General features: G+C 43.5%; 1 protein-coding gene across 1 annotated transcript; it reads right to left on the reverse strand.

Moving 5' to 3' along the window:
* Positions 1 to 428: 428 nt before the first annotated feature.
* Positions 429 to 32,794, reverse strand: CILP (cartilage intermediate layer protein). Its single transcript, XM_069985625.1, has 9 exons — positions 32,660 to 32,794; positions 12,514 to 12,627; positions 10,410 to 10,505; positions 8,923 to 9,192; positions 7,948 to 8,133; positions 5,996 to 6,304; positions 5,500 to 5,608; positions 4,963 to 5,120; positions 429 to 4,125 (listed from the first exon to the last, which is right to left on the reverse strand). The coding sequence occupies exons 2-9, from the start codon at positions 12,572 to 12,574 to the stop codon at positions 1,784 to 1,786; spliced, it is 3,531 nt and encodes a 1,176-aa protein (XP_069841726.1). The 5' UTR covers positions 12,575 to 12,627; positions 32,660 to 32,794; the 3' UTR covers positions 429 to 1,783.
* Positions 32,795 to 72,089: the final 39,295 nt, after the last annotated feature.

Genomic DNA, 72,089 nt, shown 5'->3' on the forward strand with positions numbered 1-72,089 from the left:
TGATTGTTCGGGTTCGGATGGACTCGAACCCGAACCCGGTTCGCTAATCTCTAATTGTTAGCATAGCTGTGCAAAAGCTAAAGCACTGCCCCTTTTCCTAGATATCTCATTTCCAATGCATTGGTAAAGGTCTTTTTAGACAGGCTGCACTATAAAGATCTAATGTCTTGTTGCTCACCATTACACGATTCAATGATTATGCAGTTTAAGCTGCAGATCGCTGGCAATTATTGTGAAGACAAAGAAAAAAAACTTAGAGCTCCTGGCCCCATTGCAAAACCTGTAACAGCCCCAATCCCCCCAGCCCACCTACAGTGTGTGTATGGTCAGAGGATAACTGCAACTCCACCCCAAGGACAATTTTAGTAAAACTTTAGACAATGGAAAGTTTTCAATGGAGAAAACATTTTAGTAGTAATGACATTGGTTAATTTTATTAAATTTTGTGCGGAAATATACAATCTAATATTCTAGCTACAGGGTTATGTTGTTGTTTTTGGCCAAAACTATAAGTATAGAGCACAGAATGTTACCACAGTTTGACATTTACACACTAACTAGTACTTTAATACTTTGCTGTTTTATTAATTACAATAACATCTTACTGCCTCCACGTTATCCAAAAAAGCACAAAAAAAAGAAAGAAAGAAATCAGATTCAGTTACAATTTTAAGAAATAATAAAAAAGAAAATAAATAAAATGTTATTTACATTTTCAAGTACAGTATTACAGTTTAATGTTAATAATCGCCCTCGGGGGAATAGCCAATTGAAGAAAGGAAGCAACCAATATGCACAACGTAACTGATAGACATAGCACATTTTGAGTGAACATTGATTAAAACTATATTTCCTACCCTGTAGAATTGGCGTATAGCCATCCTTCTCCTGACATTGAGGCCAGGACTTGTTCCTTGGACTGTAAATCCAGTTCACCTTATTTCAAGTAGGAAATAACAATCAGTTTTGTTTTATGGGGAATACACACATTTCACCTCTAAGACATGACTCGTGTTTTTGACGCAATTGTTTGCCAGGAAAAATAACTTAAGATTTTAGTAAAATATTTATTTACATTGTAAGATAGTGACTTTATGGCATTCCTATGTTACTTTTGTGGGTTTGAAATGGGAAATACAGTCTTTAGTGTGCTGTAGGCATTGACTTTAACAGATGTAGGGATTTTGCCTTAGAATTCTTTCAATGGATTCTGTTAAACTATCTTGGAAGTCATTCATGTTTTTCAAGAGATTGGTCACATTCTAGGTCTGGTTTCCGCATTACATTTTAGTGGGACCCACATCTGGAAAGATATTATTGCTTTGTACTAGTGTCCAGTGGTGGAAACATGATAGAGTTTTTAACCAGTTCCCATGAGTAAGGGGTCGTTTTTGGCTGCTGAAAGGTACAAATCAGAGGATGACAGAAGGAAGGAAGCCATTAAGTCTGATACATAACTCTAAGTAGATAAAAAGCATGTGTACCACTAATTGTTTTTCAGTCTTCTGAATGACAGAGAAGACAAGAAGCAATGTTTCCTAAAATCATGCTGGAAAAGGTAATGGGTTTGTGATACTTTGTTTGTTTTAACATCTTTTATGTTTTCTGTTATTTTATTATGATACTTCTCGTATCGTTGATCGTTCTACTTTCAATAAAGGAAGAAACTGAGATTAAAAATATTCAAATGTAGATACATTTAGCTATAATTCTGTACACCTCACCTGGGCAATTGACTTTACAAATGACATAAAATAACAGAATATGAAATTTTCGAAAATTCTTACTGCTCTGAGCTCTGTTGTCTTGTTGTTAAAAGAGAGGTTAGACTGCTTGTTGATCTATTTCTACTTGCTCTTTGCTGCCTCCCAATTCTTCCCCCCTGTCTAGCGGCACTTGAAGCTGCAAGTCCATTACCACGAAAGACACTTTGCGTTCCAACATTTTTATCCAAACAGTTAAAAGTAAGGGATACCCCTACATTACTTTTCATCACCCTAGAAGTCCCATCAGATGAGCCATCAAAGCATCTACCAAGAGCAATCTCCTTGGCTGTTCGTGGATCCTGATCAGTAACTGTATAAATGCCGTAATTATGTCCAAGAGGGTCGAGAGGAGCAAGCATGGTATATTCACTGGTGTCATTGTTAACTGCCATTGGAAGATGATTGACAAGATACTCATGGAGCATGCTATTTACATTGTCCCTCCGACAGCTTCCTTGAGGAACAACCTTCACAAGTGTACGATCTACTCTGTCTTGGTCATATAACATACCACTACATTTAAATTCCACACATGCTGTAGAGACGCTGGTTTCTTCCATGTCTCTGGTACTCCGTACATCTCGAATTCCATACAGCTGTCCAACTGTTTGTGGATGTGTGCCACCCATATTTCGAGACCTCACAATAATTTCCTGAGGCCCAACAATTTTAACTTTCATGTAACAAGCCCTGTATTCCATTGGTTTTGGCCACCAGGCTAGGTAGTCTGCGGTCCAGCTCATTGGGTCGTCTTCATTGAAAGATACAGCATTGAAGTCATATCTGTCACCTTCTACTCTATAAAATCTAAAATGTGCTGCACTGTATGGGGCCTCTTCACACTCCAGAAGTTTATCATAAGCATAAACAGGACCATTGCTCTCCTCTGCAACATTTGGTGTTGGTTTGGCCACACTGATGCTGAAAGCTGTCTTCTTGACCTTAGGATCATCATGATCTGTTCTTCTGTAATTCAATTTATTAAGGTAGGGCTGTGGAACGCCAATTATATTTGGGTTAAACTTTGGAGAAGATTCAACTGCTTCTAGTTCTTCTCCTCCTAAGGTTGCAGTTACATAGGCAGAATATGCATCTGGGGATTTGTCATCACAAAATGCAGGTAAACATGCCCCATTTGGACCAGTTATAGCACTGTCAAAGCGCCCCCAAGCTCGAGGATTGGATGAAAATCCTGACACAGGTTCCATGTTGATTAGATTCACTATTACACTTTCTATTTGTTCACTTGGCAAAAATCTTTCACTTCTATATGCACGAACTTTTACATAACATCTTCGACTTTCAGGAACATCGAGGTTAAACAATCTTCTCTCCCTAATTTCCATGTTGCCTACAAGAAAGGTCCTCTCCTCCCTTTTACCCCGCCGAACTCTTGCTTGTTGAAAGTCTCCCTCTTCTTCCCAGATTCCAGTTTCTGGATTCAGAGACCATAATTTCATGGTTTCAAGGTGCTCTGACATTTTGACTTGTGAAGAGTCTAGGTATACTTTAACTGCTCCAGCATTTAAGGATTCGGTGGCTTTCTCGTCAGTAAAATCTACAGAGAACATTCCATATGAGCGTAGTGGCATGGTGTCACCTTCCTCATTAACAAAGTTTAAGTCACTTTGTGCAGCTCTAGCTGTTGATATGTTTCTTGGATCTAAAAATGTTACACTTGCCTTTACTTTTCCACTGTAGAGCTCTCCATTCTGTCGATAGAAAGAATTTGGTGGAATCTCCAATTCAGCAATAGGGTCAGTATTTTCTACATCTCCTAACGCTATTTGGTTTGTCTTCATAGTGTCCAATATTACTGGCTCTTTTTTCCTCAGAAGAAGAACCTCATGAAACACAGCACCTCCCTTTTTATTAAATGGGAGAACTTTTGTGGTATTAACAAATTTGTGGAGCCGGTCAACAAAAGTAAGAACCAACCTTTCAGTTTCTGCAGGAACCTGAATTGAAAAGGTGCCTTTATAACCTGTCATGCTAACCCTGGTATTCCCCATGTATATGTGTCCAAATCGCATTGGTTCTCCAGTATCAGCTGCCACTGCTCTTCCACGGACAATTATTTTGGCGTCTGTACACTTTAAGCAACCACACTGAACAGCAACCTTAACTGGGAGAACATAACCTTGACAGGAGACTTCTTTCACTTCTGTTTTAGTAATTCCACAGCAATAGGGCACAGTGTCCTTGCACCTCAGTCCATTGTCCAGATCCCCAGAGCAAGATGTGGAGGGACATTTCCCTACATTGTAGTACAGCGAATTAGTGGCATTTTGAAAACAGTCATGTGGAAGTCGGATGAGATGAGCCTCTGGTTTTGGATTGCAGGCACGATCATCCTGACCTGGAGAAAAAGAGTCATTTTAGTACGATACAAAAAATTACCATATTACTTCATTTATCACAGCCAACCATACATGACAAGATTTCATGATGATTCAACCACTTAATGATTAGACATATCAAAATTGACAAAGAAATTGATAGAGACAGTTGAACAGATTTGTTAAAAATTATGCTTAGAGGTAAAAGCTCTGCATTTGATTGCTGGTGGCTGAAGAAGTTGCATTTAGCCCTAGGGCCTATGGCTGTATCCATGTTTTTGAGGAAGCCTTAGGGCTGCAAGCAACTTCTTCAGCTACTGGTAATCAAATGCTGCACGCTCTGGTTCAGATGAACCCAAGCGTGCTCGAGGTTCTCTCATCTTTAATAATGGTCATAACAATGTCAGAACATGTGATAAAGAGAGCCGATCTTCCTCGAATCTACTAGAATACTATGGCATTAGGTTAACTATAATATCTCAGAAAAATGTACAAGTCTAAATAATTCATTAAAAAAATTGCTTAAGGGTGCCTTCACACACACCGGATCCAGTGCCCATTCATCCCAATGAGAATACAGACTTGCAGCGTGAAATCCTCTGTGGATCCGGTGTGTGTTAAGGCACCCTAAAGGGGTATTTCCAGCATCAATGCAATGCAATGTTATCCTGTATGCACAGTAGGTGTCTGAACACTGTGACCCGCACCGATAGAGAGAATGGAGGAAAATTGTCCACTGAATAAACTCAGTTTATAGGAGTCAAGTTTTGATGTTGAGAATACCCCTTTAAGGTAAATGCAGTGACTTGAATGAAGATTTTTCCAAGGTCTTTTTCTACAGTCGAATTTCAACTCACCGATAAGAGTAAGCTTGGCGGGGCTTGATTTTATAAATCCTGCATCATTTTTAGCCTTGCAATAGTAGTCTCCAGCTTGGTTTGCCTTGAGCTTGCGGAGGGTCAGCTGGTTGTTAGATTTATGTATGTTTTGGTCCAAAAGGGTTCCATTATGGTACCTGAAAAATAAATGATACAGTTGTAAACTAGCAAACAGATTGCTAAAATACTTGTGAGCACATTTCATCAACCATAGGCCACCTTAGTCAAAATAAGGTTCTGTAGCAGGTTCCTATAATTAATTAAGAATATAAGAGGTCACCTGGGAGTTCTATGGCCTGATAAGCAGTAAAGTGCTACCCAAATAAAAAAAAATGACCTGGCATTGCAACATTTGGATGTAGTGCTTCACTTTAAAGCTTCACATTCTTAATTTCAAATTTCATAAAATTTTTAATGGCTTTTTTACGCTTAGCAAGTAAATTCATATAGGGTTGCAAATTGAAACAACAAACAAAACAAAACAACAACAACAACAAAAAAAAAAAAACTATGTACCATAGGTATTGCTCTACGGCTGGCTGTCCGTCAGCTTTGCAGCAGAATGTCACGCTTTGTCCAACTCTTCTAATTTTGGCTTCAGGACTTTCTACTATGAAAGGCTTCTCTGTGGAGATGCAAAATAAGGAAACTTTGTATTTGTATTCTGGCTTAACATTTTAAGATTTCAAGGATAGATCCATCCAGTAGCAGTGGTTTTCTACATATTTTAAATTCAGTTCTAATCTAAAGCTGACCATACACTTCAGATAGATGTTGGCCAAACATTTATTCTGCCAACAGCCATCATCTAATCGTGGCCTTTCAACATGTGCTATTACACTAAATGATTATCTGCCTGATTGGTCGGTAATCGGTCAGGTAAGTCCGATAACCGTTTAGTGTAATAGGTCCTTAAATCTCAGTGATATCAATAGTTAGATACTAATACAGTCCACAAAATGTCCGGTTATGTTCTAGAAAATAAGAAATAATAATGTTATAATACCCTTACCTTTCCTCTTCATACTAATATTTATAGATGAAGTTGATCCATTGCTTTTAGGAATTTTCACGTTAACTACAGAGTATTTTTCCAATTTTAACTGCAAAGTGCTGTTGGGACACAGCCCTATGACACGGAACTGCCCTTGGACATCAGATACAGCCTTCACTCTGGGTTTCCTAGAGATGACATATACATTTACACCAGCAGCGGGAGCTCCATCTGGAAGTGTGACTGTGCCATACAGTATTTGGTTCTTGCATTCACACACACTGCAGTCTGTGCTCGCTTTGCCCATAGGACAGTTGAGGTTACACCCTGTGGAGAGTAATAAGAATGAATGCAACATTCCTATTGGGTTAACGCTAGATAAGAAATAAGGTATTACGTATTCTAGGGAACTGTGTTCAACACTTCATAGAAGAAAAAACTGTACTCACTCTCCTCACTTTCCTGCTACTATTGCTATCTCCCTGTTGGTCCCACTTACTTGTGTTAGTGTTGCCACAAACCAGTGGCGGCAGCAGTGTCCCACCTGAGCCTCAGTTACTGATTGGCTCAATGGAAAGGTCCATTCTCTAAGGGCTCGCTCACACTACAGAATTTGAAGCAACATGTCAATGTCAATTCTTTGGGTGGACGGAGGAGTGCATGTGAGACATTCTATTTATTCACTAGGACAGGCAGAACTTGAAGAGGTGTCCGCAGAATGGACTCTGCTTGAAAATCCGCCCAAATTCCGTAGTGTGAATGGGCCCTTACACTGACACAAGGAATTCCATTTCAGGGGAACCAACACAGAAATAGTAGCAGCAAGGGAGTAGAGATGAACGAACCTAGAGCATGCTCGAGTCGATCCGAACCCGAACGTTCGGCATTTGATTAGCGGTGGCTGCTGAAGTTGGATAAAGCCCTAAGGCTATGTGGAAAACATGGATATAGTCATTGGCTGTATCCATGTTTTCCAGACAACCTTAGAGCTTTATCCAACTTCAGCAGCCCCAGCTAATCAAATGCCGAACATTCGGGTTTGGATGGACTCGAACCCGAACCCGGTTCGCTCATCTCTACAAGGGAGCAATTAAGATAAGTATCAGAAATAATAGTTAGAATACAATTCATTTTTAAAAACACTGCTATTATTTCATTTTTATTAGTTGGACATGATCACACATTCAAGTTTGTTCAGGCTTTAAAAAAAAAAAAAAAAAGCTGAAGTCAGTACCAGATCATAAATAGAAAATATATATAAAGGAAATTCTATGGAGAGAAAAAAAAGACACGGTATCACTTCCACATCCACTTATAACTGATCAGCAATATATACTACTAACATCAGGATTTAGTTATAATTTGATCAAAGAGCATAAGCCCACACACCTGATTCATGTGGGTCGCTAACTTAAAAATGGTCCAGCCACACGCGGCGACCAAAACTGCAACAAAAACAGCAGCACAGGAGGGAGCGGCCCAGGTGTCCAGCAACCTCAATGCCACCAGACATAGCCCCCTTGGGCTCAGGGCCACATCACCTGCAGACACAATTCTGCCACAGCAATGGCCACCGATGGAACCACAACACACAAGGAAAAGCAGTGCTATCAGTTACTACACTAAGGGGAAACCAGGCTCTGACCCTATGTACACTTACTAATTAAAACCACCTGGTTGAGGAAGGAGTGCTGAACCAAGGCAAGAAAAAGAGGGGACAGAATATACAAAGTAATTTAAAAAAGTCAGACAAGGTGTGTGGGCTTATGCACTTTGATCAAATTGTACTAGCTCCTGATGTTAGTAGTATATAGTACTGAGAAGCAGATGGTTAGTCATAAGTTTATGGATGTGCTACCTTGTCTTTTTTTCTCTCCATAGAATTACTGTCTTAAAAGGAAAGTCTGAGACTTCTTTTTATGGTAACCCTCCCTAAAGCCACTGTAGCGGTTAACCTTATTTCCTGTTACCTGCACACGGGGCACCAGTGCACCTGCGTCCCTCCTCTGTGGGTCCATTACAGTGCTCCTGCCACTGCTCTTCTGCCAGACAGGTCCTCCTCCGAACCTGCATGCCATTGCCTCCACATCTGGCTGCACACACACTCCATGGTGACCATTCTGACCATGGTTCTTTTGGAATAGTGGGCTGTAAAACTATAACAGAAGTTTGGATATCTTGTGTATTTATACATAACTTTATTTTACAAGCCAACAACCACAGCCATATGAAGGTGCATCTTTACTCCAATTTTACTTTGAGAGGTGAGAAAGTGAGAAGGACGCTCTTCTCTTCAGATTCATGTGATGCTATACCTGCTACTTACTTGTCAAGCCCTGGAGCTGGTGTGTAGGGCTCTGGGGACCTCACAGGTTTTCTTTAAAGCCCAAAAAATGAAATAACCTTATAAAGTGAGAGCTTTTTAAAGACCTCTTATTTGAGAGGATCATCCCTGATCTAGACCGATTGTTATACTTACCTGTTTTCATTTTTTTTTATATCTTCTTTCAGAGGACTGCCTCTCTAGAAGCCCATTTTTTTAACAATTTTTGCAGTTGTTTCAAGTTTTTCTATTTTATAAAATATGAATGACTAAAAACTAAGCACCAGTACCAAAATGGGCAGGACAATGAGTAATTGTAGCCATTATGCAAAGTATTCATGTGACTCAGAGGAGATTAGTAAGTGACAGCAACGCCTTGCAGGACGCAAAGGTGCATATAGGTAATGGATGTTTTTAATCTACAATGAAAATATACAGTTGTAAACGCTACAGGAAAGTTGTAATATAATATAAACTTGTAAAACACTACAACCTTGCCAAATGTTTTATGTTGCATGACATACATATTTTCCAGATGATTTCAACAAATCCTCAGCATTCACACATCATAAAAATGAAATTGTTTCATAAACATCAAAAAAAGTAGAAACAGTGAACTCACCGACTGGACACAAAAAGCGAACTGAATAATTGGAGCAGTTTTTGCCCTCCGGCTGCTCCGTATTGATACACCAGAAGCCCTTCGTCAGGCTGTAATGAACCACTTCTCCAGTCTTTCCTGCCGGGACCCATTCTGTTGTCCGTGATTCCATACGGAGAGGTTTTTGGCAAACTCTGTTAGGATAGTAGAACCTAATGGCATCCAGGCGCTCATAATCCCCATTGCCACCTGGGTGATCAATGTTGAACCAGGTTGTCCACTGCTGGAACTCTGAGTAATAGCAGAATAAAGGCGTTAGAATCACATTTATTGTATAATGGAATTACAAGATTAAAGAGGTTGTCCAGGAAAAATAGACTTTTCCCCTATCCACAGGTCGCGGGAGTCTGACCTCTGTACTCTGTAAGCGACCTGAGGCTCAATGAATTCCTATGGAGTGATGGAAAGAGCTAAGTATGCCGAATAAGCAATGTACTTGGCTCTTTCTGTCAGCTTAATAGGAAATAAAAGAGCTGCGGCCTCCTACTTTTCCCCTATCCTCTGGATAGGGGAAAAGTCATTTTTTTCTGGACAACCTCTTTAAAGCTGGTCTCACATGAGCATAATATGAAAGCATGTCTGCAAGAAATACTATGGTGGCGTTAAGGTCATTAATCATACAGATGGACTAAAACATGGGAAGCAAAAATTATAATGTTAATTTGTTTTCCCTAAGACCCATTGGCATCACAACGATAGGAGTGTTGTGATGCCAATGGGACGCAAGGGAAACTCGTCTTACACTAAATAACTATATTCTATTCTATTCTGGGATCCAGATGGCAAAATAATGATATGACAAATTTTCACAGATGTCTTTTCAAACAGCAGACATTACTTTTTAGTTGTTTACACACAGTTTTACAGTTATCACCGTCCTTTCCCCGTTTTTACTATTAAATTCAATGGACTTTTCAATCAAAGACACGGAAAATGAGTCCACCTAAAGTAGAATAGTCCGGCGGCCAAACAGTGAAATGATGAACGTCATTTTTTTCTTTTAAAAAAAGGAGAGGAAAAAACTTTATGTGAAGATGTGAACCATGTACGGAAATACAAATTATATATGCTTCTATACCAGAGATATAAATAGGTACTGTATGGACTGAAATAGAGATGAGCAAATCTTGAGCACATTTCTCGGAGAAACCTGGGTTTGATTGAGATTAGCTCATCTCTATACAGAAGACTATAGACTATGGGGGAGATTTATCAAACATAATGTAAAGTGAAACTGGCTCAGTTGCCCCTAGCAACCAATCAGATTCAACCTTTCATTTTCCAAAAAGTCTGTGAGGAATGAAAGGTGGAATCTGATTGGTTGCTATGGGGCAACTGAGCCAGTTTCACTTTACACCATGTTTGATAAATCTCCCCCTATATCTGTATGCCTCTGTTAACCCCAGTCCTCAATACGATGTCTTAGTGCACATAAATCATTTCTTTACCATCAACTTGGGTCTTTATTGGAGGAATGGTTATTTTTTTCCCAGTACGGATTCTTCTTGCAGAATGATTTAGCACAGCATCTCCTTTCCGGGGTCCTATAAGTCATAACAAGTTTATTAGACTTTGAAAAATTTGTAAGACTTTTATAGGGATATCGGCGACCTGGCCATGATCATTCCCTAGTGCTGTATTATGGTTATTAAGTCCATATGGTTCTAAAAGTTCCTACTTCCAATAGGGATTTGTTAATTTATAGGAAAAATATTTCTAAAAGAAAACAGATTTTAAAGGTTCCAGAAGAGGAAACTGTACCAAGCCCCACTTGGATAGTTTTTGTACTGTAGATGAGCAGTTTATTTAAGGAGGACCAACGCAACATTATCGTCATGTGTCTAAAGAAGACAATTCTTCATCTATTATTTGACATCCAATGAATGTCAAGGTCCCAAAATAAAGCTGGGGCCACCTGATCTCAAGTATTCTATAGTTAGACCCAGTTTGAACAGGGCTTTAAGGATAATTCCTTAGTGGTGAATTCCGGGGATGGGTGGCAGAGTGCTGGAAATCACGCAACAGCTGCTCTGTAGAGAGAACAGCTAATTCAGGAAGTCTATACTACACGTGAACACAACCGCCCTTGTCATTCTATAAGCAGGCATTTACGACATTCTAGTGATCGCTGGGGGTCTCAGGACCCAGACACTGACTGATCAAAATGTATGACATGTCAAAAGTTTTGGTAACACTTCAAAAGTGAGGTCTGATTAGACTTGAAATTGTAGCATTTCTTAGGATATGCCATGTCACTTTGGCTACTGTAGGCTCCTCCTGGCATGTTGTGTGAACATAGCCTAAAACTATTGATGGCCTATTGGGGGTTTTTCAGTTGATCAGCGGATTGGTGCCAGATATAGGCTATGTGCAGACTTAGTAAGAGACCGGCCGGGTCACGGAACGGCCGGTCTCTGAAAAGATCATTGGATGATCTTTAGGGCTGCAAGGTTCTGATGCGGGCTCATCCATGTGCGCCTGCATCAGAACTCTTTACAACATACTATGGAGTGAGCAGCCGGAGCCGCATAGACAGCAATGGCACGTATATTTTCGTATAAATCACAGCCGTTGTATAACAGCCATGGTTTTACGAAAATATATGTTGCGTGAACATAAATTATATGGGAGCTGGAAAACTTGGCTTATTACATTGTTTGGAGTGGTGTTATGTAACTGCAGAGCAGCCTCTAAACGTGTCAACGAGAGCTGCTTAGTCAGCGATACCACCGCAAACAACGTAGGGTTGCCGGAGTCCCTAATGCTAATATATTAAATTTTTATATTAACATATAAGTCAAATTGTCAAATTGTCAACGTATAGTTTCTTTCAACAATGGCCATTGTTGCAGGTTTGTAACAATGGATGTTGTTTAATGACAGCGGCCGGACGGAGTGTATACACACTGTATACACTCTTGCCGGGATTCCATGCGGCCGCACAAAAAACTGACATGTCAGTTTTGTGCTGCCCCTATTTATTGAAATTGGCAGTACGAAATTGACAGTGCAGACAAAGTAAAGTGCGGCCCCGGCCGCACTTTAAATTGTCTGGTATGGTTAATTGGAATGCAGCACATCCGAATGTGCCTGTATTCCAATGAAAAAAAGTGATGTTCATCCGGCCGGCACTGCAGCACTGGTCGGGGTGAACTTCACAGACAGTGGCCGTTCTGTGACACGGCCGTGTCACAGAATGGCCTCTGTTATACAGCGTCTAAATGTGGCCTTATAAGGTTATATTTCTTGATTCTTCTTACTATGAATATTATATGTACCCAATGGGAATTGCTGCATCTTTATATATTAATGTAGTTAAAATATATGTACATTGAGTCAGCACAGGTGTGAAAGAGACTTATCACTGTGATGTGCTGCAGACAGCTGCAGGAGGCAGAGAACCAATGGAAATTTCCCAATGGTGGTAGATAAATCTGAAATTTATGGTCTTTATTCTTGTTTTATTTAAGATATCTGTAACCAGTGCAAATAGTTCTCCTTGAATACATTTTTACAGATATGAAAAATATATTTTGAAAAAGAAATACATACGTTGTCCGGACACATAGGCCACCTCCAAGAGCAGCAGGCAAATCAGTAAGCCAGGTCTCATCTTACCCCGGAGTAACTTCTCCTGGGCTTCAATGGTCCGATATGCTAAAACACCTGCCAAGACACATTATCAACATCCTTTAAATAGGTGTCCACACCACTGGAGGGTTGGTTATGTTCATACACATTATACTCTAACACATACATATACTAATGCCATCAGCTACTATGTGACTGTTACTTTATCTGGAATTTATATTTATATGTAGGTAAGTTGATAGAATGCTGATATAGCTTGTGATGAAAGGAAGTACAGTGGTACCTTGGTTTAAGAGTAACTTGGTTTAAGAGCGTTTTGGTTTAAGAGCTCGCAGTTTTTAAAAATTGTGACTTGGTTCAAGAGCCTTGCTTTGGTAGTGGGTGGGTAGTGGGTGGGTAGTGGGTAGCTCCCTGTAGTGGGTGGGAGCGCGAGTGGAGGAGGGGCATGGTCTGCATAGCGGGGTCTACAGCCCTGTACTCTGACCCAGGAAGTCTCCCTCACCTTCCAAATCACAGCGGTTTAATTTCAGACTGGGGCTGGCATCAGGGGACAGGACTGTGGAGGTAATCTCTTCATAGCTGTAACCATTTTCTCCCCGGACAGAGAGTGCTGCATGTATGTGCCCGCATCTGTCCTGCTTATTTCTTCATGCTCCCTGCAGTCTCTGTCAGCCCTTGTGTTTCCCATCCTCTCCATTACTGTACAGTAACTTATAATATCACATATTCTGCTGTTTCTGAATGTTTGTTTCATCTGTTTTACATGTTATTTCGAATAATAAATCCTTATTTTTGGAGTGTGGAACCAATTGTCTGCATTTCTATGATTTCTTATGGAAAAATTTGCTTTGGTTTAAAGGGGTAGTGCGGCGGTAAAGAATTATTGACAGAATAACACACATTACAAAGTTATACAACTTTGTAATGTATGTTATGTCTGTGAATGGCCCCCTTCCCCGTGTCCCACCACCCCCACCCGTGTACCCGGAAGTGTGGTGCGCTATACATACCTGTCACGTGCCGACTCATCTCCGATCTTCAGTCTGCGATGTCGTCTTCGGGCGGCCGGGCCGAATCCCTCCGAGTGTCCTGAGTGCCGGCCGCCCTCTTCAGCGTCATCAGATGCTCAGCCGCGAGTGGCTGAGCACAGTTTGGCTGAGCCAATGGCGGCTGAGCAGCTGATGACGCGGCCGGGTCATCCGCTGCTCGGCCGCGATTGGCTGAGCACAGTTATGCTCAGCCAATGGCGGCTGAGCAGCCGATGACGCTGAAGAGGGCGGCCGGCACTCAGGATGCTCGGAGGGATTCGGCCCGTCCGTCCGAAGACGACATCGCAGACTGAAGATCGGAGATGAGTCGGCACGTGACAGGTATGTATAGCGCACCACACTTCTGGGTACATGGGCGGGGGTGGTGGGACACGGGGAAGGGGACCATTCACAGACAAAACATACATTACAAAGTTGTATAACTTTGTAATGTGTGTTATTCTGTCAATAATTCTTTACCGCCGCACTACCCATTTAAGAGTGGATTTGGATTACAAGCGCGGACCCGGAACGAATTATGCTCCTAATCCAAGGCACCACTGTATTCTTCCCAGGAGTATTGGAAAATACATTGGATGCTAAAGAATCTACATGATGATGGTGAATCTTTTTTTCATTTACATGTACAGGATACTCCCTTGTCATGGTTACAGGCCTAGATCACTAGAAAGATCTCTGTACTTTCCATGCATATCTATACAGAGCAACTAAGGGTGTGTTCACACATTCAGGTTTTTTATTGCAATGGATGAATACAAAGCCAGGAACAGAGAACAGATCATAAATGGAGGACATATATAATGGAAAGACTGAGACTTCTCCTCTTTTCCAATTCCTTCCTGGCTTTGTATTTAATAATTACAATTAAATACCTGATGACCACACCATTAAAGTAGTACTCTGACGAGAATATTTTTCTTTCAAATTAACTGGTTTCAGAAATTTATATAGATTTGTAATTTACTTCTATTTTAAAATATCAAGTCTTCCCTTACTTATCAGCTGATGTTTGTCCTGCAGGACGTGGTGTTTTCTTTTCAGTCTGACACAATGCTCTCTGCTGCCACCCCTTAGAAAACCTCTCCTGCTCTAGACAGTTCCTGTCTCAGACACTGGTGGCAGCAGAGAGCAATGTGTTCAACTGAAAAGAAAACACTACTTCCTGCAGGACATACAGCAGCTGATAAGTATGGGAAGACTTGATATTTTGAAATAGAAGTAAATTACAAATCTTTATAGCTTGACTTTGGTATTGCAGAGTACGGCCTCCATACACCACAATACCAAACTCAATACCCCTTTAGCCTCCAACCCTCCGCCCCCCTTTCCACCAAAAATTGACACCACCACCGTTTGGCTAATAATGGCCACAGCAGCCAATGTTTATTGACATAACTCAAAACATAGGAAAAAACAATAATAATGCAAGAACATAATTACCTAACTACTGAGTGCTATACTAGCATAACCCTCGAGGGAGGTCCTTGTAGCTACATATGTCTGACGCCCACACAAACCAACGGTTAACTCTACTTTGCCCCCAGCCGCCTGCCCGACTCAGGAACACCAAGCCAAATATGGCTCCCATGCCAACCACCAACTCTCCGGTGATACACCTTACTTGAGAGTCCAATTGCGCCAGACCACCCTTTTATTCAACTTCAGAAATGAGGAGGAGGGTCATACCCAGGCTGATCCCCCCATCCCCCCGCCAATTTACCTCCAACTACAAGGACCCCCCCCGCCTGGCTGCAGCGACAGCTTCCACCACAAACCCCTCACTATCTGCTGTGACCCCCCGAACAACCCAGGTTGCCCCCGCAGCAATTAGGGAGGGAGGGTGGGACTGCTCTGGATCCTTCCCGCCGAATGACTTGCCGCCCAACACTACCCCCTTTTATCAATTAAGCTCCGCCCCCCCTTACGTCCCTTGCGTGCCTCCTCCAAACCCCAGTCATGCGGGCCTCCACATACTCCTGCGGCCCTGCTCCGGCCCTCCTTGACTTTGGTATTGCAGAGTACGGCCTCCATACACCACAATACCAAACTCAATACCCCTTTAGCCTCCAACCCTCCGCCCCCCTTTCCACCAAAAATTGACACCACCACCGTTTGGCTAATAATGGCCACAGCAGCCAATGTTTATTGACATAACTCAAAACATAGGAAAAAACAATAATAATGCAAGAACATAATTACCTAACTACTGAGTGCTATACTAGCATAACCCTCGAGGGAGGTCCTTGTAGCTACATATGTCTGACGCCCACACAAACCAACGGTTAACTCTACTTTGCCCCCAGCCGCCTGCCCGACTCAGGAACACCAAGCCAAATATGGCTCCCATGCCAACCACCAACTCTCCGGTGATACACCTTACTTGAGAGTCCAATTGCGCCAGACCACCCTTTTATTCAACTTCAGAAATGAGGAGGAGGGTCATACCCAGGCTGATCCCCCCATCCCCCCGCCAATTTACCTCCAACTACAAGGACCCCCCCCGCCACAGCGAGCAGGCCTTGACCCCCTCAAGCATGCGAGTTACCCCAAACCCACAGGGCCCTCTCCACACCTTCTTGCAAAGCCAACGCCCATAGATCCATACCCACTGCATTGAGATGCACACCATCACGTATCCAATACTCCTCCCCTCTCGACTCCAGATCAACATGCCGCACAGCCACCCCCCCGTTCCGGATAACAAAACCAGACACCGCCCTGTTCACCTTTATCCTGGCCTTATTAAGCCTCTCCACCGATCTCGCTGTACGCCACGTTGACCGAGGTACAATATCGGACCAGACTGTGATCAGGCCCGGGTATTGGGTCCAGATCCTAAAGAGGTCATTCTTAATATCACGAACCAACTCCCGCATGGGCCGCACTCCCAAATCGTTGCCCCCAACGTGGAGCACCAACACATCGGGAACTCTATCTAACCCCACGAAGCGCTGCAACTCGGGCAAAACTCTGCTCCAAACCATACCACCAAAACCCAGCCACCGCAGTACCGCAACATCCCTCGAGAACCCGAGTTGCCTCCCGTTCGGACGCACATCCGCACGCCGGGCCCCTCTGGCCACATACGAATGGCCAAAGATCCACACCAGACAGGGAGCTCTAACTGCAACGAGAGAAAGAAAACATGACAAAAAACCCCTTAGACCCCTCCAAACCATACAAGTCCCACTCTCAAGCTAAGTGCGGCCGCACATAAGACTTAAACCGCTCAGATTCCCAACGACCAATCCTCTTAACTACATCAACCCCCAGACCCCACCCGGCGGCCTCAGTTGCCGCCCCTATTCTGAAGGAATGAGGGGCAAACCGCGACGCATCCAGCCCCAATTCCCCCAAGCAACGTCGAAAAACCACCGTGAACTGGTAGCGGGACAAGTATGCCCCATCCGCATGACATAACAACGGGGGCACCCCAGCCGGACGCAACCCCACGAACGCCCTCAAGCACCGCAACGGACACATATCCGACCCCAATATCTCACCCAACCAAACCCGACGACCCGCGCCGCCCTGATCAGTTTTAGATTTACGGATCCAGAATTCCACCCCATGCGGATGCAACACCACGTCCTCTCTCAACAGACCCCCCAACCGCTTTCCACTCGGAGCCACCAGTTCACCAATCCGTAATGCCCCGAAAAAGGCCAACGAGAAAGCCAATCTAAAAAGCACCCCTTCATAACCAGAACTACACACCCGCCCAGTCTGCTCCCCCAACCGCTCCAACAACGGAAAACAAACCGGCCGCCGCGCATCCCGAGACACTCTCCCCCTCCGAAAACCCTTAGCTGCCTGCACCACCAGGAAATCCTTCGTCACATCCTTATAACCCCGCAGCTTAAAACCAAAAGCCAACCCTGCCAACACCCTATTCATTCTAGCCACTGACCACCCTGAAACAGACATATCCCCCAACCAACACAGCAGAGCCAGCCCCCTATCCTCATCAGACTTCACCTCCCCAAAACCCGCACACCAACCTTCCCACACCTCCCATGTTGACGTGTAGGACGTCCACGTACCCGTAGCCAGGGAAGCCTGAATCAAGTGCCCTGCCGCTCGAAGCCCAGCTCCCATAGATGTCCCGGACACTCCAGCCCCTGGGCCTCCGCCTCCGGCGCCAGCTCCCGAAATCGGACAAACTGTGAGCGGGAAAGAGAATCGGCAATTGAATTAAGGACTCCCGGCACGTGTACCGCAACCACCCAGGCATTCAACTTCAAGCATTCCAACACCAAACACCGAATCAGCCGAACCACTGGAGGAGATGACGCAGTCAAATTGTTAATGGCTGCCACTACTGCCATGTTATCGCAATGAAACCTGACCTTCCTATTCCTAAACTTCCCCCCCCAGAGGAACACTGAGACCACAATGGGGAATAGTTCTAGGAAGGCCAGGTTCCGCCCTAACGCTGAGCCGACCCATCCGGGCGGCCATTGTGCGGCGCACCACTGCCCTTGGCAGTAGGCACCAAAACCTCCGCTCCCCGCCGCATCAGTAAAGAGGTCGAAGTCAGCACTATCCATGACCTCCGACATCACCAGGGATCTACCATTGTACTGCTCTAAAAAAGAAGACCACACCCCCAAATCATCCCTATGCTCCCTAGTAAGGCGAACATAATGATGAGGAGCCGTTATACCGGACGTGGCGGCCGCCATCCTCCGGCAGAACACCCTCCCCATAGGGATAATTCTGCAGGCAAAATTCAACTTCCCTAAGAGTGACTGCAATTCCCTCAACTGCACCTTCCTCCGACCGGACACCCGTCCGATCTCCTGCCGCAAAGCCTGGAGCTTGTCCTCCGGCAGCCTGCATTCCAATGCTGCGGAATCAATCGTGATTCCCAAAAACGACAGCTCAGTTGAGGGGCCCTCCGTCTTGTCCGGTGCTAAAGGGACACCAAAAGAACTGGCTACCCATTCCACAGTACCCAACAATGACCGGCAGATGGGAGAGCCAGCAGGACCGATGCATAAGAAATCATCCAGGTAGTGGATAAGGGACGCGACCCCGGCCACGTCCCTCACCACCCACTCCAGAAATGTACTGAAGGCCTCGAAATATGCACATGAGATGGAACATCCCATGGGCAGGCATCGATCCACAAAATAAGCACCGTCCCAATGGCATCCCAGCAGCCGGACACTCTCAGGATGCACCGGTAAAAGCCGGAAGGCCGACTCAACATCTGTCTTTGCCAGCAATGCTCCCCTCCCGTAAACCCTGACCCACTTCAATGCCGCATCAAACGAGGTATAGACCACGGAGCACAAGTCCGGGTCTATACCGTCATTAACCGAACATCCCCTAGGGTGTGACAGGTGGTGAATGAGCCGGAACTTGTTAGGTTCCCTCTTGGGCACCACTCCCAAGGGGGAAACTATCAAACCCACCATAGGAGGAGAAGCATATGGGCCAGCCATTCTCCCAAGGGCCACCTCCTTTGCCAACTTCTCACTAACCACCCATGGATACTGGTACGCCGACTTAAGGTTCTTTAATGAAGACGGGACATGATGGGATGGAGGGGGGATAACAAAACCATCACGAAAACCTGCTACCAACAGCTCCGCCTTCTGCCTGTCAGGAAATCTATTTAGATGGGGGAGCATCGCGGGTAGGTTCACCGGCGTCACCCCCTTGGGTATTACCTGGCCCTGACCCCCTACCCCGCCCCCTTTTAAAACACTTTGCGGACCCATGAGTGGTCCCGTTGCAAATGGAACAGGCATGTTTAAAACGGCAGCTGTAACCCCATTTACACTGCCCTTCATTAAACTGCCAGCACACCCCTGACTTCTGCCCCCCCTGCTGACCGGGCTGGGAGGACGACCCAGAGCCACCCGTCTGGCCGGCCGCGCCGGCCCCACCCTGAAAGGGGGTCCCATACCGTGTCGGGGCCATAACCCGGAGCCAAAGGCCTATATCCTTGTGGTCCCATCTAATACTCGGCCTGATTGCCTTCCGCTGTCTGAATTGCTCATCGTAGCGGAGCCAAGCCTGGCCGCCGTACGTACGATGAGCCTCCCCAATGGCATCCAAATAACAGAAAAGGGCGGAACAATGTTCCGGCGCCTTCTCCCCTATAACGCTCGCCAAAATGGCGAACGCCTGCAGCCAATTACTAAATATCTGGGGAATCAGCCGCCACCTCCTCTTCTCCTCCTCTTCCTTCTTGCTATCCTCCTTTTTGCCCTTGTCTAAGTTAAATTTTTCAAGAGGAAGGAGCGAAAATATTTCCACATATTCGTCCTTCCATATCTTTTCACGAATCTCCTTCTTCAAGTGAGACCCCAACGGTCCCTCGAAGCAGACGTAAACCTCCCCTTTAGCTCTATCATCCAACCGCACCTGCTCCTCCTTTTCCTGCTCAGTCTGCACCGACACTGCCACCCCACCGCTGCAAGGGACCACCCCGCTCCGACTCTCTCCCACCGTACCGGCCCCTATGTCCCTCTGTTCCCGGACCCACGCCGACACCGGAGACACCCCCCCACCCTGCCCCGCGCCCGACCCACAGCGGGACAACAGCTCACGAACACTACCCAACAGCTCACTAATACTGTCCCCCTGTCCGCCAACCCCCACCCCCAACCCACTAGCAGAGGGGGCCGGGGAACCCACCGGGGACCTAACCTCTACACCCTGTGACATTAATATCGGTGGAAACGGATAGGACAAAGACACACACTCACCAGGCTGCGTAGGTGCTGTGGGCCCACCAGCCGGCTGCGAAGCATCCAACCGCTGGTCACTCCGTCCTGGAACCCCCGAGGAGGCCGACTGCCTGGATTCGCCACACCCCCGGCACGATGAGCAGCCAGAGTCAGGCCGACCAGCTGCCGCAGCAAGGTCCGCCTGGGGACCGCGAGCCACCGACTGTGGCCGTTGTTGGGTGGCTGCCTGGCCTGGCACCCCGCTCACATCCACCACCATGCTGGAGACCCGGGACCGGGGCCCGCCTGGGCGACCACTGCCCGGCGGAGATCTATGCGGGAAAGCCGGCGGCCCGACCGGAGCATCGCCGGGGCGCGCCGCCGTAGAGATGCAGGGGACCGGAGAAGAAGCAGGCCCAAGCCCCGCCCCCCTAACGGGAGGAGACCTGCGCCGTGCCGTGGACCCAGGCCGCCTCTGCGGATTCCTCACGGACCGGGCCCGTCTGCCGGAGGCTGTAGGCCGCAGGACCCGGCCCGGAGGGTCCCTGGAGGGGCTCCGCTGGCGCCGCCTGGATCTAAGGGCCTCCTGCTCCGGGCTCAAACGAGCAGGAGGTCGCGTGCGGCGGGTGCCGCGCCGCGCTGCCGGGGCGGGAGGGGGGGTTGGCGGAGAGGAGGAAGGAGGGGGAGGTGAGTGAGGGAGAGGGCTGGGGGGGAGAGCGGTGGAGGTGAAAAGGACAGGGGACCGGGACCCGGACGGAACCTCATCCAGGAGCTCCCGCAATCGCTCCTGCAGCCAGGCCGCATCCGTGTTGCCAGCCGCGGCCCTGAGCCGCTCCAGGAGGTCTGCGACGTCGGCCATGACAGGAGAGGTAAGCGCAGGAGGTCCAACTGCTCTGGATCCTTCCCGCCGAATGACTTGCCGCCCAACACTACCCCCTTTTATCAATTAAGCTCCGCCCCCCCTTACGTCCCTTGCGTGCCTCCTCCAAACCCCAGTCATGCGGGCCTCCACATACTCCTGCGGCCCTGCTCCGGCCCTCCTTTCTGAAACCAGTTGATTTAAAAGAAAAAGAGTACCGTTTAAACATACACAGTACATAGCCTAACCCATTTCGGTGGGTGAAAATTAAGCACAATTTTTTATTCTTTGTGACACAGACAAATGTCCGCCATTCAATCTACCACAACTTTGGCGCTGGTGATACCAAAATTTAAGGACATAATGAATGTGGGCTATTACTTTAGATCCTGGCAATAGACAAATGTTATTTAAAGAGGCTGTATTAGTCACTTGGCGCCATTGCCTGGTTAGAAACACCACTTAGACATGAACACTGTAACACTGTAACTGTTCAGCTCCATTGATATGAATAGGACTGAGCCACAAGAGCAGACACAACCCATAGACAAAAGGGGTGCTGTTTTTTCAAATATTATAGAGCCTGGGAAAATGTGTGTGCAAAATGACATCTAAAATACCATAGTACAGTAGTGTAAACTATTTAAAGTTTCGGAGCTCCCAACATTATAATCAGTCATGATGCCGGGAGCATATGAGCCGCACGCTCCATTGTGTGAACTGGCATGTTCTGTGCCGCCGCTATTAAATACGCCGCTATATTATGTGTATACAATCTGTCCGGGATTCCATTCATGCACATGCAACGTTTGTTCTGTATAAATCACGGCCGTTGTTGCAAATTGCAACAACGGCCGTGATTTATACAAAACACGTTGTGTGGGCGTAGCCCTAGACAGCATGTGTTACTTCTAACTAGAGATGAGCGAACCTCGAGCATGCTCGAGTCGATCCGAACCCGAACTTTCGGCATTTGATTAGCGGTGGCTGCTGAAGTTGGATAAAGCCCTAAGGCTATGTGGAAATCATGGATATAGTCATTGGCTGTATCCATGTTTTCCAGACAACCTTAGAGCTTTATCCAAGTTCAGCAGCCCCCGCTAATCAAATGCCGAACGTTCGGGTTCGGATCGACTCGAACCCGAACCCGGTTCGCTCATCTCTACTTCTAACTGATTCTGCGGATAAGGCTATGGTCACACGCTGTTTGAGACTGGCCGTTCCGTGACCCTGCCGATCTCAGAAAAGGTTCTGTAGTATTGGCCAGATGATCTTTAGCGCCGCTGTGCACACAATGGAGCGTGCAGCCGGAGCCGCTCGTTCCACTGTGTGCACTGACAGGGTTTTCTGTGGCCGCTATTCAATGAATAGCGGCCACAGAAAACTGACATGTCAGTTTCTCGCGTTGTCGCACGGGATCCCGGCTGGAGTGTATACTATGGGGGACATTTATCATGCCTAAAATGCGTACTTTTCGACGGAAAGGGGCCTTATGTGAATACATTTATTTGCAAATGGCCGTTTTGCGAATAAAATATTCGAATCGGGTCACTTTCCGCCCGGTACACCAGGGGAGCGGAGAGGGAGTGTGAAGGGGCAGGTTAGGGTGGAGTGGAATAAAGGTCCACTTAATTTATAATTTTTTTTGCGGAAAAATAAGCAGGAAACCTACTCTAGCTCTGAGCTGGCGTAGGTTCCCTGCCGTGTGCACTGGTGCGCACGGGATTTATGTAGAGGCAGTGCGCCTCTACATAAATCTACGTACCGCCGGAGCTGCAGGGACATTTTTAAGTCTGGCGCAGAAAACGCCGGACTTAATAAATGTCGCCCTATGTGTATACACTCCGGCATCAACGGCCGTAGTTTTACAAAAATATACGTAGTGTGAACATAGCCTAAAGGTGTTTTCTCAGGTTTTGCAGACTTAACTTAAAATAGTTTTATACCCCTGATGAATATAGGTATTGGACAGATGGTTTAAGGTAGTGGTTTGTAAGCAGTCAAAAATTTCCCCTCTGAATTGGGAAATTGTGGTCAGATAGACATTTCCGCCCCCGCAATACAAATTAAATTCTCCAGACTGACCATATTTTATTGCAGTTATAAGCCAATGAACACACATGACACTGAGCGTAAAACAACCCAATCTATTAGTACACTAAGGGATGTTATAGGAGCTGTCCGTGTCTAGTGACTCCATCTAGTTACCTGAGGGATACACAGCTCCTTACTATCCTCTGAGACATTACATCAGTTGATAGGTGTCTTTACACCTCAATAAATGTCTAGATCTCTCTGACATTTTACTCTGTCCACATCCATGTCTCACATTACTTGGAAAGACCACAAAGTCAACGTCTGCCCACAGCCAGATTAGCATGTCGTGGAATAAGCATCGGGCTAGAAGGTGTTAAAGAAGCCTTTACTGTTTGATATGCCGCAACTCTGCCAGATAAAGCCCTGGATATTAATATGTGGAAGATCATATTATTTCAGGATCTGGAAAATCATTTTTTTCAGTGGGAAACATGCAACATATCTGAAAAGCAGATGTAGGGAAGCTCAGGGGTGATATACATCTTATTCTGTTCATTTTTCAGCCAGTATCAATAGGCCACCCTTCCTCCACACCACCTACATTGCTCAAGCTGGAGGATTCCTGGATGAATGTTCCCCAACCTGTGGCCAAAACAACAACTCCCATTGTGCCCTGATGCCAAAACATGCTGGCCGCTGTAGTTCTGCAATAGCTGGAGAGCCATAGGCTAGACCGCACTGTCCTGGAGCATAAACATGAAGAGTAATAAAGAGTAATAAAAAGGGTCTTTTTTAATATCTATTTAAATAGTAGCCAGCGTCTCTTAATCTGCTGAAATGAACAGCAGTGGGAATACACTTTAAGAGACACTGTCAATAGGTTTCTGCTGTCCTTTCTTAGGGTAGCATAAACTAGTGACAGAGAAGCTGAACAGAATGATGTATCACTTACATTGTTCTGTGCAGCTGATCCAGACATATCCTCCTAAATACAATGGACAATAAGTGGTCTTCTGCATTATGTGCATGAGCCCAGTAGTCCTGGATATTCATGAGAAGCAGAAAACTTCACTTACCAGCTGCTGGTTAGCAGTTATTCTACATGCTGTGTTTAGACACTCAACTGTCAATCAGCAGGTGGAAGGTGGAGGGAGGGGTGAAGCAATAATCCTATTATCCTGCATATTAGGAGAACGGCTGAACAGAATTATGTAAGTAATACACCAATCTGTTTAGCATGTCTGTCACTAATTAATGCTGCCCTCATGTAAGGCAGCATGAACCTAGTGACAGATTCCCTTTAAGAGCAGTATATGATACACCAATCCTAGTAAATTCTTCCCTGTGTTCTCTATATTTTACCGAGCCGAAGGGTCCTATCAGACAGGCAGATGGCTGCCTATGAAAAATACTAATCTAGTAGATTTGCTCTTGTTGAAGGAGCCTTAACACAATTATTATGCAGGCAAGGTTGCATGAATAATCACCAGATGGTTTCTGATGATCAACTATGATCTTTAGGGTCGCATTATCATAGTAATCACCTGGGGGACAGGGTTACACACCAGCTTAGCTTGTGTACAGGGGAGAGGATTATTAGAGGGCAGCTCACAGAGGCTATAGACAGGAAGGAAAGAGATATAGGTGTCCATAGCCTTAAAGCTAGTGATATAGTCAGTGCTTCCAGACAGCCTACTGGTATAATATTTATTTTGCTAGGACGCCTGCCAGCCTGATCATTTCAACTAGTGACCAGACTGTGTCAGAAGAAGTGAGCTTCATTTGAGTTGGCTTTGTATGTAATAAATATAAACTAGAGATACAAATTTCCTGTGGGCTGAAGATGTGGAAAAATTATTTGAGACAGACGTAGGAGTACCAATCCAAGGTCGCATTCACATTTTTAAAATGTTTATAAGTGTTTATAAAGAACAAAATGGCCCAGATTGATCAGTCTGCCTAAAACCAAAACTGTCTGGATTTGCTCATAGCAACCAATCACAGCTAAGCTTACATTGTACCAGAGCTTATTAATATTTAAAGAAGCAGTTCACTTTTTTTTTTCCACCCCCCCCCCTCCCCGGGTAGCCGCTGTCATGTATACTTACAGAAGATGATCGGTGTCCCGTTCCCGTCGGTCAGTTCACGTCCCGCGGTGCCGTTCAAATCGGGCGCGCTCACGTCCGCCAGTGCTGTGACTCCTCTTCTCTCCCTTGTAATTTGAACGCCGGAAGTCACACGCTTCCATATCGAATGCATGGAAGCGAGTGACTTCCGGCGTATAATCACTGGTGAGAGAAGAAGACTCGCAGCAGCCGGCGGACGTTAGCGTGCCCGATTTGAACGGCACCGCGGGACGTGAACTGACCGATGGGAACGGGACAACGATCATCTTCTGTAAGTATACATGACAGCGGCTACCCGGGGGGGCGGAAAAAAAAAAAGAAGTGAACTGCTTCTTTAAGAGCTGAGCTGTAAGTGGTTGCTATGAGGAAACCAGACAGTGATGGTTTCAGGCAGTTTTTTTTTCCCCCCAATCCTTTCAACACCATGGGCCATTAATACCTCAATGCCCAGGTCATTTTAGGACTTCAGCTTATGAAATCATAATGACTAGAGATGAGCGAACCTGGAGCATGCTCGAGTCGATCTGAACCCGAACTTTCAGCATTTGATTAGCGGTGGCTGCTGAAGTTGGATAAAGCCCTAAGGCTATGTGGAAAACATGGATATAGTCATTGGCTGTATCCATGTTTTCCAGACAACCTTAGAGCTTTATCCAAGTTCAGCAGCCCCAGCTAATCAAATGCCGAATGTTCGGGTTCGGATCGACTCGAACCCCAACCCGGTTCGCTCATCTCTAATAATGACCCCATAAGCTCATGTTCCTAGCTCTGTCCCCTGCCGCTGTTAGAAGCCTGTCACAGTGGCAGGGGAGTGTCTGAAGCCCTATAGATGCTGTGGTCATACTGACCATAGTACTTATAGGGATAACTGTAAGTGCAGACTTAGAGCGGCTTCCCGGCTATCATTGACTGCCAGAACCCACTGCGAATAACACAGGCACAGCTCCTGTGTCTGTGTCATCCTGTATGGTAAATTAATGTTGCTGTAGCCTCAGACATAGGCTGCAGTGATGTTAATTAACAGTGCAGCGGCGGGAGGGGGTTACACATACATTACATGCGTTGATGGTAAATCCAAAACTCTGTGTGAAGGGGCCTGACTGCAATCTTATGAATGACTACCCATTAGAATGGAGCATCAAGTTGTGCTTATTTGCTGTCACTCTATTCATTATCTAAAGGGGCCCTGACAATAGCCATGTACAGTGTTCAGTTGTTTCTGTCAGCTCCCCTAGAGAATGAATTGAGTAGCAGCTTGGGCGCATAACCTGCCACTCTAATTTAACAGGAGATTGGCGTCCCCATTCTTGAGATTGCAAGGCGCCCCAATAGTCAGACCCCTGTGATTAGCTAATTATCCTGTGGATGGGATACCCATTTAATGGTTTCTCTTTGGGCCCAAAGAGAGGACTCTACTAAGGACGTATTGACACAAATTTTGGGAAAAACAAATGGGTATGTACCTGGTTTGAGCAAAAATTGGCACCGATTTTTGCTCCAAAAATTGGTAGGGTTTAGTGATAAACAGGGAGTACTATAATTTACTCCAGAAATCTTCATAAATTATAGTGTCAATTTATATAGATGTAGATTTGAGATTGTAATTCGTGCCTCTTAATAAATGTGGCACAGACCTCTGGTTAAGTCGAGCATATAAATCACCAATCGAATTAAATCTTCCCCGAGATTGTAACAACATCCCTTCTATAATCCTCTAATCCTTAATAGATAGACCTATAAATCCCATTCAATGCATATAAATAGAAAAAAGACTTATATTTGACTTGTCGGACAACTTTCATCTTTATTTGCCTTGAAATAAGAACCCACCAAGCTACTGTCGAGCTATAAAAAAAGTCAGACGTGGAAAGCAAATGTGCTACTCGTTAACCGAGCGTCTGATGGTGAGTGCTCCTAACCAGCTTACTGCACGAAGGTGTGTGACATCATGCCATGCCATTGTGTATAGGTGCCATGGGAACACAGGCTGCTTTATACATCAGGGCTGGGGAACTGCTCCTGTTGTCATTCAGATCTATAGTGATGTGCCTGAACAGTCTTCTGCTATATTTCATTGGACTGTAAAGCTATTTATAGTGATGAAAATCTGTCTTGCTCTGGATCCATTCATCTGGCAAAAGTGTGATTTAAGAGAAACGTCTGGGTTTTTCATTACCTATTTCTGGCCCTGTTGGCACTCCGCTCGTAGAGGTAGAAGCACAAAATTAGCTCCTTGCACGTCTTCCAATGAAAATAAATGTGTACTCAGGTCTGTATAGGTACATATCTACACCATCAGGATAAGTGTGCACCTATGCCAGGCTGCCCCACGTGCCATTAACATTCTTGGCATTGTTTTCGCGTAAACACATCCTTCAGGAATGTCTGCTAATGTCTAATGAGGACGTGTCACATTTCCTCATGTTAACTGGCAGACTGACTATGGCATAGGCAATCCTTATTTTAACTTCCCATTTTTGACAGACACTGTAAAGCAGATGTGAATGAAGCCTAAGGGCCCTATTCCACAGGCTGAGCAGGGCCCGATCAACGATGTAAACGAGCGCTGATCTGCTAGATCGCCGCTCGTTTACTGGGCCTATTCCACGGCCCGATGATCGCTGAGTGAGGGCTGCAGGGACATCGTTACCGATGTCCTTGCAGCCCTTGCAGCATACATTACCTGTCAGGTCTTCTCCTCCGCGGGGGCCAGGGAGGAAGACAGAGCAATGGAGAAGCCCTGCAGGTAATGTATGCTGCGCCTCTCAAATCGTCAGTCGCCCGCCGTGCACCGCTATTCCACCGTAGCGATGCGCGGTGGGGGAACGATGATTTTAGGTCTGTCCCTAAATGAACGATCAGCCGATGACACAATCATCGGCTTATCGTTCTCTCTATGCCACTGAGCGATAATCGGCCGAATCGGGCCGATTCGGCTGACTATCGTTCCTGTGGAATAGGGCCCTAAGGCTAGGTTTACAACAACTACGAATAGATGATTGATGTTGGTGGTGATAAGAGTTGGTTGTGATTGAAAATCACTGCCCCACCCCTTTGTTTTGGTAGAGATAAGCCGAAGTCAAAGCTCTCTAGCTGTGGCTTAAACCCCCTTCCAATAGAGAACACAGAAACTTTTGGCCGTGCCAAACCTTCCTGTGTATGTGGAGGATGGGCGGCAGACTGGAGCGATAACTGATTTTATTGAAAGTGTTTGGACACCTTAGGCACTTCTCTTCTTGTCTTGCTCATCTCTGCACAAGCTGGACTCTATATACTTTTCTCCACCCTTATTCTGGTGATCAATGGGGGTTTGACAAGGGTTTGAAAGGTCTCATTGATGCTTTAAAAGTTTATTTATTTATTTTAAATAACAAGGAAACACTTGGGGGGGATTTATCCCGCCGGTACACCACTCTTAAATTAGGCCTTGCCCCCTTTCCCCTGGACTAATTCACGAGGCGCACGGGGGATATGGCAGGCGTATGGCAAGGTGAAAGGGAGAATATGCGCCTTCTCCCTGGAGTATGCCCCTGCCGTACCCCTGCCCTTCTTTAAGTCTAATTTTGACAAAAAGTTCTTCTGATACTAAAAGTATTAAAGGAACTTAATGGCTGATATCACTGGGTATTGCAGCTCAGTCTCATAAAAGCAAGGTCTCTAGCTAGTTGTACACAGACTGATGTATTGAAAGCCCTAGTGACTATAATTCGCCACAATTTATAGGGAAATGAGCGCAGCAAATGCAAAGAGCATGCAAAGTACCTAATATCCAATGGCTGTTTTATATTCTACTCTGTAGTCAGACTTGGAGCATCAATAAACCATTTAGAGCACTCAGGTGATATTGATTTTACGCTATAATTATTGTGTATTTACAGTGGTGTGGGTTTATATATTGTAATGGAAACCATATGAGTTGTAGGTAGATGGCTGAGGTAAACCTAACCTCTAACTGGCTGCAAGTATTTATATAAAGGAACCTTGTCCACAATCAGATTACTTAGAGTAGCCAGGCGTTCATTTGTTACATTGCACCATTGTCATGAAATGGGTTTGGATGATGTATGACATTTCCCATCTAAAGCCTGTTGTGCAATGTGTAGTGCCACCTTGGTGTCTACATGGAAAAAAGACCCCCATCTACACGTGTTGGGTTTTGTTTCCATCAGGAATGGATGTACAATACTGTTACAACTGGGCAATTGCTAACTCTCATTTGTTGCATACTTGTGACAGTTTCAATTTTGATGGGCCAATCCAATGACCCCATAGTGGCTAAAGGCATGCCCCCAATACGTACCCACAAATAAGCATGTCAGTTAGAATACTACTCTAATGCCAAGCAGAGGGCCTCAACACAATTGGTGTTTACAATGTCCCCAAAGTGTGACACAAACAGTGCTCTTGAAGTGCCACCACCATTAGTAGTGCATAAAAAAATGAGGCCTAGGAATAGTAAATATGCCTGAAAGCCAGTGCAACACAAAACAAAACCAGCTAGGAAGAAGCCAGAAGTGTGACACAGACACATTATTACTGGGCCACTGTTTACATACCTGAATCCTTAGAACCTGCTCTATGGACCTGATTTACAGGAACAACTAATCCATGATAGAATATTAAAGGGGTTCAATGAAACCTGACGAATCATCTCTAGGATGCAGCTACAATATGACAGATCAGACTACTTGGGCCCAATCACTAGAAAGAAGACATAGCGCCATCTTTGTCTGAGTATTGCGCCTCATAATGCAACATAATAATTCACTATTACTTGTGGCTGCAAAACTCATTTCCTTCCAGAATGAAGCAATCAGCCCTCATAAAACAATATAAGTCTAACAAGGTGTATAATATGAACCCGAGGGTCTATGTGCTTCTCAAAGTTACACACATGAGGGGGCTTACTAAGTATATATGAGAATGACTATGTTTGTCTAAGATTTTTGCACAACCGCATCATTGCTTAAAAATTGCAACTTTTTTTTTATTCTATGATCTATCTAGTATGCAACATTCTGAACCCCTGCAGTTGGTCAGTTTCTTGAATAGAACTTGCTTTTGTACATAATTATGTTAAAATTAACATATAATTAAAAACAAAAGTTTGTATGTTGAGCCACGTACTTAAAAAAATCCAGTTTCAGCTTCTTACCTCTCCGTTTAGGACCACTTGTCATATAACCGCCTGTCATACTGGTCTTGTATGACGCTTTTACAGAGAGATTCATCTGTGAAGCCAGGAGTGGATTTGAAAAGAGAAGATATCTCAGTCTTTCCATTATGACCTGTTCTCTGTTTATAGTCTGTTCCTGGCTTTGGCTTCAAAAATCTGCCAGATAAATCTCTCTGTGTAAGGCTATGTTCACACTGCGTTAACTTACGGTCGTATTTACGACCGCAAAAATATGAACGTAAGTTTGAGGTTAACTGATATGAATGTAATGCAATGGAACTACGGCCGGGAAGTGCACACTACGTACGAATTTACGGTCGGATTTTATACGGTCCCGTGAAAAATGAACAAGACCATTATTTGCGGCCAGAAATGCTGCACCTACGGCCATGAGTTTCAATGCGGACGCGAACGTACATCTGATATCTGCCAAAGTAAACTTGATTTTGATATAAAATATATTCTGAGTGGTTTCTTGGGCTGGGCGCTATATTTAAAGTAAACGACCTGTGTCAGCCCGCTTGAAATCATGCTAGGAAGCCACATTAAACAACGGTCGTATGTTTACGGCTAGCACTTACGGTTGGATGTGCGATAGGAATAGTATGTGCGAACGCAAATCCACGGCCGTGAAAAATTACGACTGTAAGTTTACGCAGTGTGAACATAGCCTAAACACGCCCTAAGTAGCACACTGCAGTCACAACACTGAGTAACCATTGTAACACACTCCTGTCTATACATTTCAACATTCAATAAAGATAATCTTTAGTCTAGTTCAGCCTTAGACGTTCTCCATCCATATGTTCACATGTAAAAGTAAGTACTGTACATCAATACTGAAAACTGGGAGCTAAACATAATTCACACAATTCTTTGCTGATCTTTATGTACTTCATGTTTGCCTGATAGAATAGTGGGTATATCCAGAACATGACCTCCATGCCAGGCTGTATATTAGTCTGGGGCACAGATGTAAGATGCTACTCTTGGCAGACACAAATAAACTTGAAAGGAGTTCCAATCCTAAAATACAGTGCATATGACATGTCAAATATCAAGCCCTAAGTCTATATAGCAATATGGTTTATTTATTCTGCACTGGTATGTATGTAGATTTGTATGACAATTGACATCAATAGTATTCTCTATAGAGAAGTAAAAGCAATTAAACAAAGCCTAAGGATTTTCACACACAAAGCTGTCATCTCTCAGGGAATGATGGAGATTGTAGTTTTACCACAGCTGGAGGGCCACAGGTTGGAGAATGCTGGTTTATACTATGTTTAATAGTAGTTCAAGATCAAATACTACAGTATGTGCAGGTACAGCAACAGATAGATGCAAACTAAATACATACAAATATATTGTTACGTTATCTTCCTTTTAGTACTGCCAAAAATGCATATAAATCATATATAAATAAAGCTCATTTTACACTCTCTCTCCCCAATGTGTATCTATGACAGATGCCACCATATTAATAAAAGGTATACTGCAACATACACATTGATTTTGCAGTATACAGTGCAATACCATACAGCAAATAAACCTAAAACCTGATGTAAACCACCTGAATGGGGGCCACTCTTTTCACCTCTGTGGGATAATGGTGGTTTATGGATATGTTTACTACATATACGCTGGGAGATATCCTACTGTATACAGCAAACGGGCGCTGAAAAAGCGACATGAAAACAGGCTAATTCATACAAACATAACTATGCAACTGATACTATGTCAAAACGCTTAGGGCTATGGTCACACACAGTATTTCTGTCAGTATTTTTTCAACCAAAACCAGGAGTGTGCAAATCTTTCCATTATAGTACTGACCAAAATACTCTGCGTTAACATAGTCATAGCCTTACATTGTCACACATATTGTCACACATTTTCTACACAAGAAAAAGTAATTACGAATTTTTAAAAAATTAAGTTTTAAGCTTGAATATTTGAAATGTTGCACAAACTAAAATAAATTGTTAATAAAAACTTTTCATAAAGTTCAATTAAATAAAAAAGGGATATCTATCTATCTATCTATCTATCTATCTATCTATCTATCTATCTACTCTAATATATTAATATTTTAACATAGTTATATGTGTTGTCCTGTTTTTATATGTCAGACATTAAGGATAAGTCAGAGGTATCGTTGTGGTGTTTCGTCTTACCAAGGCTGTGTGTCCTTCCAGTTGTCCTGCAGAGCTGTGTTTCTCGCCTTGAGCTGTGCGGGGGTCTTTTTATATAGCAGCTCAGCTAACAGCCCGGGAGTGTCTGGCAACCACAGGACACAGAGGAAACTAGATCTGTAAAAGCAAAGACATTGCAAAGAACTGACAACAGGGGTGTAGAGCATATCATGCCATCAGACAGGACAGGGGGACACCCCACAATACAGAAACAACAAGAAACTATGTTCTCAAAATCACATACCAGACACAGAAACTTTTCCTTTTGCTCTAAATCTACATAAAAAGTTGCTGCTGTTTTTAATGTGTTTCCAAGACCTGAGTGTTCCAGTTTAATCCCCTCTGACACAATTCATCCCTTTAGTGAAATAATAGTTTACCATGAAGCAAACCATTAAGGACTGTATCTATGCCAATGTTTGACAACAGAATCTACTGACACTTTATGGCTTGGCGGTCAGACGTGGCTTTCAAAATTTAGAAAGAATTTCTTGGGGTGCTTAGAAACAAGATAGGAATATATACTGTATGTACTGTATATCGGGAAAAAAATAAATGCAAATATACTATACACAATGACTAAGGGCTGTATTACATGGCCCCATTAGCACAGTAAGCAAGTGCTGATCCGCTAGATTGGCGCTCGCTTGCAGAGCCTATTACATAGCTCGACTATTGTGCATCGCTGTGTATGTAGAAAATAATAAAGCTATACATACCTGTCTATATTCCCTGGTGTTCTTCTGGCTTCTCCCAGCTCACCCCAGCCGCCGCTGGCACTTCTGATGCCGTTTCTGAAGTGACAGGTCACTTAGCCAATCACTAACTGAGAGGGGACAGCGCCATGGCCAGTGATTGGCTGAGCAGTCTGTCACTTCAGAGACGGTTTCAGAAGTGCCAGCGGCAGCTGCTGCTGTTGCTCAGTGTAATAGGAGCGGAGGCAGGAGACCACTCCTATCTCCTATGGGCTCCCCGGATGATCCTCCCGCAGCTCCACGTGCCCGCCCCCCCCCGCGCACTTACCTGCTCACTGTCGGTGCGTGTAATAGCACTGGCAGTGAGAGGGGAACAAGGAGCAAGTTAGCACTGGCCTGTTGTTTGCTCCCGCTGATCTCCCTGTGTAATATGGCCTTAAAGAGGACCTGTCACCCCCCGTGCCGGGGTGACAGGCTCCCGACCCCCGTTACAGCCCCCTATACTCACCTGATCCTGCCGGGTCCCGCTTCCTGATCCGGTCGGGTCACAGAGATATGAGCGCCCGAAGCCCGGCGCACACGCTCACAGGAGAGTCCGATGCCCATGACGGTTATGCATGCTTCTTTCTAAGCAAAATGGGCCATACCAGAGACATTGAAAATGATTTGGCAGACATTACTGGATTAACCCCTATCCTTACTGTGTTAGTAGTCTTTTTAGCTGCCTTCTTTTTTCACCATTTATTGTGATAAAGGCGTTAAGACTCACACACACACTACTGTATTATGGTTATATACGACCTTTAGGTTGTACAGAACTGTTATATGTTACACATAGACTTCTTTGTGGCTCCAATGTACCTTTGTATGTCTCCAATTTCCTATAGGCATATCACCAACATCCAGGAGGTTGATATTCTGCGATCTCTACAGGTGCTGCTTATGGATGGCCAATATACTTTTTTCAATTCCAATCTCACAGGTAGAAATATAACACAACCTGGGGTATACTTATTGGGTGCTTTTATTAGTAAAAATTAGGGGCCCTATTACACGGAAAGATTATTGTGTGAAAAATCGTTATAGCGTTCAAATTTAATCTGCGTGTATGCAGGCAACGAACAAACGACTAACGAAAAGTCGTTTGCCGTTGATCGCATCTTTTGGGCTGACCATAAAATCATTGTTAATCATTCACTAATTGTTTGCAAATCTTTCAATGTATGTACAAATCGTTCATTCGTTATTACGATTGATCATACACTAGAGTGTACAAATGATGGTAATTGCGATCATTATTGTGATAGTAACTAACGACTATCATTCCGTCTATTACCGTGAATGATTTCAGGTCGTTCACAAAAGAGCTTGTTTGAAATAGTTTATCAGAGAAAATTGCTTAGTCTTATAGGACTCTAAGGCAACATGTTTGGGTCTGCAAGGCTAGGACCTTCATCAGGCTTTGGTGCTTTATTGTTTTATATAAAGATATACGGAAGTTTTTTTCTGTTACATTTCATATAAATCTTGGCATTTTCCATCCAATCCTATATTCATAATATAGTGCAGGACAGAAACTCTATATGCCAGCTGCCAAGTACTCTAGCACCATAAAAACTCCCTCCATGCCGTGTAGATTTGAGCACCTAAAAATAAGGTGCTTAATATATGAATAATTTACAAACTCATCCTTGGCATAGTAGTTTTTTTTCTGCTGAATAGGAAATTTTCATACATCTGGGTCACCTTTTATTATCAACAAGCACCTTATTGTGACGTACATGAAAGACACCAGCAAACAAACGAGCACCAGAAAATCGATATTCAAAAGATGCCCAAATGTAGAAGATGGATACACGCTCGTAGAGCCTTCCGTCCTAAAGGTAGGCATATATATGGAAGGAAGAAGGTCCAATGCCATCCGTTGTACTGTTTCAAATCTTTATTAACATAGCCAGGTACAGAACATGCAACGTTTTGACCCTATGTGGGCCTTTATCAAAACTTTGAAAGCATACTACGGCTGCTGTTGGACCTTCTTCTTTCCGTACATGAATGACAGTCATGAGATGACCCTAAGGATGTTTCTTTCTTTGTAACTGGCTATACATACAACAAAAATGAGAAATGCAACCCACTGTGTGATAGATGTCTTTATAGTCCATTCCTTTGGATTTTCCGTAATTCCAGCTTGTGGAATTTGTGCACTTCAGTCACTCTGCACTCTTCACAGCACTACAAATCCCAACACTATACAGTACAACACACAGCAGGTGAAAAACTTCTCTAATTTTATGGTGCATGCATGGTGACCCACCCTCAGAAGGGTCACCAGCCACCTCACACAGTCTAGTCTGTGTCTCCTAGCCCCAGCATTACAACCATGTGGGGGCTCTAGGGGTCATTATCAGTGTGTGTGGAACATTAAGGGGCATTATAACTGAGTAGGGGACAACAGGGGCATTAAAAATAAGTGTTGGGCACTAAGGGGCATTCTAATTGAGAGGGAGGTACTGAGGGAAAAACTAATATTATGGTGGACTAAGGGGACACCCTTACTGTGTGGAGGATATAAGATAAGTACTAATACTGGGAAGTGTGTGTGTGGGGGGGAACTACAGAACTACTTTATTCTCCTGAGCAAAGTGTTTCCCAATGTAATAAGCTGGAATGCCTCCTGCTGGTGTCAGTTATTGTGTCACAGTCTTTTACAGGATCCTATGGTTTCATAGAAAGTCAGTCTGACACTGTATCACAGCATGTCAGAATATTGGCATGTCTTCTGCCAGCAAATGGTTAGGATGGTCATTAGCCAACATAATTTTTTTCATGCCATTAAGATAACATGGTGCAATAAAAGCACTTGTTGCTGATTAAGGCTATGTTCACACTACGTAAAAGTACGGCCGTTGTTGCTATCGGCAACTACGGCCGTACTTTGGGCGGCGTGGAACACTGCCTCTGCTTCAATGGGATCCCAGCTGGAGCGTATACACATCGTATACGCTCCGGCCGGGATCCCGTGCAGCCCCACAAATAACTGACATGTCAGTTTTCTGCGGCCGCAATTCAATGAATTGCGGCCGTAGGAAACCCTGTCAGTTCACACAGTGAAGCGAGCGGCGCCGGCCGCTTGCTTCACTGTGTGCTATGGGAGGTTCTGATGCGGGAGCACGCTGATGCGCCCGCATCAGAACCCTGCGGCCAAAAGATCATCTGTCCGGTACTGCAATACTGGCCGGGATGATCCGTGCAGAGACCGGCCGTTCCGTGACCCGGCCGCAGTCACGGAACAGCCGGTCTCTCACGTTGTATGAACATAGCCTAAGTAAGATAAGTAACAGGCAATTAATATTATTGTGTTTCAGATGCTAACTATCAGTTTTTAGAGTTTAGAAGGAACAGAGTAAAGGCCTTATTACACGGAAAGATAATAAGCTGATAATTGCCCTGTGTAATAGAACATAAGGATCAGCTAGCATGAACGTTGTCGGCTGATCGTTGTAGTCGTTTGTCTTTCAACATGTTGAAAGACAAACGACTTATATAGCAACGATCTGCTGCCGTCACACCGTGGAATAGGAGTGGCGGCAGCAGACCGCTGCTATATGCTATGGGCTGCCTGGACGATCTAGCGATCACCCAGGTGGCTCCCCGCAGCTCCCCACGTCCCCCCTGCACTCACCTGCTCACTGCCGCCGCTATTCCATGCTGACAGCACTCGTTTGCTCCTCACAGTCGCCCTGTGTAATAGAGGCTTTAGAGAAAGCAGATACATTCTAAGGCTATGTTCACACTGCGTATATGTCCGGCCGCATATTTTCGCGGCTGGACATACACGCGGTAAACTCCAGCCGGGGATTTACGCTACGTGTGGCCGGCTATGTACGGAGTGCGAACTTACGCCCACAGTCTACTTACGCTTCCCGAGCGCCTTACGTAGCGATCTGACAGCGGTCTTTTACTTGGAAATCTTCGCCTAGCCCCGGACACCCCACAGAACCTTTTGGATCGGCACAAAAAGATGGCAAAATGAAGAAATCACCACTACGTACGGGACCGCATGTTACGCTACGGGCGTAAGTTACGGCATTTTCGTCCTCAAACAATGGTCTGGTTCATTTTTTACGGCGCCACGTACGATCCTCGCATAAGTTCTTACGTAGTGTGAACTGTGCCGCCGTAGATCGTATACTTTCCATTGTATGCAAACTACGTAAGTCTCCGGCCGCTTATTCACGGAACGCGCTACGTCCGGAGACTTACGTAGTGTGAACATAGCCTAAAAATTATTCTATCAATGTAAATTTGCAATACATAAAAAAAGCTGTAAAAAGCAAAAAACTTATAAAAAAGGAACGTTCTGCGTTGAAACGTATTGCATAGTGAAATAAAGCTTCCTTGATGTTGTTACTCAGTCAGCACTTTGGGGACATTGACATGGTTCTGTATCAGGTACTTTTAGCCTTTCCATGAGGAATAATAAGGGGAGGACACAATGCAAAGTTGAATACAAATGCAAAGTTTTTTCCAATGGTCTTAGATGTCTGTGGTATGTGTACAGGTAAAGCGCGCCTCTAACTGATGTTCTACAATAAATTCCATTACGTGTGCCTAAAGCCTTCATACTGCAACACAAACCTGGGCTAGGTTTACACTATGTAAAAATGATGGCCATTGTTCTTACATAGTATGAACCAAGCCCTAAGATGATTAGGTGAGAAAAACTAAATGACTGATAACTCCCATGTCTATATATACATTACCTTTATGGAGTAAATATCCAGCAAGTGTAAATTCCAACCTGATGACAAGATACAGTACAGTACATACAGTACAGTAATCAGACTTTGGTATTTGCTCACCGAGGAAGTTGTGACTGCAAGATTGAACTGGGAATTGCAAATGAGGCTGGATAGGATACACGTGGAAATAGTGCAGATGTCAAATACCTATTGGCTTTAAAACTCAAGGGCGACTCACCATTCGAATTGTCAATTGAGAACTTTCAGCATTACATTTTTGAGGGAAAACAAAACCAATTTTGTCTCGGATACCACGGAAGTCAGAGAAATTAGGGAATATGTGTTCCTCACTACTAAAGAGAAAGCAAAACTTCTGGAAAGCTCATCTGCAGGGACTGATCACTCTGATTTTCTCTAAAAGGGTAAAAAGAACCTCTGGGAAAGGAAGGGAAAAGTTTAGGGGAAGAGATGAAACTAGATGGGTGTATTAGACAGCAAGTGTGGACCCGCTGTGCCACTCAACCAATTTGGCTTTGGGACATACCATGGGGTGGAGTCTAAGTTCCCTCTAGGTCTTCACCCTTTATCCTGTTCCAGAATGGAGTCCCTCTGGACTTCTGTGGCTCCACTAGGAGGACACCAGGTCACCAAGTCCCTGCTTGGCATAGGGGACCGGCCCCCTAATTGTGGTCAGCAGACCGGGTCATCAACAGGAGAGTCAGTGCAGTACCAGGGATGAGATGGGAATTGTAGTCTGAAGAAAAGGCCCAGGTCAGAATTTACAGAGTAAGCAGAATAGCAAAAAAACACCTTCACTTGGAATGCAAAAATTCAACAATGCTCATGCTAGGGGGTGTGGACGAAGAGACTTTGATAGGCAGAAGGCAGCCGCAGGGGGAGACAGGATGGTCTTAAAAATTCAGAGCATGTGGCTAAATTCACCCTAGTGGCTAGAGGTGTCATTGCAACAGGGATCAGAAGGTGGAAGCAGAGACACATGAACACTGGTGGAGCGTTCAGCAGCTCTTGGACCAGTATGGAGGGGAGCAGGTGCAGCACCAGGACAGCACCGTCAGTGTTGAGTCTGGTCCGGCTGTATTACAATTTTAAAATTCGAGGTACAAGCAGCTACTTAAAGAAGGTGGTAAGTATAAGATGCATTGTTAGCTTTTAGACTTACAGTTCAAACATACATTTCTCATCTCCAATGGTCCCATCCCTGTAATCCTTACTTCCTGGAGAAGGACACACCTAATCTGTGGGAGTTGGTAAGGGTCTATCTCAGAAATGGAGAATAAATAAGGGGAAGACTTTGTCTTGTTGTTTGTTATCTGAGGTTTTTACACACCATAAAAAAGCTACAGTATTAGTGGCCAAGTAGTATGGCCATTAAACTGGCCTTGAAAGAATGGAGGCATCTCCAGAAGGAGAGTCAGCTTCTTTTTATAATCTATATAGAGCACAAAAACTTAGTTTATTAACAGTTGGCACATCGGTTAAATCCTTCTCACATGTGCTGATTCTTGTTCTTCTCTTGGCTTGACAATACATTATTGATCCTAATTGCAAATTGCTTACAGCTCCAGTTGGGGATACTGGTATGCCATGTCCTCAGAATGTAACTTCCACTGGAGTGTGTTCACTCCCTTAATGTTTCTAATAGAACCAGCTTCCGAAGGAGTTTTTTTTTAATATGTTCTGATATCTGGGCCAGTTTAGTTGACTGTGCCTGACCCTCGTGTATTGATCCTCCTGTCTTTAAAAACAGTTTTTAACCCTTGAATCTGTGCCACTTGCCAAAACTTTTTGCCTGTACCTAACATTTCCATCTCTCCACAATCCTCACCTGGACCAAGACCTGCTTTTATCTTAAATCCCCCCCAGTGCATTGCATTAAAACCTTTCCAGTCTGCAGGGCTAGCTGCTACCCACACTGGCTCCACTCCACTTGGGGACTGACCTGGTACCCTCTTGCACCAGGTCCACCAAGTCCAGATTACAAATCCTCAATATGGATAAGGCGTGAAAGGATACTTACTGCTAAGTTACTGCTCTATACAGGGCAAGACCCTCCAAATGTGCCCTGGAATTTAAGGCTATGTTCACACTGTAAAATATAAGAAAAATATGGCCATAAATTTGATGAGAAAATACGGCCTAATTTTGACTATATTAATAAGCTGCATTAAAGTCAATGGGAAATTAGGCAGTGCACACGTCGTATAGATTAACAACTGTAATTGATATTTTTTTTTTCACCTGTTCACATATTGTTTTACTTGCACTCAAAATTCCGGTTGTATTTAGCTTTTATATTACTGTGTGTGAACCTTAAACAGAATCTTCCGCTTTTTGACAACAGGTCAGATGTTACTACAGATGACAGTAACACTTTAAGCTGTATCTTCAACATGGTACTTATTATAACATAATAGCAGAGTGAGATCATCTGTTCCTGTAATCCCGGCCATGTCTCTGTTCAGTCTCCATCTGGATGTGATGGCCATGGACTGCGTCACCAGGCAAAGTAAGTGCTGGCGAACCCCAATTCTGGAAATAGGTGCAGGAAACCTCATTAATCAGATATTTATACCATCCTGCGGATATGCCATACTTATCTAAGATGGGGATAACCCTTTCAGTACCACATTAATAGTTTTCTATCGGTAGAATTGGTAATGGCTCAAAAGTGTTAGCATCTTTTAGAGCTGCACATATTCTACTATTTAATGTTTTAGATAAACTTTAGATGTTTTTAGCCTTTACTTTGGATGGTGGAGAAAACCATTTTTTCTACTTACTGTTCTTGTACAGGGCTGTGAAATATTATATGCTGGTACATACTGGTATATAAGCTGTTAAAAATAAAATACATTAGGAAACTCTTTTGGTTGCCATTTCTGGTACAACAGTGAAGAGGCAGATGTCAAAACTTTCAGTGGCCATAACGGCACATAGATTTGACAGATCTCTATAATTCCAGATTTTAGTAGAACTATAAAACTGCACCCATGTCAGTCTATTTGTCTTTATTGTATATTGCATTGTCCTCACAGATTAGTTGTGGTTGATGATGATGGTGATGTTATTATGCTTCATACAGCTATATGTATTATATTTAGTTAGATATATAAATCATATTCAGTCCTTAAGAACACAGCAGGCTGTAACTAATACTGTATATTTTGCCAACGTTGTTTTGCATAGCCAAGTGCCATGATTAACACTCCCAGCGGAGGCCCCTCTGCGATACCCATCTGTGATGATCATTTTACCATTCTTCAATCTGTGTTTTACATTTGAAAGGGTAAAAGGCCAGACAGAAGTGTTAATCTGAACTTACTGTACATTATGTGCTGTTTCCTTCCTGTTCTGAGTTCCCAAGGGGTTAGAGCAGCTTTCTGAAAGGACATATGCAGCTTTATTTGTACCTTTCCTATGTAAAAAGAGAAATAATAAGCATTTTACCCCTTTAAGTTTTCTTTTTAGAATAAGAAACATGAGTGCAAGAAAAAAAGACTGAGCAAAGCATACTACAAATAATGAATGCATGCGAAGGTTACCAACTCTAAAACTATTAAATTATAAGAATTTTATGGAGCAACTTACAAATGATCAGACAGTGGTCTATTCAGAGGAAAAACGGATCACACCCTAGCCATAGATACTATAATTAGTAAAGTTGGGTTCAAGATCAGGCTCCCACCCCTTCATGTAGAGGTGGGAGACTTTTAAAGCAACTCTGTACCCACAATCTGACCCCCCAAACCGCTTGTACCGTCAGATAGCTGTCCTGGGGTCTGTTCGGCAAGTGATGCAGTTATTGCCCTAAAAAAACTACTTTTAAACTTGCAGCCCGTGCCAGACGGGAGTATGTGTGCCCTAACTTTGCACAACCCCTCCGTCCCTTCTGCCCACCCTCCTCATCATTAGGAATGCTACTGACAGATTGTCTCCTATTCGTCAGCTGTGTGAATACTGAACATGGGCCGGATCGTTAAGGCACCTGTGTAGTGTTCAGCATGGAAAAAAATGTTCCAGTGGCATTCCTAATGATGAAGAGGGTAGGGAGGAGGGACGGTGCAAAGTTAGGGCACAGATACTACCATTTGGCATGGGCTGCAAGTTAAAAAGTTGTTTTCTAGGACAATAACTGCATCACCTGCCGAACGGACCACAGGACAGATCTTGGATTAAAAGCAGCTATCGGAAGGTACAAGTGCTTTGGGGGGGGGGGGGGGGGGATAGATTGCCATAATGAACAGTTTCTAATGGCCTTATTACACCAACGGATCTGACGACAGATTATCTGCCAAAGATTTGAAGCCAAACCCAGGAACAGACTATAAACAGAGAACAGGTCATAAAGGAAAGACTATGAGATTTCTCCTCTTCTCAAATCCACTCCTGGGTTTGGCTTCAAATCTTTGGCAGATAATCTGTCGTTAGATCTGTTGGTGTAATAGGGCCTAAAGAGCCTAAGCCAAGCCAATCCACAACGTTACATGCATTTAAATGCCCCCCCCCCTCCAGTCTCCACCACAATAGTTAGACTTGACTTTATCTTTTGACATGCACTTTTTGGTCTGGACTATGTGGCAATAAATAAGACACTATGCACTTTATTAATGCCATTTTGAGGACTTGTACATGTACTTGATATATGTTTTATGTGTGTGTCTACTGTCTCTATTGCCTGGCCTCCTGCCTCTACACTAATATTCATAGCCCTTTGTGTCTTAGTTTGAGATCAATAAAACTGTATATGCATTAATATAGAGAATTTTTGTGTACTCTTCTGTGGGACCTAAACATTTGCTGTAGGTGTAATTGTTCATTATGGTGCCCCCCCCCCCAATGGTTGATTATTCCTGTCAATATCAGTGTTGACTAAATGTATATCAGGTTTGCCAGAGCACAGTGGGTATATCCAGAACATGATCTCCATGTCAGGCTGTTTAGAAGTGTGGGGCACAGATGTAAAATGCAACGCTTAGCAGACTCAAGTAGACTTCATAGGAGTTCTAAACTTAATTCCTATCTCATTAAGTTATCTTCTGTCCACAGGATAAGAGATAACAAGCAGATCAGTGGGAGTCCAAACACTGGGATCCCCACCGAACCCAAGAACATAATTGTACTGGAATGAATGGTGCATACTGTGTCAGTGCAGCCACTGCTCCATTCATTCTCTATGGGGCTGCTGAACTTCAGAATTCACATCTATTTACAGATGGGCCCCGGCTGGGTTCACACTATGTATATTTCAGGCTGTATTTGGTCCTCATGTCAGGTCCTCATAGCAACCAAAACCAGGAGTGGATTGAAAACCCAGAAAGGATCTGTTCACACAATGTTGAAATTGAGTGGATGGCCGCCATATAACGGTAAATAACTTCCATTATTTCAATATAACAGCCGTTGTTTTAAAATAACAGCACATATTTGCCATTAAATGACGGCCATCCACTCAATTACAACATTATGTGAACATAGCCTTTCTGTGTTTTTAATCCACTCCTGGTTTTGGTTGCTATACAGCCTCAAACATACAGCCTCAAATATACGTAGTGTGAACCCAGCTCAACTTGTTAGGAACTACTCGTCTGACTCCACATAGGTTAACTGCTTTAGTGCCATCTTCCATCTGCCATTACAAGGTACTGTTTTTAGAACAGTTAAAGATCTGTGCCTCCATTACATGAATGAGGTTAAGTAAAGTTACCCATTATAATGCAATTCCTTGAGTCCATGTGTCTTGGTTTTACACTGCATCACCAACATCACAAACATCCCATTCGCCACAGGCGAGGACATTGTTAACTCGGGTATATCTTCTGCGTAGCTGCTGTACTTAACAATCCAACATGGTAACTGTAGCAAACACTGGGGTCCAACCATTCATTCTGAGCTACCTGTAACCTTTCTGCTGATGAACAAGTGGCGCTACAAGTATTAGCGGATCCTGCCCTACCACCGTGGCCTTCCCTGGGGCACTGCAGAAGCAGTTTTTAGCCGTTCTCTATGTTTTAAATTAACTAGGAACGGTGTCAGCTAGGAGAAGAATAAGTCAAAGTCAAGTTATATCTAATAAAAATGTAGGTTTGACAATTTTATGTCTTATAAATGCCTTTTTATGTACAAACACACACGACCGATCCGCAGCAGGTGGCTTGCTATGGCGGTTTCTGGGTGTATGTCCCGCTCAGCCAATCAGTGTGCTGCGGCAGGGATGTGCCATCACCAGGCTGGCGTTGGAGTACCCCAGTTCTGGAATTGCACCGTCTATTAGATATTAATGCCATATTCTGTGGATATGCCATGAAACTCCAACTCCATGGGGATAACCCTTTAAGGCGAAGTTCACACATCGTCCTAAAAAGGAAAAAGGTGTCAGTTTTTTGTTTAAAAAGACATCTGTTATTGCACCATTTTAAATATGCTTGACTAAAATGCATTGAAATCTAGGGAATAATGGACGTCTTTTTTCACACATTGTTTTAAATAATGGACTTCTTTTGAGGCGGATGCATTCAATACAATGTGTAAAAAAGATGTCCGTTATTCCAAAGACTTCAATGCATTTTAGTGAAGAATAATAAAATGATGCAATAACGGACGTCTTTTTAAAAGCAAAAACGGACGCCTTTTTCCTTTTTAAGACATTGTGTGAACATAGCCTAATACCACATAAGTAAATTCAGAGAACCAGTATTGGTTTAAAATGATTTAGTATCTTTTACAGTTGTACATATTCCACTATTTAATAATGTTTAAAGGATGTTTCAAGAGTAGTGTTGAGTGAACTTGCCAAAAGTTTGGGTTTGGCAAGGTCTTTCCAAACGCAAACTCTCGACATTTGATTTCCATTGCCTGGAGAAGTTGGATGCCACCTTAGGAAGTCCCAGAAAACATGGATACAGTGTCAGGAGTTAAAGCAGTCTCTGTATGATAAACACAGCACATGACATATACAGTTTTATTCATGTATCTTTTCTGCAGTATGTAAGAAAAGAAATAATAAGTACTGTATTTAAATTTTTGATCAATAACATGAGTGCAAGAAAGCAAGAGTGAGAAGAAAAGTTGCCGTGACTAATGAATGGACAAAAGAATTGCCAAGTCAGAAAATATTACATTGCATGAACTTAAAGGGCCAGCCTATAAAAGATTAGATAATGGTCTACCTGGGAGCTGATTACACTCTAACCATAAATATTATGGTAATTCGATTACCAACTGATAAATATGGGATAGATATGGCTTATATTGATATGATATGCATTTACCCTGATTGAGGTGTAGGACTGCTTGCACTTCAATGTTATTCTGGGTTGTGCTGCTTTATAAACATTTTATTTAATAAAGTAATATTACATATAAGTCAGATAAATGTATTTTAAAAATGTTTAAAATAGTTGTGGTTTTTTTCCCCCCGCAAAATATACCTTGAAATGCTAAGCTGCAGTAACCCAGTATGGAATTATCTGCTTCTAGCCCTGGCAAACAGCTTACTGGACAGCGGCCAGATGTTAGTAGCTGAGAGTCAGTGGGGAAATATGAAATGCAATACCGACATGATGCTTTTGTGTTTGGTGTTTTTTCATGGCATTTTGATGTTTCCTGCTCTTTTGCAGTTTTGTAAAATTGCAGTAGGGTGTCAGCTGATTTTTTTTTCCAAGAAATTGTGAAGGTTTTTTTTTTTTTTTTTTTTTTGGTGGCTAACAGGGGCAATGAAAAATAGACAAAAGATGCAAAATATGCAAAAGAGAGGTCCATGGAGCCTCAGTTACGAGTCTGATGCCGATCCGCAGCAGAAAATAAGCTGCGATACGGTGTGTGTGAAGCAACCCTTTATGTTCCAATACTCGCAACCGAGTGGGACTTAAGGGGCTACGTATCAGGGTGGTTTGGTGATCTCCCTACTGGGAGGCACCCCCTTGGCAATAGGCTTTCCTCCCCTGGAGGGATATCTGGCTATTCCTGTGTTTTGAGACTCGTAACTGAGGCTCCATGGACCTCTCTTTTGCATGTGTCTGAGGGAAGCCTGTCTGTCTGTCAGGATAGCTATGTATACATCTATATGTATATATCTATATACACCTATTACTCAGATATGTTAGATTTTAAAGTGTCACTGTCATTATAACTTTCAAAATCTAAATCAACAGTAGATGTGATATAAAGCAAGTTTGCAATTTACATTCATTTTTTTTTTGTTTGTTTTCTGACTCTTTTTTTTTTCTCAGAAAACAGGAAGTCCAGAGTGAGCGCTGACAGAGAGAAGGCAGTCATGTGATTGGTGGACACATTGAGACGTAACTCTCTGTACTGGTCGGAATGTCTTTGTTTAGTCTGTTTTTTTCAACCAGCACAAGTCAGAAAATCTGCCTTCAGAAGACTGGACCTGGATTTCTGGTAAGTTCAGCTTTGTATTACAGCACGATAACAGCAAAAATAATGAATGTATATTGCAAACTTGCTTTGTTTCACATCTACTGTTGATTTAGATTTTAAGAGTATAACGACAGTGACACTTTAAGCCCTGAAGGATAGATAGAAGCCCAAGTATCTAATGTTTCTTTCTCCATTATAATATACAATACTAAAGCTGATACAACAGTATGCAGTAATGTAAATCATATCAGTGCAGCGGGGATAGGAACCAGATGTGCCAGGTGTGAGTGAGACACCATCTTAGGAGAAAGTGTACAACAAGTCCCGATAACACTGCAGTCACATACAGCATTATTAGTATTCCCTGATGTCAGAGCTTACATTCTTGGTAGCAACAAACAAGAAAATGATGTAAAGGTTTCATGACTAACTTAATAGGAGGAAAAGGCCAATTTTCCCCAAGAGACAGAGATTTCCTCTACTGTTTAGCAGCCACAGTTAGACTTTTTGGCAGAGATATAACTCTAGTTAACTACTCACTCAATAAGAGTAGTGAGGAGCCTTAAGATTACAGCACTATTTATTTCTACAACCACATGGTAACTACTGGGTCATTTGAATGAGAGGTCTTATCCCTAGTTTACTAGGAGACCAGAACCTTCTTGGATACGGCCTTTTCGGATGATGCAGTGGAACTAGTGCTAGAACTTGCACGATCTTCCTCTCTTTGGTAAGCAAGACAGGAAGAGGTGGTAATAACTAGACACTGTTCTGTCCATTTATCTTTTTGTGAATGTGATGTGTAAATACATTGCCTTTAGGCTATGTTCACACAGCATAAAAGTACGGCCGTTGTTGTTATCGTAACTTTGTACGCATAGTTACAGTGCATGTTCTTCTATAGGATCCCCGCCGGAGCGTATACACATAGGGGGACATGTATGCAAAGGCGTAAATGCCTTTTTTAGACGCAGATGGGACAAATCGGCATAAAAATATTCGCAAATGGTATTTTTGCGAATATTTTTTTCGCATCTGCCCCATCTGTGCCACCTTCACCAGTGGGGTGGAGAGGGTGCGTTATGGGGGGTGCGGCAGCATGCAGAGGGGGCGTGGCCTCTGCGCACGCCGCATTTATCATTTTTTCCGTGAAAAAATGATACTGAAACCTACGCCAGTTCTGAGCTGACATAGGTTTCAAAATTTTTGCACGGACGGGCTCTGTGTGATCGGGATTTATGTAGAGGCAGTGTGCCTCTACATAAATCCCCTGAGCTGCAGAGCTGCGGGGACATATGTAAGCCCGGTGTAAAAAACGCCGGACTTCATAAATGTCCCCCATAGTATACGCTCCGGCCGGGATCCCAAGCAGCGCCGCAAAGAACTGACATGTCAGTTTTTGGCGCCCGCTATTCATTGAATAGCGGCCGTAGAAAACCGTGTCACTGCACCCTTTGAAACAAATGGCTGCGGCCGCTTGCTTCACAGTGTGCTATGGGAAGCTCTGATGCGGCGAGCGTGCCGATGCGCCCGCTTCAGAACTCTACGGCCATAAAGATCATCCTGCTGTTACTGCAGTACCGGCCGGGTTGATCTTTGCAGAGACTGGACGTTCTGTGACCTGGCCGAGTCACGGAGCGCCTATTACAATACGACATGTGAACATGGCCTCATACTGAATGGATTGGACTCAATTATTAAGGGGACAGACAGGGCAATCTGTCACAAAGACCGGGATCGTCGAACAGTGTGTTGCCTTCCTGGCGCTCGAGTTCGTCACATCGCGGATCGGGCTGACAGATTACTGGGAGGGGCTGGCGATGACCTAGCAGTCATGGTGCACATTGGCACCAATGATAAATTTAGAGGTAGGTGGCGGGTCCTTAAAAACGATTTCAGGGACTTAGGCAGGAAGCTTAAAACTAGGACCTCCAAGGTGATATTCTCCGAAATATTACCTGTACCACGAGCCACACCTGAGAGACAGCGGGAGATTAGGGAGGTAAATAAGTGGCTCAAGAGCTGGTGTAGGATAGAGGGGTTTGGGTTCATGGAGAACTGGGCCGACTTCTCGGTCGGTTACAGGCTCTACGGTAGGGACGGGCTGCATCTCAATGGGGAGGGTGCAGCCGTGCTGGGGGAGAAGATGGCTAAGAGGTTGGAGGAGTGATTAAACTAGGGACTGGGGGGGGGAGGGCAACTACAATATAGTAAGTAAAGACAGAGTAGATGGAGAGCTGGGCCTAGATTATGGAACTGGGGGTGGAGCGGCGGGAGGGGTTAGAACAGTCACTAGTGACAAGAGGAAAGGGAATATGGACAAACATATTAAATGTATGTATACTAATGCTCGAAGCCTCACTAATAAAGCTGAGGAATTAGAACTCATAATGGTTGAAGAGAAATATCATATAGTGGGGATAAGCGAGACATGGCTGGACGAGACCTATGACTGGGCCGTTAATATCCAGGGTTATAGTCTATTCAGAAATGACCGTAAAAATAAGAAAGGGGGAGGGGTCTGTCTATATGTTAAATCATGCCTTAACCCCTTAGTGACCGCCGATACGGCTTTCTACGGCGGTCACTAATGGTCCTTATTCTGCTGCCATCAGCTTTTTACGGCGATGGCAGAGAATAAGGCTGCGGGGCCGGGACGGCCCCCACCCCATCCCCCCGGCTACCGGAGGTAGCTGAGGGGTTGGGGCAGTGTGTGGGGTCCGTCCCGGCCCCCCCCCTTACCGACGATCGCCGCTATTAACGTTATAGCGGCGGCCGTCGGTAAAGGGGATTACCGGTGCCGCCGCCGCCTTTCATCTCCCCCCGCCGTGAATCTACGGCGGGGGGAGATGAAATAAGTGTATATCAGACCCCAGATCAGACCCCCCTAGTGCCCCGATAACTAACCCCCCTCCCCCGGCGGCCATCATTTCCAAGATGGCCGCCGCCACTAACGTCGGTTCACAGCGATTAAAAAGTTAAAATGAATGAAAGCCCATGCTCTCCGCCACCGGAGGTAGCGGAGAGCATGGGGCAGTCATCAGGGACCCCCCTGTGGGGTCCCGGTACAAGCGATCAGCGGTATATACTATATACCGCTGATCGCTTGTGCCATGTGCTCCCGGCACTTTTTATCCCCTGTCACCATAAAAGATTGGTGACAGGGGATAAAAAGTGATGTCCCCCCACCCCCCAAGTCGCCCCCCACCCCCCCTGTCACCCCCGTCCCCCAGTCACCCCCCCTTCCCCATATACTCACCGGATCCACGGAGCTCCTTCCTCCTTGACGACCTGGCTGGTTATGAAGTGCGCATGCGCTTCACAACCAGCCAACTCTGAAAATTTAAAGTGACAGAGACCAATTTAGTCTCTGTCACTGAACTATGATTACTGTGATAGAAAATATCACAGTAATCATAGTAATACAGTGAAAATGAATATGTAAAGTACAAAAAGTGACAAACATACAAAAAAATAAAATACACACTTTTTATTATAGTAATAATTGCAGTTTACTCCCAAATTACGCCTAACCCCTCCACCAGATTACCCGTAACCACCGCACGTTGCCCGTAACCACCGCACGTTGCCCATAACCACCGCACGTTGCCCGTAACCACCGCACGTTGCCCGTAACCACCGCACGTTGCCTGTAACCACCGCAAATTGCCAGTGACCCCCTCCAGATTGCCCGTAACCACCCCAAATTACATGTACCCACCCCAGATTACCTATAAGCACTTCAGTTTATCAGTAACAATCCCAGATTGTCTGTAACCCTTCCAGGTTGCACATAACCCCCCCAGGTTCCCCGTAATCATGCCAGATTACATGTAACCCCTCCAGATTGCACGTAACCACTGCGCGTTGCCTCTGACCACGTCACGATGCCTCTGACCACGCCACAATGCCTCTGACCACCGCACGTCGCCTCTGACCACCGCACGTCGCCTCTGACCACCGCACGTCGCCTCTGACCACCGCACGTCGCCTCTGACCACCACACGTCGCCTCTGACCACCCCAAATTGCCAATGACCCCCTCCAGATTGCGGTGCCCATGTCAGATTACAGGTACCCACCCCAGATTGCCTATAAGAACTTCAGTTTATCCGTAACCACCCCACATTGCCCGTAACCACCCCACGTTGCCCGTAACCACCCCAGATTGTCAGTAAGCACTGCAGGTTGCGCGTAACCACCCCACGTTGCCCGTATCCACCTCAGATTGTCTGTAAGCACTGCAGGTTGCCCGTAACCAGCCAACGTTGCCTGTAACCACCCCAGATTGTCTGTAAGCACAGCAGGTTGCCCGTAACCACCCCACGTTGCCCGTATCCACCCCAGATTCTCTGTAAGCACTGCAGGTTGCCCGTAACCACCCCACGTTTCCCGTAACCATCCCAGATTGTCTGTAAGCACAGCAGGTTGCCCGTAACCAGCCCACGTTGCCCGTTACCAGCCCACGTTGCCTGTAACCAGCCCACGTTGCCTGTAACCAGCCCACGTTGCCTGTAACCAGCCCACGTTGCCGTAACCACAGCAGGTTGCCCGTGACCACCACACGTTGCCCATAACCACCACACGTTGCCCGTAACCACCCCGCGTTGCCTGTAACCACCCCACGTTGCCTGTAACCACAGCAGGTTGCCCGTGACCACCCCATGTTGTCCATAACCACCCCAGATTACCTGTAACCACCTCAGGTTGCCCATAACCACCCCTGGTTGCCCGTAACCACCCCACATTACCTGTAATCTCATTTTTTTTATTTTATTTTAGTAACTGCGCTATTCTAATAACCATTACTAGCTGCGTTTTTGCTCCTGTAAATTGGCGCTCCTTCCCTTCTGAGCCCTGCTGTGTGCCCATACAGTGGTTTATGCCCACATATGAGGTACCGTTTTACTCAGGAGAACCTGCGTTACAGATTTTGGGGTACGTTTTCTCTCCTGTTCCTCGTCAAATTGAGAAATTTCAAACTAAACCAACATATTATTGGAAAAATTCGAGTTTTTCATTTTTACTGGCCAATTTTGAATACTTTCCTCTAATACCTGTGGGGTAAAAATGGTCACCACACACCACGATGAATTCTTTGAGGGGTGCTCTTTCCAAAATGTGGTGACTTTTGGGGGGAATCTATTCTGCTGACACTACAGGGGCTCAGCAAACGCACCTGGCGCTCAGAAACTTCTTCAGAAAAATCTGCACTGAAAATGCTAATTGGCGCTCCTTCCCTTCTGAGCCCAGCTGTGTGCCCATGCAGTGGTTTATGCCCACATATGGGGTACCGTTGTACTCAGGAGAACCTGCTTTACATATATTGGGGTGACATTTCTCTCCTGTTCCTCGTGAAATTGAGAAATTTCAAACTAAAGGAACATATTATTGGAAAAATTCGAGTTTTTCATTTTTACTGTCTACTTTTGAATACTTTCCTCAAATACCTGTGGGGTCAAAATGCTCACCACACCCCAAAATAAATTCTATGAGGGGTGCACTTTCCAAAATGGAGTGACTTATTGGGAGATTTTACTCTGCAAACACTACAGGGGCTCTGCAAACGCACCTGGCACTCGAAAATTTCTTCAGCAAAATCTGCATTGAAAAAGCTAATTGGCGCTCCTTCCCTTTTGAGCCCTCCTGTATGCCCATACAGTGGTTTACGCCCACATATGGGGTACCATTGTACTCAGGAGAACCTGTGTTACAAATTTTGTGGTACTTTTTTCCTCTTGTTCCTCGTGAAATTGAGAAATTTCAAACTAAAAGAACATAATATTGGAAAAATTTGAGTTTTTCATTTTTACTGTCTACTTTTGAATACTTTCCTCTAATACCTGTGGGGTCAAAATGGTCACCACACACCAAGATGAATACTTTGAGGGGTGCACTTTCCAAAATGGAGTGACTTATGGCGAGATTTTACTCTGCTGGCACTACAGGGGCACTGCAAACGCACCTGGCGCTCGGAAACTTCTGCAGCAAAATCTGCATTGAAAAAGCTAATTGGCGCTCCTTCCCTTCTGAGCCCTGCTGTGTGCCCATGCAGTGGTTTATGCCCACATATGGGGTACCATTGTACTCAGGAGAACCTGCGTTACAAATTTTGGGGTACTTTTTTCCTCTTGTTCCTCGTGAAATTGAGAAATTTAAAACTAAACGAACATATTATTGGAAGAATTCAAGTTTTTCATTTTTACTGTCTTCTTTTGAATACTTTCCTGTAATACCTGTGGGGTCAAAATGGTCACCACACACCAAGATGAATTCTTTGAGGGGTGTGCTTTCCAAAATGGGGTGACTTATGGGGGGTTTTCGCTCTGCTGACACTACAGGGGCACTACAAACGCACCTGGCGCTCAGAAACTTCTTCAGCAAAATCTGCATTGGAAAAGCTAATTGGCGCTCCCTTCCTTCTGAGCCCTGCTGTGTGCCCATACAGTGGTTTACGCCCACATATGGGGTACCGTTGTACTCAAGAGAACCTGCCTTACAAATTTTGGGGTGCTTTTTGTCTCATATTCCTTTTGAAAATGAGAAACTTTAATCTAAACGTATATATTATTGGAAAATTAAAATTTTCAATTTTTTTACTGCCTAATTGTGAATACTTTCCTCCAGCCCCTGTAGGGTTAAAATGCTCATTATACCCCTAGATTAATTCTTTAAGGTGTGTAGTTTCCAAAATGGGGTCACTTATGGGGGTTTTCAGGATACCAGACTTCTAAATCCATTTAAAAAAATAACTGGTCCCTAAAAAAATCAGTTTCACGAAAATGTGATAATTTGCTGATAAATTTCTAAGCCCCATAACACCCTAAAAAAGTAAAATATGTTTACCAAATTATGCCAGAATAAAGAAGACATATTGGTAATGTGACTTAGTAACTAATTTATGTGCTACGACTTTCTTTTTTTAGAAGCAGAGAATTTCAAAGTTCATAAAATGCAAATTTTTTCAATTTTTCATGATATTTTGATGTTTTTCACAAAAAACACACAAAATAGTGACCAAATTTTGCCACTAACATAAAGTGCCATATGTCACGAAAAAACAATCTCAGAATCGCTAGCATACGTTAAAGCATCACTGAGCTATAAGAGCATAAAGTGAGACAGGTCAGATTTTGAAAAATTAGCCTGGTCATTAAGGCCCAAACTAGCTGCAGCACGAAGGGGTTAAGCCTATTCTGCGGGAGGATATATGTGATGATAATGTGGATTCTCTTTGGGTAGAAATAAGGGGAGGGACGAAGAATAATAAAATTCTTATAGGAGTGAGTTATAAACCTCCAAGTATAGTGGAAGAATCAGAAAATCTTCTTATAAGACAAATAGATGTGGCAGCGAAGCAGGGGGAAGTCATTATTATGGGGGACTTTAACTACCCAAATATCAACTGGAAAGCAGAAACCTGCAGCTCCAGGAAGGGAAGCGTGTTTTTGGAAATAGTAAAAGATAATTACCTTTCCCAACTAGTACAGGAACCAACAAGAGGGGGGGCCCTTCTGGACCTGATCTTAACCAATAGGCCCGACAGAATATCAAAAATAGAGGTGGGGGGGGTCACCTAGGTAATAGTGACCATAACATAGTAAGTTTTCAATTATCCTTCAATAAAATTATTAGTAGAGGGGCTACAAAAACATTAAATTTCAGGAAGGCTAATTTCCAAAAACTAAGAGAGGACCTTGGGAACATAGACTGGGACAATGCCTTCAGAAATAAAAGTACACAAGAGAAATGGGACATATTTAAGAGCATCCTGGGTAAATTGTGTGAACGACACATACCATATGGGAATAAACGTAGTAGAAATAAGAGAAATCCAATGTGGTTAACTTCAGCTGTAAGGGGTGCAATAAATGATAAGAAACAAGCATTCAGACAACTAAAACAAGAAGGTAGTGGGGAAGCATTGAGCAACTATAGACATAAGAATAGAATGTGTAAAACGCAAATAAAAGAAGCAAAAATAGCAACAGAAAGAAGGATAGCCACAGAAAGTAAAACAAATCCCAAAATGTTCTTCACCTATATAAATAACAAAAGACTTAAAACCGAAAATGTTGGTCCCCTCAAAAATAATCTGGGAGTAATGGTGGAGGGGGAAGAGGAAAAGGCCAATCTACTAAATACATTCTTCTCTACTGTATTCACAGAGAAGAATCCCATAACAGACGACATGACTAGGGATAATGTTAATCCTCCCATAAATCTCACCTGCCTAACACAAGAAGTGGGAAAACGCCTTAAAAACATTAAAATCCATAAGTCACCAGGCCCAGAAGGTAACCATCCTAGAGTTTTGCAAGAATTAAATACTGTGTTGGACAGACCGTTATTCCTATTATTTAAAGATTCTATTACGACAGGGATTGTTCCACAGGACTGGCGCATAGCTAATGTGGTACCAATATTCAAGAAGGGGTCAGGGAGTGATCCTGGAAACTACAGGCCCGTAAGTCTAACATCTATAGTAGGTAAAGTATTTGAGGGGATTGTAAGAGATGCTATACTGGAGTATCTTAATGAAAATGATCTTATGATGCAGCACCAGCATGGATTTATGAGAGATCGGTACTGTCAGACTAATCTGATCGGCTTCTATGAAGAGGTAAGTTATAGACTGGACCTGGGGGAGGCTGTGGATGTTGTGTATCTGGACTTTTCAAAGGCATTTGATACTGTGCCGCATGAAAGGTTGGTCTACAAAATGACGATGCTGGGACTTGGGGAAAACGTATGCAAATGGGTAAGTAACTGGTTGTGTGATAGAAAACAGAGGGTGGTCATTGATGGAAAATATTCAGATTGGGTTTTAGTTACTAGTGGGGTACCACAGGGGTCAGTGTTGGGTCGACTTCTTTTTAATATTTTTATTAATGATCTTGTAGAGGGGCTACAGAGTAGAATCTCCATTTTTGCAGATGATACTAAACTGCGTAAAGTAATCAGTACAGAGGAGGATAATATCATATTACAGAGGGATTTGGAGTAGCTAGAGGCTTGGGCGGAGAAATGGCAAATGAAGTTTAATGTGGATAAATGTAAGGTTATGCATTTGGGCCATAGAAATAATAAGTACAGGTATGTGCTAAATAATAAAACACTGGGTAAAACTACTTCCGAAAAGGACCTGGGGGTATTGGTGGACAGTAAACTCAACTTTAGTGATCAGTGCCAGGCAGCAGCTGCCAAGGCTAATAAAATAATGGGGTGCATCAAAAGAGGCATAGATGCTGAAGATAAGAACATAGTTTTGCCTCTTTATAAATCACTAGTCAGACCACACATGGAATACTGTGTACAGTTTTGGGCACCGGTATATAAGAAGGACACAGCTGAACTGGATCGAGTGCAGAGGAGGGCAACAAAGGTCATTAAGTGAATGGGTGGGTTACAGTACCAGGACAGGTTATCAAGCTTGGGGTTATTTACGCTAGAAAAAAGACGTCTTAGGGGCGATCTGATCACAACGTACAAATATATGAATGGACAGTACAGAAATCTTTGTAGTGGTCTTTTTACTCCTAGGTCTGTAACAATGACAAGGGGGCATCCTCTACGTCTAGAGGAAAGAAGATTTCATCATCAGCATCGACGCGGGTTCTTTACTGTACGAGCGGTAAGACTGTGGAACTCTCTGCCACATGAGGTTGTCATGGCCGATTCATTAAATAAGTTCAAAGGAGGCCTTGATACTTTTCTTGAACAATACAATATTACAAGTTATGGGCATTAGATTTTTGGTGATGCGTTGATCCGGGGATAGTTCTGGTTGCCATTGCAGTCGGGGAAGGGGGGGAGTTTCTCCCTGTGGTGGGGCGGTTGTCTTCTGCCCCATAGGGGTTTTTCGCCTTCCTGTGTCAACACAGTAGGATTCTCCTAGGTTGAACCTGATGGACTCTTGTCTTCTTTCAACCTTATTTACTATGTTACTATGTTACTATGATTTAGACACTGTGTGTGTGTGGGGGGGATTTATAATTGTTTTACGCATGTCTGTTGACTTAGAAAAGTTTACCCTGCTCATTTGTGTCATGAGTAAAGTGATATTATTACATGTGTTTTGTAAGTCATGGAATGTTTAATAACTGCAACTTTAGAAAGAAAAAAAAAGAAGCAAAGCCAGGGCTTCTGAATTCCAGTCCTCAGGCCTCACCAACAGGTCAGGTTTTGAGGATATCCCATACAAAGAACATCTGTGATAGTACCTGAGTTAAATTGTATCACCTGTGAAATACTAAGGAAATCCTCAAAACATGACCTGTTGGTGAGGCCTGAGGACTGGAATTGAGAAGCACTGGTGTAGACCACATTTACATAATAACATCAAACGCAAGTCAATTGTGTGAAATGGCACATCTCTTTGGTTGCGCCAAATTTATTACAGTCCGTGCGCCATTTTGATAAATTTGGCACACGGTAAAGAGGCTTGTACAGCCAAAGGTATAATGTAGAAACAGAAACATTTAAAGCTACTTTGATAAATTTCCCTCTTATGTTCAGATAACAGCATGTGTATTACCAAATAGAGATGAGTGCAGCTTGAGAGTGCTGGAGTCCGATTGTTCGGCATTTGAATATCGCTGATTAAAGATGTTAGATGGAGCCCTAGGGAGTTCTGAAAAACATGGATACAACCATGGGCATCCAGCTTCTTTAGCCACCTGTATTCAAATGATGAGTGATCGGACTCATACATGCAACTCGAGTTGCGCTTATCTCTATTACCAAACATTGAACCCCAATGGGGATCTGCTTCCTGAAATTCTTCAACATTGGTCTTGAGATCTGTGCTAAGGAAAGCAATACAGTAAAACTCTGGATTACAAGTAACTCAGGCCTTAACGCAGCAGGACATACATGTACGTCCTGCTGGGGGACCGCACTATGAAGTTCCTAAGCTCGCTTCATAACCGTTGAGGACCGGCTGCTATCAGCAGCCAGGCTCTCACCCTCAATGGCGACTCAACCGCAGCGTTTAACTGTTAAGTGACAGGAGCATCTTCTGTCACTTACCAATCGGGACCCCTGCAGCATGTCTGCCGGGGTTCTGATCGCATGGCCTGACTGCCAGAGGTAGACTGCTTACTAGAGATGAGCGAACCGGGTTCGGGTTCGAGTCCATCCGGCATTTGATTAGCGGGGGCTGCTGAACTTGGATAAAGCTCTAAGGTTGTTTGGAAAACATGGATACAGCCAATGACTATATCCATGTTTCCCACATAGCCTTAGGGCTTTATCCAAGTTCAGCAGCCACCGCTAATCAAATACCAAAAGTTCGGGTTTGGATGGACTCGAGCATGCTCCAGGTTCGCTTATCTCTACTGCTTACCCCTGTGCAGTCTGATCTTCTGCCACAGGCAGGCTCTATCAGAAGATCACAGATGGCACTATGGCATAGAAGTGATCAGTGTGAGCAATCTAATATATGTATGTAAAAATCCCATAGTGGGACTAAAAAAGTGTAATAAAATAAATGTTTTAATGATGCCCCAAAGCCCTTCCCCATTAAAGTCAAAATCACCCATTTCCCATTTTATAAATTATACACATAAAAATAATAAAATAAAAAAACATTATATGTCGTAACGTGCGTAATCGTCCGATCTATTAAAATAAAACAATATTATTCCTGCACGGTGAACGCCGTGAACAGTAACGGATTATAATAGGTCCTTTTTGGGCGGTAGCCCGGGGCCCTGAGCTCCTGGGGGGCCCATGGCCACCCAAAGAGACTTATACTTTCAATGGTGTATTGTCCCTGGATACATTTCTGCCATGGTTTGCAAAAAATCACTGCTTTTTTACCAATTTTTTTTTTTTTTACCACAAATCAGTTCATCGTATTATCTATCCTGTACTATGAATACCCCACCTGTGCTGCCCTAGTTACAGTTGGGTGGGGGCCCAGGTTTGGTGATCAGCCCGGGGCCTATGGTAAAGTTAATCCGCCCCTGGCCGTGAACAAAAAGCTGTAAAAAACGCCAGGATTGCTGATTTTTTAAATTACATTTTATATATATATATATTAAAAAATTTATAAAAAGTGATCAATATGTCCGATCTACACATATATCGTACTAATAAAAACTAGAGATCGTGACGCAAAAAATGACGCCCCATATAACCTTGTAGGTGATAAAATAAAATAAAAGCGCTATAAGAGTCACAATAGGGCCAGGTAAAATATACCTATTTGCAAAAAAAAATAAAGTTTTACTGTTAATAAAAATTGTAAAACATTAGAAAAACTATGTAAACATGCATATCGCTGTGTTCAGACTGACCTACAGAATAAATATATCATGTCAGTTTTATTAAGTGTATAACGTAAAAACGTGGAATTGTATTTTTTGTCCTAAATTCACCCCATAAATGATATTTTGGGGGTTCTGTCATTCATTTTATGGTGGATTGAAAGGCGCCATTACAAAATATACCTGTTCCTGAAAAAAACAAGCCCTTACATGGCTCAGTAGAAGGCGAGGAGGAAAAAACGAAAATGCAAAACTGAAAATTGGCCGATCCTTAAGGCCATTTTGGGCCCTGTCTTTAAGGAGTTAATACAACCCCCCCCCCAGTGCCCCCATCCTGATACCGTACTGGGTAGAAAGCCCTCTAATAACCTACGTCTGCCTGATCAACTCTTCAGAGGATCGAACACCTTCTGGCTCTCCTCCGGTGCATGTCTGGCGCTTCCCTTTGACCTCTGAACTAACCCCTTCGCCAATAGCTGCTTCAGGTACCAGCACCAGCAGGTTTGCAGTCACCTGGGCAGTTGTGTGTGGAGGGAGAGTTAATTGATATACCCCTTCTTTACTGATAGTCTTCTTTATTGATACAGAACACCTTACCTGCCTTATTGTTGGATTGTGGAACGAATCGTCTTTATTTCAATTACATATTCACGAAGTAATTTTTTGCTGTTTGTGCTGCATGTCAAGTGGACATACAATAAAGTACATGCTGCATGAATTAGAATCCCATTTTCTATGATTTCTGTAGAGCATCAAGTTAGCCATAATTGAAAACATCAATGTTATGCATGCAGATTGGAGAGGTATTGGCTATCATTGGCTTCCATTCTGACATTAGTAAGCTGAGATAAAACAGCTAATCTGAAACGTATATAGAATACAGCACTGCAGCATTTAACTGTGAATGTTTATCACAGGCACTGACAGTTAAAGGGCCAGGGACCTGCAGGCCCCCTTAGTGCATGGGCCCTGTAGCAGTCATGTGGTCTACTTTTATAGTAGCTATGCCCCTGGTTGCAGAAATTTGGAGTGATTTGGCACCATAAATAATATCCGAAGGGTATTGGGGTAAAGGGAGTTTAAGTGGGAACCTAATCATGGTAATTCTAGTCTATAACTAGAGTGTCTAGGCTATGGCCTGGGGTTTCTTGTCCCTATCCTACATAGAGGATTGTCAGCAGAAAAAGACCTCCTGGTCCATCTAGTCTGCCCCTATATTACTTTAACATCTAGCACGTGGCATATTACATGACACCAAACTACAGCCCCCATGGGGACTCTTTTGGGACACTGCACTCATACTAGAAAATAGTTTCATTATAATGTTGTTTTACTGACAGAAATATTTTTATTGTTTTTCCATTTGGATGTGGCAGCTATTACAATGTTCTTAAAACAATGTGAAAATAACAGATAATTTAATTTAATACTAGCAACCAATATGGCAAAATGATATTGCGATTTTCCTATTGGAACCCTTTACCTACTATTCAGGCTTCAGTACACGATGATGACCACATAGCAACGTTCCAGGTATTCATCTTTGACATACGAACAAAGCAGAGAGAAAGGAACACAGTGCAGACAATACCAGACAGGCCAGATGTCTGCAAAGTATAAATAACCGTGTTCTGAAGTGAGATTTTTCTTGTCTCAATGCAGTTTAGTGATCCCGATGTAATAATTCACAGCCACTTTTCCAGTAATCTACAATTTCTATTATTTTTAAACTTTAGTCCTATTTCATTTCCACCGGGTTATACAATGGTCTCAAATGCCACTTCCCACTACTGGCAAAATTACAATGCCTTTACTTTATTGTAGTGTGTACTATGAATATTAATGCCTATCCTGTGTGTGTTCTATGATTATTGATGCCTATCCTGTGTGTGTTCTATGATTATTGATGCCTATCCTGTGTGTGTTCTATGATAATTGATGCCTATCCTGTGTGTGTTCTATGATTACTGATGCCTATCCTGTGTGTGTTCTATGATTATTGATGCCTATCCTGTGTGTGTTCTATGATTATTGATGCCTATCCTGTGTGTGTTCTATGATTTCTGATGCCTATCCTGTGTGTGTTCTATGATTATTGATGCCTATCCTGTGTGTGTTCTATGATTATTGATGCCTATCCTGTGTGTGTTCTATGATTTCTGATGCCTATCCTGTGTGTGTTCTATGATTATTAATGCCTATCCTGTGTGTGTTCTATGATTATTAATGCCTATCCTGTGTGTGTTCTATGATTATTGATGGCTATCCTGTGTGTGTTCTATGATTATTGATGCCTATCCTGTGTGTGTTCTATGATTATTGATGGCTATCCTGTATGTGTTCTATGATTATTGATGCCTATCCTGTGTGTGTTCTATGATTTCTGATGCCTATCCTGTGTATGTTCTATGATAATTGATGCCTATCCTGTGTGTGTTCTATGATTATTGAAGCCTATCATGTGTGTGTTCTATGATTATTGATGCCTATCCTGTGTGTGTTCTATGATTATTTATGCCTATCCTGTGTGTGTACTATGATAATTGATGGCTATCCTGTGTGTGTACTATGATAATTGCTGGCTATCCTGTGTGTGTTCTATGATTATTGATGCCTATCCTGTGTGTGTTCTATGATTATTAAAGCCTATCCTGTGTGTGTACTATGATAATTGATGGCTATCCTATGTGTGTGTGTTCTATGGTTATTGATGCCTATCCTGTGTGTGTACTATGATAATTGATGGCTATCCTGTGTGTGTGTTCTATGGTTATTGATGCCTATCCTGTGTGTGTTCTATGATTATTGATGCCTATCCTGTGTGTGTTTTATGATTATTGATGCCTATTCTGTGTGTTCTATGATTAAAGTCCGGGGCTGCAATTATTTTTTGCAGGGGCAGGGTCACTGATTGGCTGAGCAGGCTGTCCATCAGCAAGGTTGGGCATTTTTCCATCACATCATCACAACTTGGGGGGGGGGGGATGCCTTCTGGTGGGGGTCCTAGACCTTCTGGCATGGCAATTTATGGGCACGGGGAGAGGAAATTGTTCCTAATGATGTTCCTTCCTGCCCCTGCCAAATTTGAAATAAAAAAACAAAAACAAACGCCAGCCTTCTCCTTTAAAGGAGAAGTCCAGGATCAGACCTTTTTTTTAAAAAACATCTGGGAAGGAGGTTGTACATAACAACATGCTCCAGCACTGGGGTCCGCTGTCATCTGCTCCAGTTCCCAACCACTTCCAGGTCTGAGTGGGGACCTGAGATGTCAGGCCTGCTCAACCAGTCAGCGGCTGAGATGGGGCCCCACTATGGCCGTTGAATGGCTGAGCGGGCCTGACACGTCATGTCCCAGGTCCCCACTAAAACCTAGAAGAGGCCGGGGATCGGGAACTAGAGCAGATGAAAGCGAACCCTAGCACTGGGGCTGGGGAAGTAAGAGCATCTTGTTATGTTCACCCACCTCCTCCCTGGCTTCTTTGAAAAGAAAGTCTGAGCCTGGACGTCTCCTCTAAGGCCTCTTTTACACATTTATTAGTTTTTCAGGACTGTATATTTTGTTTGGAATCACTGTCCGCAATCTGCCAAAAAGTTGCCCGCAGTGAATGCGTAATCCTTTTTTTTTTTTTTGTGGATGTGCAAAAAATGGGAGGGTGATAGTTAATGGGGAGGGGGTAGTTTTTTCGGTAAAAATTATGAATTGGCAAAAATTCCAGATGCTCTAATAAACTTATAGGATCACAGATCCCGAAAACTACGGACAGTGTGAATAGCCCAATAGAAAACAATGGGCCCTAAATTTGCAGATCCACAATTATTGATACATTTACGTAAAAGTGTGAATAAGGCCTGGGCCAACTAATAAGTGAAGTAACCGGAGGCTACATTTACGCCTTCCTTTTTTGCAGACGGTATATCATGTCCACATTCAGTACACAATTTAAAGGGGTACTTCAGCGGGGGGGAAGGCACTTTTTTGCTGGGACCGGAGAGGAGGTGGCCGAGAGAAAAGACGTCCACTCACCTCCCCGGTTCCAGCAGCAAGTCTCGCATCGCGGTGCCCGGTTCCCGGCTGCTTCCGGGTGTCTGACGCGGGCCCGAGATGTGACGTCTCAGGTCCGCTCAGCAAGTCAGTGAAGGAGGCGGGATCCTTTTCAAGTCCGCTCAGATCCCGCCTCCTTCACTGAGTGGCTGAGCGGACCTGAGACATCACGTCAGACACCCGGAAGCGGCTGGGATTCGGGCACCGGAGCGCCGCGATGCGGGACCCGCCGCTGGAACAGGGGAGGTAAGTGGACGTCTTTTCCCTCAGCCACCGGTCCCAGCAAAAAAGTGCCCCCCCGCTGGAGTACTCCTTTAACTCTCATCAGAGGACAGAGTTATGATCCATAAAGGTTTGAGTGTTGCCTGGCACTGTAGTTGTTTTGACTATGAAAATCCCTCCAGACTCCCTTTACTAGTAACTTTATGTAGAGTGTCATTATAATTTTGTAAGTTTTCAGGAATTTGAGCAAAACCTCTGCTTACTAATAGTTCTGTAATCAGATTGGACGACTTTAGTTCATTCCCAAAAGTTTAAAAGGACACGTTTCCAGACAAGTGACCTGTTCCAGGTCGCTCTCTTCCTTTTATGAAATTTACCGTCTTCTAGATGAAGCACCAGTCTACCAGATTATATAACATATTTGACAGCATAATATTTATACAAAGCCAACATCTATTTTTTATTTGAAGTAAAAAAAATGATAAATAACATTGCTTCCCCACTAACTAATCTGTGCACTTAATACAAATGAAGTGCATGTTCCATTCAGAGCATTTATGTCCCTATTGGTTTAACCCTTCCTGGGTTTATGCAGCGACATCCAACAAAAATATTAAAATTTTTCTATCATCTTTACAAGAATCTCCATACGGTTCTATTTGTCTATTTTAACGCCTTACTAAAGAAAACTTTTGACATGTCACAGATCAGTCTAGTTGTCATGTAACTCTCTGGGTGTCATGAGATATCATGTATACACTGTCATTGTACATGTAACACTGCTAAACATTGGTATTATGGTTGTGTAAGGAGTTTAGTCATATGACCTTCTCTTAGGTCATACTTTAGGTCACACTTCTGGAAGAAGCTGTCTAAGGGAAGAGCCTCCCAGGTTCCAACCTTTTCCAAGTTAAAACCTTTTTCTCACCAATCCTTCCCTTTTGAGTAGGATGCTAAACCAGCCGGTATCCGGAGGATTAAATATAAGACCGTCACCACTTATATTTCAAAATTCAAAAAAGCCACCCGGTACTGAGGATGGGGCCTTATCTTTCCCTATCTCGACCTGCCTAACCCCAAGTATCCCTGCTATCCCTATCCTACAACACAAGGTCTGTAAAAAAAAAAAGGGGGGGGGGGGGCAAAAAGTGGAACCAGCTATACATAAAATGCAAAAGAAAGTCAATTGATGTTGTAAACAAACTAGTTATCCCGATGCGTTTCCCCCAAGGTGTAACCTTACCGAGGGATCATCAGGGGATATATGACCATAATAGATCATCCACAAGTAGATAAGCAGAGCAGTGCTCCACTGCTTGCTGTGACACATGCTTTAGATGTGAGAGCTGTGGAACTCTTTAGTCAGTGTAGCTTAAGCTAGTGCTGCCTGTCTGCTCTCTGACAGGCCCTGTGAAAAGCCTTCAGCCTAGTTAGTGTCCAGCCCCTAGAAATACCTGCTACAGGCAAAAAACTTGCTTGTTTTAGGAGGTTTTAGTCAAGACTGTCTTTAGTCCATGCTGAAAGGACAATACAAATCAAAAAAACACGTTCCTTATCTAACTGGGGAAATTGGCAAGTCAGGAGAAGGAATGGCTGAGCAAGGACTCTCCTAAAACTATTTGTGGGCTTCCAGCTGTAGTTAGTGCCTAGTGGTCTCCATATCAAAGCCATCTTGACCGTGAGTAAAGTCTTCTACAGTGAAGTAAACTACACTGCAGTTAGTAAAAATCTGTGGTGGTCCTCTATAGCAGACTCTAATCTAATTGGACTGTGTGGTGACTTCTTTAGTAGCAACACTAAAGTACCATACATTTCCACTAGCAATACTAAAGTGCTCCAAAGCTTATTCAGAGACTTTTAACTAGTACAAATGCTTAAAATTAACTGCAACCAAACTGTAAAAATCCATTCTAAGTATTGTAACTCACAACTGCTAAACACTGTATAAGGCCATGTTCACACAACGTAAGTTTCATAGTAATCACGGCCATTGTTGCAACGCCCGTGATTAGTGCGGAACTTACCTTGTGCTGCAGGGAATACCGGCCGGAGTGTATACACGTAGTATACACTACGGCTCAGATCCCTGGCGGCGCCGCGACAAACTGACATGTCAGTTTTCTGTGGCTGCTATTCAGTGAATAGTGGCCGCAGAAAAGCCTGTCAGTTCACACAATGGAGGGTGCAGCTCCGGCCGCACGCTCCATTGTGTGCAGTGGGGAGTTCTGATGTTCTGCGCACGGATGCACCCGCATCAGAACTCTGCGGCGCTAAAGATCATCCGGCCCTGCAGTACCGGCTGGCATGATCTTTTCTGAGACCGGCCATTCCGTGACCTGGCCGGTCTCGCAGCGTCTGAACATAGCCTAACAGTGTATGCTGGATTTAAAGACTTTACATCGGTGCTATGCTCACACAACATCAAAAATAGAGAAAAGGCAGCCTATTTAGAAATGTAAAGTAATGTTCGTTAATGCCGCGATTTAACTGACTGCTATGGCAATGCATTGAAGTCAATAGAAAGACGGACGTCCAATGCACACAATGTATTAAATAAGGGACATTTTTACCGCAGACGTCGAAATAAGGATCATTATTTTGGACGTCTTTTGTAAACAGCAGATGTTTTGTATTAGTTGTTCAGACACAGTTTTTCTTTTGTCACCGTTCTTTCTCCGTTTTTACTTTTTAATTTAATGAACTTTTCAATTAAGCCGCATCCAAAGGCCAATTGTTAACCCAAACTTGAATAATGACCAACAGCTAAATGACCAGGCCAGGCTGCTAAATGACATGCGTTATTTTAGAATCAAAATAACGGATGTCATTTTAAAGTGAGCTGAAAAAAACGTTGTGTGAACATAGCCTTGCATTGCCAAAAGCTAAAAGGTTCCACTGGAGGGATCTACATGGTCAGCCATCCACACCTAACACACTAATTGCCTTTGCCTGAGGGACTACTACCTTTAGCTGCCCTAACTACCCTACCTATCATCCCCCTGGGTACCACAACATTGTTACTATATTCAATCGTGCTATCTCTTATTGCGAAATAACTTTAGCTGTTTCTAGTTGTCATTCAATGTCAAGCAAGCAGGGTAAAATGACATCTCACTATAAAATTATTGACTGGACCTTAAATCATTATGCGCAGTCTGACATTGCTCTATGACTCATTTCTATGTGATTCACATTGAATCATTTGCAATCACGCAAAATACACTATAAAAGAAAAGGGAAATCCATTGCTGAAATACCTAACACCACAGTCGTCTGTGTTAGTAATAGAGTGGTTTCATCTTGGCGTAATGTCACTAATTTATTATAATAATGAGTAATAATAATGTTTTACATTCTCAAGGTATCAAACATTTGTTCCCTGAAGATTCCTCCTTTGATCTATATTGAAACTTGTAGTTTATGATAAGCGTGACAGGTAATTTACTGGTTCTAGGGAGAAGGATAAAAGGATATTTTTAATGCTATCTAAATGCAATAATCCCAATAAAATTTTGTGGTTATACAACGTTTAGAAGCCTGACAAGAGATAGATTGTATAAAAGGAATATTAGCGGTTTACTTTTCCCCTCTGTAACTTTACAGCCTGTCTAGAATTAAATTTATGCCTTGTCAGATGTAGGTGTGAATGCTGACAAATGGGCCAGTATGTGTGCTTAGGGTGCATTCACAAGTACAGGATCCACAGCAGATCTGCAGCAGATTTGATGGCGCAGATTTGATTTGCTTTGAATCTGAGACTTTAAAGAAGCAGTTCACTTTTTTTTTTTTTTGCCCCCCCGGGTAGCCGCTGTCATGTATACTTACATAAGATGATCGGTGTCCCGTTCCCGTCGGTCAGTTCCGTCCCGCGGTGCCGTTCACATCGGGCGCGCGCTCACTTCCGCCGGCTGCTGTGAGTCCTCTTCTCTGCCCAGTGATTATACGCCGGAAGTCACTCGCTTCCATGCATTCTCTATGGAAGCGCGTGACTTCCGGCGTTCAAATGACAAGGGAGAGAAGAGGAGTCACAGCGCCGGCGGAAGTGAGCGCGCGCCCGATGTGAACGGCACCGCGGGACGGAACTGACCGACGGGAACGGGACACCGATCATCTTATGTAAGTATACATGACAGCGGCTACCCGGGGGGGCAAAAAAAAAAAAAAGTGAACTGCTTCTTTAAATCTGCGTTATCAAATCTGCTGTGGACCCTGTACGTTTGAACACACGCACACCCTTAGGCTATGTTCACACTACGTAGGTTCCGCAGAAATTACGGCTGTTGCTACAACAGTTGTGATTCCTGCGGTACTTACGTAGTACTGCAGGCTGAGGGAATCCCGGCCAGAGTGTATACACATAGTATCCCTAGCAGCGCCGTAGAAAACTGACATGTCAGTTTTCTAGGGCCACTATTCATTGAATAGCAGCTGCAGAAAGCCCTGTCAGTGCACACAATGGAGCGAGCGGCTCCAGCCGCATGCTCCATTGTGTGCTGTGGGGAGTTCTGATTTGGGCGCGCATGGATGCGCCTGCATCAGAACTCAGCGGTGCTGAAGATCATCCGGTCGGTACTGCAGTACCGGCCGGGATGATGTTTTCAGAGACGGGCCGTTCCGTGACCCGGCCGGGTCACGGAACAGCCGGTCTCTTACAGCGTCTGCACATGATCTTAAAAAGGATTTTATAGATGTCATTATTGATGCAGAATAATCTTAAAGGGGCTTCCAAGAAAAACACTGATGTCCTATCCACAGGATCAGCGCCCACACTACACAATGAGCAGATCTGGAAACAGCTGGCTCTGTAGCGGTGGCATCACATGTTTATAACCTGTTGTTATAAAAAAAACTTTTTACATGTCATAGAGTTTTGATTAGTCCGGGTTTGAGTGTTTAGACCCGTACCGATCGGTAGATAGAGGGGGAAGGAAGCTGCAGCGCATCCGCTCCCCATTCTGTCTCTATGACATGTCAAAAGTTTTTTTTATAACGATAGTGACGCTTTAAGTGAACAGCAGCTAAGCTGCAATAACCAAATCCAGCCACTACACAGTGAATGACACTGACTGCTTCCGGCCCTGTTCACTGTATAGTGCAGATGCTGAACATGCTGATCAGTAATGACCAGTTTATAACCTATCCTATTGATAAATCATCAATTTGATTTCAATCAATTTTGTAACAAATATTTTTTACATACATTTGATGCCCTCATATGCTAAAGAATAAAGAATTTAGCTGACTTCTGCCAAATGACTCGTCAAGTGGAGATAGGGATGGTCTCACCGACGTTACATTTGGGGATTCATCCAAAATCTCATGGAAAAATTGCCAGTAAATGTAAAAAATAAGGCCTTTAGAGGAGTATTCTCAACGACAGAGACAATGTCAAATGGTGTAGGCCAGGGGCAACCAATGTAACAGCGTAGGAGAAACACTGATTCCCAATCGCTCCTAGAATGCGGGGAGGAAAAAATAAAAGTTGGCTGTGTCCTTAAGGGGTTAAAGGCATGTATTCTTTTCATTGCAAGTAAACATACTAACAAATAAGTCAGCCCCTGCTCTTGTAACCATACCTGTGGAGAGTCACAGTCCTCAGTGTGCTTACTGTTTTGGGCTATGTTCACACTATGTAAAACAACGGCCGTAGTTTTCACCGCAAAACTACGGCCGTTGTTTTGAGGATGGTACGATACAGCAATTCGTACGAACTACGGTCGTACGATGCACACTGTGTATAAGACTACAGCTGTAGTTCGTACGGACCCGTGAAAAATGAACCGGTCATTTATTTGCGGCTGGTAATGTTACAACTACGGCCGTTGATTTCAATGCGGGCGCACACGTAAAATTTATTTTGCCCAAATTAAACTTGATTTTAATGTAAAAAATTTACTGAGTGGTTTATTTGGCTAGTCGCAGTGTTTCAATTAAATGACATGTTTCAGCAGCCCGATTAAAAACATGCTAGGAGGCAATATTAAACAACGGCCGTAGTTTCACGACTAGCCCGTGCGTTCGTAATTCTACGGCCGATGTTTTGGCCTCAAAATAACGGCTGTTGAAAATAACGGCCGTTGTTTTACGTAGTGTAAACATAGCCTTGGTTGGTATGTGCTGCACTGTTGTCTGCCTTAGTGAGATCTATAAAGCTAATGCTATCATTTCAGTAGTTCTTTCAAGTAGCTTGAGCCTGAGTTGTATAGAGCTTTAATCCTATCTTGCCACAGCATTTTTTCCCCAACATTTTTCTCCTCTTTGCCTTCTAAGATCCGTAAAATTCTTATTTTTCCATCAACACAGAGCTGTAGGAGAGATTACTTTGGCAGGACGAGTTGTACTTTTTAATGGCGTCCTTCACTTTACCATATAATGCATTGTGAAACGAAAAATATTGTTGGGATGAAATTGAAAAACAAAACATGTACTTCCGCAATTTTATGTGTCATTATTTTTTTCCAAAATCACTGTGCAATAAAACAATAAAAATGACACAATAACTGTATTAATTCCAATTACAATGATACCAAATATTTATTGTTTTTAATATATATATATATATATATGGAAATATGTTAGAAATTGCATATTCTGATCCCTATAAGTTTTTTTTTACTTTTCAATCTACTGTTAACTTCTTTCATGACTACTTTTTAAAAAATCTGACTCCTTAAAAAATAGCTTTGCATTGTCACATTCTGACCCCCATAACTTTTACCTCTTCATCTAAGAACCTGCCTGAGGGCTCATTTTGTGCATTGAAATATTGAAGTAGTTATTTCATTTTGCTGTTGGTAATGTTATTGGTACTCTTTTATTGGTACCATTTTGGAGGTAGACTGGACTTTTTTTTATCTCTTCTTATTGCCTTGTGACTAAAAAAAACTATTCAGACATCTAATATTTTTTTTTATTTAAAGCAGGGAGGGCAGGAAGTGAAGGGAACAATTAAATGAAGTGATACTTACACCCGTCCCAGTGCCTCGTAGTGCAGTGTCAACACTCACGGTCACCCCTCCAGCCTCCTGTAGCTCCTGGTTCTTTGACACCACAACCCAGCTCAGAAATGCCTGCTCAGCCAATCAGTGGCTGAGGCAGGGACATCTCTGCAGTCATTGATTGGCAGAGCAGGCATTTCTGAGCTGGGTTGTGATGTCAAAGAACCAGGAGCTACAGGAGACAGGAGGTTTAACGTGAGTGGTGACTCTACACTGCGGGGGCACTGGGACGGGTAAGTATCACTTCATTAATTTATTCCTCTGTGACATGTCAAGAGTTTTTTTTCTAATTGCAGGTACTCTTTACATTAAAAGAGGGTGATTTGAATTTTTATTGGAGAATTTTTCTCTTGTTTTTTCGTTTTCCTCTGACCTGAAATCTGATACAGGTCACTGATGAGGGGTGTCAGTGGCAGATAGCAGCCTGCACTTGCTGGATATGGAGTTGGCTCAGAATACATCAAATGTTAGAAGTTAAAAAATCAGTGAGCACATTTTTAAAGTTATTCTCCATTTTGTGTCCTGACCAAGCAGTAAGCAGAGGCCGTAGCATTCTGGACTAACCAAAGGCGATCTATGAAACTGTGCAGTGCTTGAAGCAGAGAGCATGATGTATGGACGAGCAAGTTCACATCCTTCCTATCCTACATTTTACTGTGTATTTATCCATCCCTACCAGTATATGTGTCCCGTTAATTATCTACAATGAACTCATTCATCTTAACCTATCGTTCCTTTCTTCTCTCTGTAAACTAATTGGGAATAAGTGGTGTGTGAACAGACAAATACTCCACAAGGGAAGTAGCAATCACACTGATGTAGAATAATTGATGGAAACAATCTTTTACGTGTTGGAATACTCACCTCTCCTGCAGGAGTATGATAAAGAAATAGCATAAAAATAATACACAGAGAGTGGCTGCCAGCAATAACACCATGAAGTTTCACATAAATAGTCAAATATTTGTAATTCTCTAGAAACCGGGGTGCATGGAGATGAATACATAGCTTAACATTTGGACATACAAACTGTTAATCTAACTGCGAATGACATCATCTATTCAAATAAGTTATTTCCAGACTGAAAAGTCTACAGACTAATTTAAAGACCAGTCATTTACTTTATGTGATTGATTGGAAAATTAAAGGCATCTACATAGCAATATTCTTTCCCAATTGGTGCAGCTTTAATGTAAGTGTCAAAATGGTTTAGACAAGCAATATATATATATATATATATATATATATATATATATTATATATAAAAGAATGTTTATCTTTCTAATAGTGAGAGTAGACTGCAGGACTGGAATTTGGTTTCTTGGGCTCACCGGAAAAAGTTGGTCCAGCCTTACCTATTAGAGGGAAACTGTCTCCCAGGATATGCATAGATAGCTGCCGACATCAAGTATGCATAAAGCATTGGTCAATCAGTATCTGCATGTATCATCTCCGTTGGTGCTATAGTGGAAAAATGATCTTTTATGCCTCTATGACTCTTTTGGCCAGTAATAATAGATAATTTTTCACTATAGCACATGCTATGTACAGGTGCCATCTAATTGCAATGTATGCTATGTGCACATGTCTGCAGTTTTTTATGCAAATCCTGGGTGACAGTTTCACTTTAAGAACATATATGTAATGTCCCAGTACAAAGTCCAGCCACCACAGAAGAGGCCATAAAGTTAAATAAATTATTGGTACTGTGAGTTGTCTATGCATACTGTTATACACTGTGCTGTGTGTTCCCTACTTTGCTGCCGTCTATTGATAAAAATACACAGTGCTTGTGTGATCAGGTACCACAGGTTTTAACTAGCCTATTCCCTTCAATGGCTGATTTTTCCAGAACCTGTTGGTGGAGTCTCCCCAGCCCATGAGGAGTAGAACTATTTCTGGATATTGTATAACTTCATCTCTACTTTTTAGTTGTCCCTGGTAGTGGAATTTAAAACATCAGCAGGTTAGAGCTCCCTGACAATAATCGGTCTCTGTAAAAAGACCCTAAAAGGAGTTATTACACAGTGGAACCTAGGGGG

Source organism: Dendropsophus ebraccatus, chromosome 1 (assembly GCF_027789765.1).
Source record: "Dendropsophus ebraccatus isolate aDenEbr1 chromosome 1, aDenEbr1.pat, whole genome shotgun sequence".
Lineage (NCBI taxonomy): Eukaryota > Metazoa > Chordata > Amphibia > Anura > Hylidae > Dendropsophus > Dendropsophus ebraccatus.

What these genes read in the sequence shown, in the direction of transcription:
- CILP (XM_069985625.1), bottom strand. Translation starts at nt 12,574, where the DNA reads ATGAGACCTGGCTTACTGATTTGCCTGCTGCTCTTGGAGGTGGCCTAT. An exon ending in TCGCTTTTTGTGTCCAGTCG is followed by an intron (nt 8,134 to 8,922) that starts GTGAGTTCACTG and finishes CTTCTGTTATAG; the next exon opens with TTTTACAGCCCACTATTCCA. An exon ending in GCCGTAGAGCAATACCTATG is followed by an intron (nt 5,121 to 5,499) that starts GTACATAGTTTT and finishes TTTATTTTTCAG; the next exon opens with GTACCATAATGGAACCCTTT.